At 37.8% G+C, this 72,089-nt stretch overlaps 2 protein-coding genes across 3 annotated transcripts; both read right to left on the reverse strand.

Moving 5' to 3' along the window:
• Positions 1-196: 196 nt before the first annotated feature.
• Positions 197-3,513, reverse strand: CCER1 (coiled-coil glutamate rich protein 1). Its single transcript, XM_020894870.2, has 2 exons — positions 1,437-3,513; positions 197-917 (listed from the first exon to the last, which is right to left on the reverse strand). Exon 1 carries the CDS (start codon positions 2,754-2,756, stop codon positions 1,521-1,523), a length of 1,236 nt encoding a protein of 411 aa, XP_020750529.2. The 5' UTR covers positions 2,757-3,513; the 3' UTR covers positions 197-917; positions 1,437-1,520.
• A 9,396-nt stretch (positions 3,514-12,909) lies between these two features.
• EPYC (epiphycan) lies at positions 12,910-50,298 on the reverse strand. 2 transcript variants are annotated; one of them, XM_070454859.1, is made up of 6 exons: positions 50,134-50,298; positions 25,131-25,302; positions 18,960-19,118; positions 17,447-17,649; positions 15,941-16,036; positions 12,910-13,292 (listed from the first exon to the last, which is right to left on the reverse strand). In XM_070454859.1, exons 1-6 carry the CDS (start codon positions 50,296-50,298, stop codon positions 13,122-13,124), a joined length of 966 nt encoding a protein of 321 aa, XP_070310960.1. In that variant the 3' UTR covers positions 12,910-13,121. The 2 variants fall into 2 exon arrangements, with proteins under 2 accessions (XP_070310960.1, XP_020750511.1); XM_020894852.2 differs by lacking the exon at positions 50,134-50,298 and adding an exon at positions 39,264-39,430.
• Between the last annotated feature and the right edge of the window lie 21,791 nt (positions 50,299-72,089).

Here is a 72,089-nt window from a genome sequence, read left to right on the forward strand (position 1 = left end):
TGCATCTTGCAGAAAATAATGATTTCTTAAAAGCATAATAAATGTTTGGTTAGTCACTGCTGTAGTTTGGACTGTTTAGTGTCATATTAAAAAATAATCCTACAATCTTTGTGTTAGTTTTTCTTCTTACATTTATCCTGTTGACCACTGAATAAGATGTCTGATATTCAAAAATAAGAATTGAGAAGCACAGTAGTTTCATTCAACACTATTTTATTATCTTTTTTAATAGCTTAAGCTTATCACCCCCAAAAGCTGCAATAAAATCAGCATCCAGGTAAGAGATCACCCTACAGTCTTCTCTTCATTAAATACTGAATGGTGGTTCAGACTATACTTAGCAGTATAGTTTGTCAAAAGATGTAATTTTTGAGAAGCTGGACTCAAATCCTTCATTTAAGGGAATTTTGGAAATATGCTATGACTGGAACTTTTATTAAGTTATGAGAATCAAGGATCCAAGAACTGTATTATTCCTAAAAATGTCTGAATAAAAGCTGTTATTCTGAATGTTGAATTCTCCATAGGTAATTGTTTAGACATCAGAAACTAGTTCATACAAGCTTGCACTTAAACATATTTGTCTCCTTTATAAGGAAGACAATTGGGAAAGAAAATTAAAAAACAAAATATTCCACCCCCAAAAGGCCAATCATCTTTAAAAATTTCATTCTGCAAAATCTATTAATCTATTTTTATTATTCCTGTGAACTTATGACAAGGAATATATCCAGGAACAAGGCTTCAAAATCTATGTTCCATTGTTTGCAGTTACCTTAGATTTTAACTAGGTGTGCAAGTTGACTTCTGACCATGGGGAATCCTCTCCATTCATGGATTTATGGATTGCGGAGGCCATGGCAGATAACCAGTTCCACAGAAGCAACTTCATGTTCTTCTGAGGAAGATCCATAGCACTGTGGAACAAGGAATATAAATGAGCGATGCCATAAGAGACTGCAAACGGGGTTACCAAAATACAGCCCTCAAAAATGAACTCTGAAGGTGGAAAATCTATAAGAAAAAAAAATTAAAATAGGTATTTTTAAATGGTTTCAGCTATCATGTTAAAAGTACCAACCAATATTTAATAAACATGGCACATGCTTCTTAGGCATCTAACAGTCAAAATAACTGTTCATTCCAAGCTCATTAGGTAGAGATGATGTATGAAGTTGTTATAAAAGGAAACATTTTCAGCATTGAGAGAATTATTTAAAAAAACAAAAAACCTCAAGCATCTATAGGAGAAAACACCAAATGAATATATTCAAACTGTAGTAATAAAATATTTGGCCTTTAATCATTTCCAGTTAAATTATATTTGAAAGCTCTCCCTCCCCCACCCATAGTCATACACAAACACACCAATTTTTAAACGTTTTATAATGGCCAAATATGGGGTTTACATAGATAGGTTTATTAATGGAACTCACTTTTTCATTGGTTTTTGACAAGTGGCTAATTCATTTTAGCCTCCAATCAGTTCCATCGCATTCCTCAATCCCTTTCCTGATGTCTTAACAGTTAATGTCCTGTACCATGAAGAGTGTTTCCTGTGGCACTTGGGGAATTCTCTCTTTGGGGCTTAAATATGTACAGTTCATAAAGTTCTCTCTCTCTCCTTCAGCCCCCATCAGGAATGATAAAGGCATTTCCAGAGGCAAACGATCCTCTTCCTCCGTCTGCTCATCCTCCGCCAGCCCCTCTTCTTCCTCTGCTCTCTCCTCCGCTAAATCCTCCTCCACCTCCTCCTCCCGCTCCTCCATAGAATCAGCCTCTTCGCTCTCCTCATCCCGCTCCTCCATATAATCAGCCTCTTCGCTCTCCTCATCCTTGGCCTCTGCCTCTTCATCCTCCTCCTGGCTCTCCAACTCCTTGCCATCACACTCCTCCTCGTCACACCACTCCTCCTCCCCTTCCTCTTCCTCCACCAGCTGTGAGGTGGCCGACTGCTTTTCCTCGTCTGGGTCAGGACTGAAGAGGAGAGAGGGGTTCTGCCCAAAGCTGTACCGAGGATCTTGCGGCGCCCCGTCTTCCTGGCCACCGCTAGGGGGCGCGTCGTTTCCGAAGGCGCCCTCAGGGGAGGCTGTGCCCGGCGCCTGGGCCTGCTGCGCCCGCAGCGCCGCCTGCTGGCGCTCCAGCTTCTCCTGCTGCCGCATGTCCTCGTAGATCTGGTTCATGATGAACTGTGTGGTGTTGGGCGGCGCCCGCATGCCGGGGGCGCGCCACCCGTACAGGTTGACCGGCCGCAGCAGCGTTCTCAGATCCACCGGAGGGCTCCTCTGGGCGGAGCGGCGAGGGTGACGGCGCAGGCCGCGGCTCCGGCGACCCCAGCGCTTCTTCCTGCCCGGGGGCCTCGCCCAGCCGGGGTTCCAGGGCCCGTGGCAGCAGGAGCAGCAGCAAAGGCAGAGCGGATGCAGGCCATACACCCGGATCACTTGCGCCCGGCCCGGGGGCTTCCGGAATCCTGCCGGAGGTGGGCGCCAGGGCCCTCCCCAGTGCCCCCAGTTAGAACACACGGCCCAGTAGGGACGCCGGGGTGGCTGGAACCAAGGGCCTGGACCGTACTGCTGCTTCGGCTGGTTCCTCGGGGGCTTGTACTCGGCCTTGGGACCGTAGCGAGGCCGCCGCCTGTAAACGGGAGCGTCCCTGCGCCTTCGGGGGCCGGATGACCAGGTGGGTAATGGGGCAGAGGATGCCCAGCCGCCGCCCAAGTTAAGAGGATCCTCTTTTGTGTCGAGGGTCTGGGTCATGATTCAGGGTGCTCCGAGAGGTCGACACGGTAGCGCCCTAGAAGCTGTCGTCGCGTTTGGACAGATCTGACGATCTCAAGGGCCTCGTTTCTCTCTCCGCCCAGCACCACGTGCCCACCGCTGGGATCACGGCTTTGTCTCCAGAAGGATCCCCGCCTCTCTGCTCGCTCAGTCGCTGTCCAGCGTAAGTTCTGATCCTTCGCACCCGAGTTGTCTTGCCCAGGTGGGTTAGGTGGGACTGGGATTGGGTAAGGATGGTGGGTGAAGAAGGTGTTGGTGGGCAACGCGCGGTGAGACCCGCTCCCGGGTCCCAAGCACATCCGCCTCACTGGATTCGCGGGCTGGGGCTGGGGGGAGGCAGCGGTCGCGCCGTTACCTTGCTGCTCCCTCTCAACCTAGGTGCTTCACCGTCACCGTCTGGGCTGGACTGGGGTGGCGAGGGCCGCGGCAGCCTTTAAATACCGGCCGGGGGCCCGCGTGCCCACCGCATCCTTGGTTGCCCCAGGAGACAGCCAATTGGGGTTGAGGTCATTCTCCCGGGCGTGGAGGTGGGGTTCCGGCCGGAACCAGGTGCTCAGTGAACATTCGCAGGGGGCTTGTGACGTAGATTTTGCTGGAGGGAGGGCGGAGGCTGGGTTTGTGCAGCCCATGTTAGGGCCGTTTCTTTGCACCCTCGGACCACCTTGAGGTGCTGGGTTAGAGAAGATGGACCCTCAGCCAAACCCAGAGGCGGGGGTTGGGGAGAAACTTGTCTGTTGAGAAATAATATCCTACACCTTTGGGGTGATGGAAGGGGTAAAGAGAAAGCCCCTAGAGTCGGAGACAGGGCACCATGCCTTACATTGTGGCCCCTGCGCTAACTTCTGGAGCTGTTTCATCATGCATAAAACTAGATGGCAAATGTTTATTGCGTGTGCTTACTCTGCAGGTGGGCTCATGGCTCACAAGCCTCACACCTACTCTGTGAGGTAGGTATTGTTACCACGTTTTGTAGGTTAGGAAGCTTAGACGTTAATTTACCCGAGCTTGTGAGGTCAGTGAATTTAAGGGCTAGTGTTTAAAAGTATTTGACCTCAGAGCCCAAATTCTTAGTGAGGTTACTGCAGTGCCCAAACACCTTAAACGGGGCTGTGATGAAGAGAACAGGGAATCTGTATGGTCAGGCACCGTACTAATCGTAGTATATCATGTACATGTGCTTTGATTAAACATTACCAGGATGTATCCCGTGGGTTTGTTTGTAAGAATGCTACTGTGCCAATTGTTTTTGTCTTTTTGTTAACCAGGCAGCATGGTACCTTGGGAGCCTCTGTAATATTACAGTTAAGAGTATGGGCCTTGGTTTAAATGGACAAGAGCCTACCCTGAATGATTCCCTACAGTCCTGCCTGACTCTTCGCCGCCCTGTGGGCCATAGCCTGCCAGTCTCCTCTGTCCATGGAGTTCTTCAGGCAAGAATACTGGAGTAGGTTGCTATGCCCTCCTCCAGAGTATCTTCCTAATGGAGGGATAGAACCTGTGTCTTCTGCGTCCTCTGTGCTGGCAGGTGGACTCTTTACCACTAGCGCCATCTGGGAAGTCTGCTGCTAAGTCACTTCAGTCGTGTCCGACTCTGTGTGATCCTATAGACAGCAGCCCACCAGGCTCCCCCGTCTCTGGGATTCTCCAGGCAAAAACACTGGAGAGGGTTGCCATTTCCTTCTCCAATGTGTGAAAGTGAAAAGTGAAAGCGAAGTCGCTCAGTCCTGTCTGGCTCTTAGCGACCCCATGGACCACAGCCTACCAGGCTCCTCCATCCATGGAATTTTCCAGGCAAGAGTACTGGAGAGGGGTGCCATTGCCTTCTCCGCTGGGAAGTCTAGGTTTATCCAAATCTGTAGAAGGTGTAACCGTCAAGAAGAGCCCTAATGACCCCTAATATAAACTATGGACTTTTGTTGATAATGATGTGTCACTGTAGGTTCATTATTAATAAATGAACCACTCTGGTAGAGGATGTTTATAATGGGGGAGAGAGTATATGAGGAATCTCTGTTCCTTCTTCTCATTTTGCTGTGAATATAAAATTGCTCTAAAAAAAAACGGCTAATAAAAAAAAAAATAATGGCTTCCCTGGGAGCTCAGTGGTAAAGAATCTGCTTGCCAGTGCAGAAGACTGAGGCTGGATCCCTATATTGGGAAGATCTCCTGGAGAAGAAAATGGCAACCCATTCTCCAGTACTCTTGCCTGGGAAATCACATGGACAGAGGAGCCTGGCAGGCTACAGTCCATAGGGTCCCAAAGAGTTGGGTATGACTTAGCAACCAAACAACAACAGTAAAAAGTAGAGGTGCTTCAATTTCAACTCAGCAATTATTCACTTCTGGAAGCCTCCAGTTCCTTACCCATACCATGAGTATAGTTATAGTGCCTGTTGCGTAGAGTTATGTTAAGGATTAAGTATCAGTTAAAGCACTTAGCACAGATACTCTGTGAGCACTTAGTAACTGGGAACTAGCATCATTGTCATACTTACATGTTTTAGGACTTGTCAAGAAATTGATCCAGTACGTGTAAAGATAACTAACCTTATGCCTGAAGCAAAAATAGACTAGATGTCCCCATCCTTGTGTCCTTTTTCTTGTCCCACTTTTGAGAAACAGCAGGAAAGTACCACCGGCTTTGACCCTACAGAAAACTGTCAAGTATATTCCTTTATTAGCTTCCTGTGCTCAGTGGAATTGTGCAAAATGGAACACTGCCTCCTGGGAACTGAGTCCATACAAGCTTCCATTAAATGACAGAGAAGCAAAATATGGGGAAGCCCTGATGCTTGCAAAGGTCATTGATACTTTCCTGGTTGAAAATTGAGAATAGTACAGGGGTTCATGGATCAGCACTCCACCCTTTGACGTGGGACTTATAGACTCCACAGACATCATTCAAGTTCATTTGTTCTGTGGTTTGCTGAGGAGACACGTCTGCTTGAGTCCAAGGGCAGAATGCTGACATTTTAAGCCTCCAGTGTCCATTTTTGGACAGACTCCCACACACTTGGTGGTGAGTCACCCCCTGATATGCTGAACTTGGAAATGTGCTATTCCAGATTTATTTTTCTAAGAACATATATGGTATATGATATTGAGTTTTAATTGAGATCTTTAGAAATTGAGCATGTTGATTAGTGGAATTCCCATCTGTTTCTTTCTTTAAAAAAAGATTACCTCAAGGATAATTAAGGGCATTTTTTTGATCAGTTGATGTGAACTTTATATAAGTAATACTGGCTTTATACACTTTTCCCATGGTGAGATATATATCTTTCAAATCTGTCCTCCCTACTTAATAACATTAATGCAGAATTGTCTTCCTTTTCTTAAGAGAAGCAGCAAATTACCATTTATGATTTTTGTTTTTTTTCAGTAGATTTACATTATAATACTGGTTGTTCATGTACTGGTAAATTACTCAAGAGAATTAGCACCGGAGCTTGTTAAGCATCACCATCAGAAATGCAGTTAAGAAATTTTAAAGACTTTTAAAATTGACCCGTATTCTTCACAAACTGCAAAAGGAAATACTTTGATTCAACATTAAAATCCAACACACCATATTTTTATATATTGTATCCATCTAGATTGTTACATTAAAAATTCCCACAAACTTAGTCATCCATAGTTAAAACAATGTGTACATACATTTGTTTTCTCAGCATTTCCAAGTGTTGGGATTCAGGAACGACTTAGCTGTGTTTTCTGCTCAGGATCTCCCTGGGGCGAAGATATAAGCATTTGGCTGTTTGTGCCCTCATCCTGGAGCTCAATTTGGGAAAATCTGCTCCCAAGATCATTCATGTCATTGGCAGAATTTATTTCCTTGTGGCTGTTTAACTGAAGGCCCTAAACTTTAGCTTGCATGTTGGCTGGAGGAAGTCTTCAGGTCTGGAGGCTAACGGCAGGTTGGCGAGGACAATGGTGGTCCTTAGAGGCAGCCTGCAGATCCCAATCATGGGCTTCCTCACCGTGGCCTCTCACTTCCTCATGATAGCCAAGAGCCTCTCCTTCGTGCTTCCTAGCACAGTGAACACTCAGAGACACATATATGTGTGTATCATAATCATGGGGCTTGACTTTTGTGACATCCCTGAGCTTTGTCATATCCTCTTGGCTAGAAGCAAAGCCCAGGTCCTACCAGGGCTCAAGAAGAGAGGTTGGATACCAAAGGCACGTATACCAACAGGCAGGAAATCATTGGGGATCACTTTAGTCTGCTTGCACACATTTCAAGTAAAGGCAGTCAAATATGTCCTTTATAGCAACTAGTTGCAACTTGGGAGATTTTAATGATACTGCTGCATTTTGAAATTCTGATGAGTGCCATGTAACAGCATTGATTTTTCTATGTTTCATGTTATTCAGAGCGTTATTTTGTTAAGTTGAAAACACTGCAGTCTTGGTTGTGCATTTGGGTGACTTGAAAAGAATGAATTCTAACACTTGATGGCAGTAGTAACTCAAGATTCAGTCAGTAAAAATCCTTATACCAAAGAAACTGAAGCTAGACACTTTATAAAAAATATTTTATCACATATATCAAGTTACTCCAGGTTGCCAATATTAATTATCCTTTTTTTTTTCCTGGAGTGGTAGAATTGGGTATATTTATTAGATTTTAGCATTTTTTGGACTGGATTTTGGAAAGCTGAGCTCAGCTAATTAAACTTATAAATAAAATTCTTCAAAGTGGGATATACCTGATACATTGGTCAGAGAAATGAAATGCAAAGAATATTTCATATTTATCTTTGTAATCAATGTGTTGCTATGATATACAAAAAGTAATGTAAACATAACTCCTTTTATGCACTCTCAAAAACTTGCTTTTTTCCACCCTGAAGATATTCATGTAGTTTAAAATGTCATCGCCATCTAGTGATTACAGAGACTAAATGCAAGGTATTAAGCCTTTCCAACTTCTTGAAAGCGAGAAAAGGATTCAAAACTACTCATTGCTTTCTCTCCACAATTTGGAAAGTTGTGGTGTTTGAAAGTTAATGAGGCACCTTGTACACCAGGAATGCCACTGTGATATTTTCCATTTATGATTCTCATATTATTTAAATAAATTGAAAGTTTATAATAAAATAACTACAAAGACAGTGTTGCTACAGATTTAAAGAGAAGTAAGGATGTGAATTTTACACTTATAATAGTAGTCTTTGTAGGTATTATTTGCTATTGCCTTTTGAAAATATTACTAACCCTCCAACAACTCAAGGTTTTCAGAGGATTAGCAAAATATATTGTAGTCCTGTTATCTGAGAAATATGTGTATTTGGTGAGAATTAGGAATTTCAATATGGAGATGTTTGCTTATAAATAGTTTTAAAGTACACTATAATATGGGACAATAAAATGCAATGGCCTCCCCCTTGGAAAAGAACCTGTAATATTTAGAGAAAAAGAAATGTGTATAGCATATTCATGAAGAAAAACTGTTGCTATAAGGAAAAAAGATTGTGTTTAATCAGGGATCAATTTTAGAATCAGAGCTTTCAGTTAAGAATGTGAGGTGTTTAAAGTGGTCATTTAAATGGGATACATTTAAAAGGAATGCTATTATCACATACTGTATTTTCAGGGTTATAGTACTACTTTGTCCTCATAGAGTTGATGATGAATTACATCTGTAAAGCAACCTTGTGAGTAGGCAGTCATAATGCACATGAGAATGTCAACTGACCCCATAGCTTTTGCATAATGATACTCTTTTTACCCAGTATTTTCTTTTCTTTCTTCCTTCCTTCCTGTCTTCCTTTTCCTTTCTTTTCATTCTTTCCTTATCTTTTCATTCTTTCTTTCTCTCTCTCACTCTATCCCTCCTTCCTCTTTCTTTCCTTTGACTACAACTTCCTACACCCCACTCTCATGATTTTGTAGTCATGGTGTGTTGAGAAGACTGTGAGAACAGAGGGGTTTTCTATGACATTTGTGGGGAGAAATCACAAGATTCCGAGATCTTGTAATGATTCCAAGATCATCAGTAGTTTGTGTGGGCAGGCCATTATGAATTTATGGACCCTTTCCTCCATTAAAAAATAAAAGTTATATTTTATATCGTGTTGCTATAAACACTAATATATTCCAAGCTGGATTCTTTATTGCCTGTTTACTATTATTACTATAACTGTGTGTTTTCTTTTTATTGAAAAGCATATGCAAAGTTCTGAAAATGAGTAAGTCAGCCTTGCCTGCTGGGAGTCTTTCTTTACCCTCCTGGTCCAAAGCATCTCAGTCCATCTTTCTGCTGAATTTCTGGAGGTTGGGTATCTGGAAGCCTACTCTAGACCCCAGAGTGTTTACTCAAATGTGACTCAAAGGCCTTTGGCCATTTGGAAGTCACTGTGGCATGCAAAAAGATAACACTGAGCTTGGCACCTATGTTAGTCTGTTTGGGCTCCCATAATATCATCCCATAGATTGAGGATAGGATATCCAAATCAGCTGATTTGACTTCTAGTGGGAGCTTACTTCCTGGATTGCAGATGGACGATTTCTCATTATGTCATCACCTGGCTTTTCTTTTCTTTTTTTTTAACTAATTTATTTAATTGGAGGCTAAATACTTTACAATATTGTAGTGGTTTTTGCCAAACCTCGACATGAATCAGCCACAGGTGCACATGTGTTCCCCATCCAGAACCACCCTCCCACCTCCCTCCCCGTCCCATCCCCCAGGGTCATCCCAGTACACCGGCCCTGAGCACCCTGTCTCATGCATCGAACCTGGACCGGCGATCCACTTCACATATGATAATATACACGTTTCAATGCTTTGCTTTCAAATCATCCTACCCTTGCCTTCTCCCACAGAGTCCAAAAAACTGTTGTTTACATTTGTGTCTCTTTTGCTGTCTCGCATATAGGGTCATCGTTATCATCTTTCTAAATTCCATATACATGTGTTAGTATACTGTATTGGTGTTTTTCTTTCTGACTTTCTTCACTCTCTATAATAGGCTCCTGTTTCATCCACCTCATTAGAACTGATTCAAATGAATTCTTTTTAATGGCTGAGTAATATTCCATTGTGTATATGTACCACAGCTTTCTTATCCATCCGTCTGCTGATGGGCATCTAGGTTGCTTCCATGTCCTGGCTATTATAAACAGTGCTGTGATGAACATTGGGGTACACGTGTCTCTTTCAATTCTGGTTTCCTTGGTGTGTATGCCCAGCAGTGGGATTGCTGGGTCATATGGCAGTTCTATTTCCAGTTTTTAAAGGAATCTCCACACTGTTCTCCATAGTGGCTGTACTAGTTTGCATTCCCACCAACAGTGTAAGAGGGTTCCTTTTTCTCTGCACCCTCTCCATCATTTATTGTTTGTAGACTTTTGGATAGCAACCATTCTGACCGACGTGAGATGGTACCTCATTGTGGTTTTGATTTGCATTTCTCTGATAGTGAGTGACGTTGGGCATCTTTTCATGTGTTTGTTAGCCATCTGTTAAGTCTTCTTTGGAGAAATGTCTATTTAGTTCTTTGGCCCATTTTTTTGATTGGGTCATTTATTTTTCTGGAATTGAGCTGCAGGAGTTGCTTGTATATCTTTGAGATTAATTCTTTGTCAGTTGCTTCATTTGCTATTATTTTCTCCCATTCTGAAGGATGACTTCTCACCTTGCTTATCATTTCCTTCATTGTGCAAATACTTTTAAGTTTAATTAAGTCCCATTTGTTTATTTTTGCTTTTATTTCCATTACTCTGGGAGGTGGGTCATAGAGGATCCTGCTGTGATTTATGTCAGAGAGTGTTTTGCCTATGTTTTCCTCCAGGAGTTTTATAGTTTCTGATCTTACATTTAGATCTTTAATCCATTTTGAGCTTATGTTTGTGTATGGTGTTAGAAAGTGTTCTAGTTTCATTCTTTTACAAGTGGTTGACCAGTTTTCCCAGCACCACTTGTTAAAGAGATTGTCTTTTCTCCATTGTATATTCTTGCCTCCTTTGTCAAAGATAAGGTGTCCACAGGTGTGTGCATTTATCTCTGGGCTTTCTATTTTGTTCCATTGATCTTTATTTCTGTCTTTGTGCCAGTACAATACTGTTTTGATGACTGTAGCTTTGTAGTATAGTCTGAAGTCAGGCAGGTTGATTCCTTCAGTTCCATTCTTCTTTCTCAAGATTACTTTGGCTATTTCAGGTTTTTTTGTATTTCCATACAAATTGTGCAATTATTTGGTCTGGTTTTCTGAAAAATACTGTTGGTAGCTTGATAGGGATTGCATTGAATCTGTAGATTGCTTTGGGTAGTATACTCATTTTCACTACATTGATTCTTCCTATCCAGGAACATGGTATATTTCTCCATCTATTTGTGTCATCTTTGATTTCTTTATGACTTTTCTTTAGTATAGGTACACACACACACACACGCACACACACAAAATCTCCTTTTCTTCCTGTTCGTATAAGGCCACTAATCTCATCATGAATGCCCTACCTCATGACCTCATCTAACCCTTATTAAACTCCTAAAGGCCCCATTTCCAAACACCATCACAATGGGGAGGGGGTTATTTAGGACTTCAATATACAAATTTTGGGGGTAAGCATTCAGCTCATAACAACTTCCCTGTCCAGTCTGTACATCATTTTCTTGTATTCCAATACAGGGAAAAGACACATTCATGGTATATGAGATAGGACAGTGAGGGGAAGTAGAATAGGCCTTTGGGGTCAGCCCTTAAGCAGGGGCAAGTTGTTTAAGCTTTCTCTCTGATCTGTGATTGGAATAGTCATTGCTATCTTCAACTCTTAGGATGTTGGGAATTAATATATGCAGAAAACCTTAGATGCCTAGTACATCTTTTGTGTTCAAGAATTGGTTCCTGTTGTAACAATATACATTCTTGTAGTAGGCTGATATATGTTTTTCAAAATCAGTAGAGCTGTGTGTGCCAATATGATAGACATGGCAGGAATGATCAAGGAATAGTTTTAAGTGAAACAAGAAAAATAGTGATTATCTATTGTGCTTAAAAATCCATAGTTATATGTACTGATACATACATAATAGTGATATATATATATATATATACACACACACACACACATATATATATATATATATATATATATATCCATGTGTATTTTTGTAAAAGAGGAGCAATTATTTTTGCTTCTCATGGAAAACTTGATAAAATAATGAAAGAAACCATTGACTATTTCCAAGGAGTGGAACTTAGGGTTTGCTGCAGGAAAGAAACTCACCTTTCATTGTGCACTCTTTTGTTATCTTTCAGTTTTTTGTATTATTATCATACTTTTCAGAAAGTTCCATTTTCTCTCCTTAACTTCTTCCCTACTGCCATTTTCATATTATTGTTTATATTTTCCATTTTCTATGTTTTATTTTATTCACAGGCACAGAAATATTCAGTTCAGTTCAGTTCAGTCGCTCAGTCATGTCCGACTCTTTGCGACCCCATGAATCACAGCACGCCAGGCCTCCCTGTCCATCACAAACCCCCGGAGTTTACTCAAACTCATGCCCATCGAGTCGGTGATGCCATCCAGCTATCTCATCCTCTGTTGTCCCCTTCTCTTCCTGCCCCCAATCCCTCCAAGCATCAGGGTCTTTTCCAATGAGTCAACTCTTCACATGAGGTGGCCAAAGTATTGGAGTTTCAGCTTCAGCATCAGTCCTTCCAATGAACACCCAGGACTGATCTCCTTCAGGATGGACTGGTTGGATCTCCTTGTAGCCCACCAGTTAACTAATAATAACTAATAATTAGGAAAGGTCTAAAATCAGTTGGCAGGTCTTTAGGATGATAAAATATTATTGTTAAAATACTGAAGCTATATTTATTATGATTACTTGCTTGTTGTGATTATAATGAATATTTTCCACAAGGCCCTCATAATTTTCAAATATTTTTATTCTTTTCTTCATTTTCTTTAATTAATTTGAAAAACAAATGCTTTAGTAAAAAAAAAGGAAAAGTTTAATTAAAACATTTAAATCTTGGCAATATACCTACACTGTTAATTTTTAATTTTTATTATGATTACTTTAAAATTATATAGGATATGAGTTCCTAAAACTTGAAAATTACATGTGATTTATAAGAATATCTATGAAATATTTTCTCTTAGTCTCCTATTTCTGTACATTTTTGGTTTATTTCTGATTCATCTGGTGTTTTCTTAGACTACTACATTGCTATCATATATTAAAACTTTAGCTGTATTTTATGTACTTATATCATCTTCCAGAACATATTTTGAAAGTATCATGCTGAGGTTTCTTTTTGAAGAGAGCAGGAAGAATCATTTTGTTATAGGAGGCATCATAATGCTAACCATTATCTGAAATCAGACAAGACTCCCAATAGGCAAACGAGGCAGACACATGTAAGCTTGAGGAGTTTTGCTGAGATTGATAGGGTTTCCATCCAGTCGAATATCCTCTAATGCCTTACGAATATAAGTCAAATTTTTAACATTGCAGAAGGTATCTTCATGCATCTCCAGAATGTTGTTATTCTAAAAAAGATTAAGATAAATTATTAGATGAGCTATCACCTATTCCTCGTATTGATTAATAATATAGTCCATTTTGCTCCACCTCTGCTTTTACTCTTTCGTTCCTTCTCTCATCCAGAAATGCACATTACGCAATTATTATATACGTCAACACTTTCTAAGCAGTGAGGATAAGCCAATAAACATAAGAAACATATGCTTGCCTTTATGGAGCTTATACTTCAGTGATGGGAGTATAAGATAATGAGATGAAAAAGCAAATTTAAAGAAAACAATTTATTTCCAAAAATAATCTGAACTAAGAAGAAAGGAAAGTGTCTGTGAACACTTACCTTAAGAGACAGCAGTGGAGCTGCGAATGGAATGAGGAGGAGGCAGGGGCATGGGAGACAGCTGAGGCAAGAATGTCCCAGACAGAGAGAATGTCAAGTTCAAATTCTGAGTAATATGCAGAGAAAGTTCAAGAATGAGAAAAAAAATGTCAAAATGGCTGTTGGGTTGAAAGGTTTGTACGTGACTGTTAGGGCTTGTTAGGGCTGTTAGTGTTGCTGAAGTCTTCTGTTTCTCAGTATATCTTATGGCTAGTTGTTCTATCCACTAATGAAAGTGGAATATTGAGGAATCTATTATTGTTGAATTGTCTTTTTCTCCCTTCAATTCTGATAGTGAAGTCTTTATAAGTTTTGAGGCTTTGTTGTTAGGTGCATATGTATTTATAACCCTTATGTCTTTCTGATGGATTGACTATTTTACAAAGTGTCCATGAGAAATAATATAGATTTAGTGCCTATGCACTAGTCTATTTTCTTTGATAGGTAATAGATACTCAGTTAATAATTATCATGCCTTATCTTTAAGTCATTATCATGTATCAGTGAATGCAGCACCCACTTTATAAACTAAAACTGAGATGCAGGGAGGTTTAGATATTTGTTCAATCATTAAATAGTGTCAAAGTAGAATTTCAGCCCAGGGAATCTGCTTTTGCCAGATCTGTCATTCTTATAGTATGTTGGAAAATATTTTTCAAGTGAATCACAAAAAGAGATTTTTATAAGAGCATTAAAAATAAATATAAAATGAAGACAATGTAAATTAAAAACAGCTTTATACTGGATATTGGTGAGGTGATTGTGAAAGAGAAATATTTTTAAATGTTCACTCGATACTTTTTTAAACCTTAGAATAGGGAATATAAAGCCAATCACTTAAAAAAAAATCTTGGATTGCATATGCAGGCACATTATGTTTAAATATAACATCAGAGACCTGGTTACTCTGTAGACTCAATATCATCAGACAGTAGTAATGAAATTTAATTCAGAATTTGAAAAAAATTTCCAGTTCCTTTTGTGGTTCCCTTGAAAATCCTCTTTCTAATCCTAAACCAGGCAAGAATTTCTCATTGACATAGACATTCACCCTCAGAAAAAGAGAAGACCAATAGAGAGCCATCCAGAAACCAGATAAGGGCTAGAAAGGGCATCACATTAAGGAAGTTAAATAGTCAGAAAAACTCTCAAGAGATAGATATCTAGGAGTCATAGACAGAGACACACTGAAAGACACCAGAAAGAAGTATGGGAAGATGTAAATAGGGATGGAAGAAAAGACACAGAAGTAAATAATTACAGAATCCACAGAGTAAAGAAGAAAGAATCAGACTTGCTCTCACATAGCAGAATCACTTCTTGTGATGGTTTATACTTTTCATCCTAAAAGACTGTAATATTGCACTATGACATTGTGTCTTTGAGCATATAATGGTTATGTTCTCCACAGATTTATTCCACAGAACAGATGAAATTATTACAGAATATTAATTACAACTGTATACCAAAAGTTACATCTTAAATAAGAAGTAATTTATCTTTCTTTGTTTCAACAACCAAAAGTGTTTTTTAATTGATCATATTGTAATATACTTCAATGGAATATATTTGGTTGGCCAACATTTGTTTGGGTTTTTCCATAACATCTTACAGAAAAAAACATGAACAAACTTATTGGCCAACCCAGTACTTAGAAAATATTAGATCGTAACATTTTGAAAATGTGTTTTCACTCATTACTTCAAAAATAAAATGTAGCTTAAAGAAGCTTAAAATAACGCAAGCTTTCAAATATGTTGGTTTAGAAAAAACTGCATTTTCTTAATCCAGAGAAATGAAAGTCCATCATCTCTCAGCAGATAGGAATGTCCTAGGATTGACTTTAACTCAGTTCATGGAACCTAAAATCAGGAGCTAAAACTGACATTTTTTTCCCTCTGAAAGCTAGAAATCAAATTAAATTTTTCTTTCTCTCTTATTCTCTTCCATTTCTAATCTTCACACATTTCTTCGGCAGATGAAGCTCTTATTTTCTAAAAAAGAAGATTTGTGTGCCAAAAAGATGCATTATGAGGTGGCAAAGAATGAAAATAAAGACTAAAGTTAGTTATCAGAAATAAATCAGTATAGATGAGTCATGAATGTGCAGACAGCTTGTACTCAGAGTGAGAGAGAGAATAAATGAGAGAGAGAAAAAAAAAAAAAAACTAGCACAGTGTATTAACATGTCATCATACAGCTTTTGCATCGTGGCTTCTCCCGTCTGCATCCGTTTTCCATGGATATGTTGGGCATAACTTACTAGTATTAGCCTACCTGGAGATGAAGGGCCCTCAGATTTTCTGGGAGTGGTAGCGGGATGTGGTCCAAGTTGTTATCCGTGAGGTAGAGATGATGGAGATCGTACATATCCTGTAAACGTTCCAAGTGTAGGGCCTTAATAGAAATTAGTGGTGCCACAGTCATACGATTCATCCCCTGTTTATGAAACTATTTGTAAAATAACACATGCCTGTTTAGGTCTTGTTTCCTAAGTGAGTGAAGTCGCTCAGTTGTGTCCAACTCTTTGCGACCCCATGGACTGTAGCCTACCAGGCTTCTCCGTCCATGGGATTTCCCAGGCAAGAGTACTGGAGTGGGCTGCCATGGTTTCTAAAGTCGAGGCAAATTAGTTTTCTCTGTTCCTGGACAATTCAAATGAGTTCCACAAGAATTGATAGAAAGCAAGTATCTCTCGATGTAAATGAAACATCTTTCTTAGTCTCTGGAAGAACCTACTTTGTCCACTCTAACTTTCTCAGTTTAAGCAAGGCATTGATTTCCCACATAGAGGTTCTGCAATAAAAATTTGAGGATTATGGTGGGAAATAACAAGAAGTTCCTTTATGTTACAGGAATGGGGAAATGAGAAATTCTCCCCGAGAAAATCCTACCGTCTCCAGCGCAAGTAGCAAGAGGGCACCCTAGCAAGACAGAATATACGTTTAGATACAACCAGGTCTACTCCGACCAAATGTCACAGAACAACTGTGACTCACTGTCACCCATGCCAATAGACTCTGAGTGATGGGACTAGATTTGATCTTTGCCAGGTTCTGATGAGGTGCCTTAACTCGCTTGCCTGCCACAGTGGTGTTGCAGGAGCACTAGTGGAAATACAGGCTTTCTACCATTGCCCAGGGCTAGTGAATGAATCCACACAACCCCTTGTAGCCTCCATGGAAGTTGTGAGATGTCCCTTCAAACAGTAGCTTAAATTTATTTGTTCAACAGATATTTAGAGAAGCAACTCGAAGGGAGTTAAGACTGGGTAAGAAAGCCAAACTGGTTACTGTTCTCAGACTCTCTGCGGTCATGCCAAGCAAAGCCATTCTAACCCCAAATTTGTTTCCTTCACTTGGAAAACAAAATTCATAAGATTAACTGAATCCATCCCCCTTACAGATAATTTAGAAGGCTTCTACCCTCAAGACATCACCCACACTCTGTACAAGTAACTGTCCTTCCAACCACACAAAGTACTGTCCCTGAGTGGAGCCTTGGTAAATATGAATCATTTGGCTTATAGCATTCCTAAGTGCAACTTAACAGACCGGTGCTCCACCCACTTCTTATTCCAGCTCTGCTTTCTCCTCTTAGTTCTTGAGCAGCTTCAGAATGCACCAGTATTTCCCAGAGGCATGACACATAGTGTTCTGAAGTTTACTTTAGGCATTAAAAGTCTCATCAAATTGAATCCCTTTGTGGAAATAAAAAGGCTAGACGCTGATAGCAAAGGGAACTGGAAGATTAAAGTATTTCATATTCAAACTTAAAACTCACTTTAAATGCTTCTTGCTTTATTCCTTTCCTTCCAAGTCTATTGTTGCTGATGTCAATAAATCTCAAAGTGGTTGGCAATTCTGGGAGCTGCCTAATTTTGTTGTCACGCAGGACAAGCTCTCGGAGTTGAGGCAGCTTTCTGAATGCATCTTCATCAATCTCAGATATTAAGTTTGACGTCAGATCAATCCTTCTTAGATCATCTGGAAAAAAAAAAAAAAACATGAGAGAAGTAGTTGAATATGTTTCACTCACGTAGAAATATAAATATAAAATTTCCCACATATAAATAAGTATAGGCATGAATTAGCAATAGTTAATGAAACAATTATTTCTAGTAACTTTATAAAAGCTTAATAGACTGCAGCTGCTCCTCAGTCATGTCCAACTCTTTGCAACCCCATGAACGATAGCCCTCTAGGCTCCTCTGTCCATGGGAGTCTCCAGGCAGGAATACTGGAGTGGGTTGCCATTCCCCTCTCCAGGGTATCTTCCTGACCCAGGGATTGAACTCCTGTCCCTATGTCTCCTGCATTGGCAGGCGGGTTCCTTACTACTGAACCACCTGGATTTCCTCCAAATACTATTCATATTTATGTACTCCAAAGAAAGTGTAGCCTTAGCAAAGAAATGGACACATTATATTTCATTCTATTTAAAATCATTGGTCTTTTTCCTATATTCCTCATAAATTTTGTCTGGATCTCACTATTTAAAATATTTTTTTCTCCATGCTGGTAGATTATTATATTTTCTAACAGTAATAGATGCATTAGCATGAAAATACACAGGCATTAAAAAGAAATTTTCAAATGATAAAAACACTTAATGAAGACAAATACCAACTTTCTTCAAAGTTGGCAACAATCATAAGGTCAGAATTTAGATTTGCATTCATCAATTATAAAGCAATTGTGCTTTTTTTTTTTAAATTGTGCTTCAATGGAAGTCTATTTGAACAAGCCAGATCCTACTAAATATATGGTCATGACTTTCTGCTCTTATTGTGATAATGTGATAATGAGTTTTAGCCTATAAAGTATAATTATTTGTGATTTTTGTTTACTTGAAAATAGTTTGAGAATATCAACAACTATATAGTTTCATGTGCATAAGTCACATCACTTCAATAGTGTCTGACTCTTTGTGACCTCATGGACTGGGACTGTCATGGGGATTCTCCAGGCAAGAATACTGGAGTGGGTTGCCATGGCTTCCTTGGGGGGACCTTCCCTATGCAGGGATCAAACCCATTTTTTTTAATGTCTCCTGCATTGGCAGGCAGGTTCTTTTCCACTAATGCCACTTGGAAAATCCATATAGTTTCATAACAACCTTTAATGATTCATCATTCTTTCTTATTGTAATTAAAACAAACCTTCAAGCATTCAAATAAGTAAAAATTGATTTATGAGACATATTTTGATATTTATGTGTCATTTTCAGTGCCAACATTTTATAATGCAAACATTTAAGAAACAAAAAGGAAGGATATCAGTGCCAGCATCCATACTTAGGCTTGCAAAATCATTTTTGTTGATCTTTTTAATTCTGTTAAAACGGGAATAGAAATAAGCTGTGTTCTTGGGCAGCGGAGGAATAGCATCAAGTTCGTGGTCATCACAGTATACGGTGGTACTTATACAAGTACACAGAAGGCAGGTTGGAAAGTCTAAAAGAAAGGCAAATAATATATGTAAGCAACAGGCAATTTATAACAAATAATGGGATTACAAATGTTTATTAAGCAAGATTACAGTCTCATATAGAGTATTCTGGAATATTTAATATCTTCTTATGTAGTTTTCTATAAATAGAATACTAAAGTCAAATATAACAACTCAGGCTGCCCCAATAATGAATATATTTGTAATATTTTAAAATTTTAAATTATTTACTGAATATAGCATGATTGTTGCTTTTATATTTATTGAAAATTCTACTTTCAGAAGAATATTAAGATTGTGTATAAATTTAAAACGTTACATATAATATTTTTATTCTATCTTTCATTCAGTATTTAAACATGCCACTGAAATAAAATCAAGGGAAAAGGTAGGGCAATTATCATTATTAACTCAATATGCATTTATTGAATCTATTCTATGTAAGTTGCCCTGTGCTAGCCGGTGAAGCAGTGGTAAGCACAGAGACACAGTTCTGTTTCATGATCTGCTATGTAAGATGGATGTTAATGACACAAATAAAATGATGATTGTGGTAAATGTCATGGAATATCATAGAGGCATACAATAAGAGAATTTGATCCAGTCTGAGAGTCATGGTTCTTTGAGGAGGTGATAACTGAGTTGAAATCTGCAGGAAGAGCAGGTCCTGACTGTTGAGGTGAGTGGAAAGAGTCTGCAGGCAGAGGACACAGCACATGCCAGCTCCCTTCACTCTGGGGGAACTGAAAGGCAGTCCTGTAGCTACGGCACAGAAGCATTGGAATGTGTAGGATGCAAAACACACAGGCCTTATGGGCTTGTTACAGGTTTTGTCTCTTGTCCTAAGGATGGGCAGGAGTATTACATGACCAGATTTGCTTCTTAAGATATCACCCTGCTTGAAGGTGAGCTGGAAGACTGATTGATGGGGGGTGGGGGGGGGCGGAGTGGGATGAGCATAGGGGCAATGAGTTATCAAGATAAGAGATGGTGCTTGCTTGGCTATGATAATGTGATAGAAAAGGCAACAGATCCCCCCCTAAAAAATTTAAGTTATATTACATCTCCATTTATTTATCTATTCTCTCTCTCTCTCAGTCACACACACACACACACACACACACACACACACACACACACACACACACAAATGCAGCCCCCTCCTTCACTCTCTGCTTCTTGCTTTTATTGGTCTTATAGAGGACAGAGAGCTTCTAAGGGAGATAGAGAAGCAATGGTCAGAAGAAAAGAAGGATAGTAGATGGTCAGTATTATGGAGGCCAAGTGGAAAGAGAGTCTGAAGGAACAGGGAATAGAAAATAATCTAAATCTGCTGAGATGTCAGTCTCTTGGAATAGTTACTATGGAGGTTATAGGAGACTTCGGTAAGCGCTGTGGAGTGATAAGGCTGGAAGCCATATCACAGTCCCTGAAGGAGGATGTAGGAGGTGAGGAAACAGTTACAGAACATGCAGACAATGTTTCTGAGATGTTTGACTGTAAACAAAAAGGAAAGAGAGATAGTGATAACTATAAGACATATTTGTAGTGTGTATGATGAGGAAATGGACTTTCCCTGTCCATCACCAATTCCTGGAGGTTGCCCAAACTCATATCCATCAAGTTGGTGATGCCATCCAACCATCTCATCCTCTGTTGTCCCCTTCTTCTCCTACCTTCAACCTTTCCCAGAATCAGGGTCTTTTCCATGAGTCAGTTCTTCCCATGAGGTGGCCAAAGTATTGGAACTTCAACTTCAGCATCAGTCCTTCCAATGAATATTCAGGACTGATTTCCTTTAGGATGGACTGGTTGGATCTCCTTGTTGTCCAAGGGACTCTCAAGAGTCTTCTCCAGCACCACAGTTCAAAAGAATCAATTCTTCGGCGCTCAGCTTTCTTTATGGTCCAGCTCTCACATTCTTACATGACTACTGGAAAAACTGTAGCTTTGACTATACAGACCTTTGTCAGCTAAGTAATGTCTCTCCTTTTTAATATGCTATCTAGGTTTTTCATAACTTTTCTCCCAAGGAGCTAACGTCTTTTAATTTTATGGCTGCAGTCACCAAACTCAGTGATTTTGGAGTCCAAGAAAATAAAGTTGGTCACTGCTTCCATTGTTTCCCCATCTATTTGCCATGAACTGATGGAACTGGATGCCATGATCTTAGTTATTTGAATGCTGAGTTTCAAGCCAGCTTTTTCACACACCTCTTTCACTTTCATCAAGAGGCTCTTTCTCTTTCTTCAATTTCTTCCATAAGGGTGGTGTCATCTGCGTATCTGATGTTATTGATATTTCTCCCAGCAATCTTGATTATATCTTGTGCTTCATCCAGCCCAGCATTTAGCATGATGTGTTCTGCATATAAGGGTGACAGTATACAGCCTTAACATACTCCTTTCCCAATTTGAAACCAGTCTGTTGTTCCATGTCCGGTTCTAAGTGTTTCTTCTTAACCTGCATGCATATTTCTCAGGAGGCAGGTCAGGTAGTCTGGTATTCCCATCTCTCTAGGAATTTTCCCCAGTTTGTGGTGTCCACACAGTTAAAGCCTTTGGTATAGTCAATAAAGTAGAGGTAGATGTTTTTCTGGAAATCTCTTGCTTTTTCAATGATCCAATGGATGTTGGCAATTTGTTCTCTGGTTCCTCTGCCTTTTCTAAAACCAGCTTGAACATCTGGAAGTTCATGGTTCATGTACTGTTGAAGCCTGGCTTGGAGAATTTTGAACATTACTTTGCTAATGCGTGAGATGAGGGCAATTGTGCGGTAGTTTGAGCATTCTTTGGCATTGCCTTTCTTTGGGAGTGGAATGAAAATTGACCTTTTCCAGTCTTGTGGTCACTGCTGAGTTTTCCAAATTTGCTGGATGTAGATGGAAATGTATGTAAAATATGTAGGGCGTGGATATAGATGTAGGTAAATTATGTGTCTGAAAATAGAAAGACCAAAGAGCTGTTGACCTGAAGACTGTACTTTCTTTGTGTAAGAGGAAGCTAAGCTCTCTGACTAGTTTGAGGAGTTTTGGGAGAAGGAGAGAATGGTTGTGAGATGTGAGATGGATGGAGAAAGTAAAATAGCCATGAGAGACAGGAGAAAAAAGTGATGGAAGACTTTCTTGGGATTGCTTGGTGATCCTCATTTAGCTGAGACTTTGCTGGTTTTAGCATTGGAAGCCTCGTGTCTTGGGATCCCTCACTCCCAGGCAAATCAGGACATTTGGTTGCCCTTGTTGAAGGATCCATTTGTGGTTTGAAGATCAAGAATTAGTAATGCACCTACTAGGGTCTTATTCTTGTTGTTGTTTAGTTGTTAAATGGTGTCTGACTCTTTGCAACTCAAATCTGACCCAGGGATTGAACCCAAGTCTCCTGCATTGCAGGCGCATTTTAATGATTTTAATTATAGAGTTAGGATTCCCAAGAAAACAATGTCATTAAATAGAAAAAATCACTTATAACAACTTTAGGAATGAAAGCTATTTTAGGAATGGAAGTTTGGGAAAAAATTTTAAGGGAGAGCTATAAAATATTTAATACTTGCTAATTTCTCCAATTATTATAAAATGAATATTTTCTCTTTATCACAAAGTTTCAAGAAGAAAAGCATTTCATTCTTCTATATATTCATGGCCATGCTAATTTAGCAATAATTGCTTAGAATAATTATATATAGTCACAACAGTTGTTTTTAATTCTAGCTTTTTTCACTTATAACTCAAGCCTACTCAATGTAGCTTCTGAATATTATTTCTAGAAATTGATATTTATAGTAACAAATAATGTTTTGGTTTTTAATGTTTTAAATATTTCCAAACTATTTGACATAAATCAATTTACGATTTACGTTTAAGTTTTAAAGTTTAGAATTTACGTCTGTGTAAAGTAAAATGTGAACTAAATTTTTAATTTCATTACTTAGACTGCTTTAAGAAAGAAATTTTTTAAGTCATAATTTTTCTTACATTTTTTCAAAATTTACATTATTGAGCCATAAAGTTTACTAGAGCTTTTCAAAAGATTGGGCATTCTGCTTCTCTTAGTCTTGGCACATCAGGTAATTCCAAATCAGTCAACTTTTGAAAGCTCTGAAATTACTTAAAAGTAAGTAATGTTCTAGAGATATTTAATTTCCCTGTTTTGAGGACTTTCTGCTGAGTATGCACATTTCCTTCTCATTGTGTGTGTATCTTCCTGGTTCTGTTTTTAGCATGTTTTATCACCCCCACAGAAAGTTGACTATGTGGAAAGACTGTGATGTATTCATTAAAGACAGGATTTAGTGGTTTCTGCCTTCATTCCGGCACCATTACGTACCACCTCCATGATCACTTGGACCACTTTTATGGTATTTGGAATTTTAGTTTGCCTATTTATAAAGTGAAAATAATAATAACTAGCATGTACTTAGTACTATTGTGTCTCTTCAAAGACACAATATAAAACACTTTAGGGACTGGCATATTGGCAGCATTTCACAAAAGACAGCTTTTCACAGGACTTCTTAGTGAATAGTGAGAAACTCATAGAATTAGGGAGTACATTGGTGATTACCAGGGACGGGGGGCAGCGGGAAATGGTTTCAGGTGCGTAACATGAATTATGTTCTAGACATCTGCTTATAACACAGTGCCTGCAGTTAATGTATTGAACACTTAACAATTTGTTGAGATTAAATAAAAAGAATTCTCTTCTATCAATAATAATGAGAATCACTAACACTGATGATGTTTACTGTGGGCCAGGCACTAAATTTATTCAGTTAATCCTTGCAACAACTCTATGAGGTAACATCTATTACTTATTATCCCATTTTCTAGTTGAGGAAGCAAAGACAAAAAAATATTGAATGCTTTGCTCAAGACAGTACATTCAGCAAATCTGAAAGCGGGGATCTAAATGCTCTTTCCTCTCTTTTGTTCTCTCAGCGTGTTCTGTACAAACTTTTTCTTATATTACCTGTAACACTTACTGTCTCTAAGTTGGTTTACATGTCTGTCTCTCTGTACTAGACAGAAATATCTGTGAAAATAGTAGTCATTTAAAGATGTTTTGTATATCCAGAACTTACAGTACAGAGACAGATGCTATGTAAATCTTTGCAATGGAAACTGTTCATTTTTTCTGCACCCCCCTCATCAGAGCACACACATTCTCCATGTAAGTAAAAGTATTCTAGTGTGAGTCTACTTGAATACCTCCCAAGGTTGACACTGAAAATTCTTACATGTAATATAGACAAACCGTAGACTCACATTTAGCACCAGGAATTCCTTTTATGACCCAAAAGGCCCTGGTTTACATAATTTTTCAGGTCCTACAAAGTGGAGTCCAATATTATGGAACCCTGTCTTCCCTTTTCCTTTCTCTGCTCCTAGGACTGAGTGGAAAGGCAGCCTGGTTCCCACTAACTACACACTCAAGAATCAGAACAAGCTTGCTTAAAACTCAATGTGTGAAACTGATGCTCTGTGATCTCTTTCTGAGCTAGTTTCTTAAGTAAGAATGTAAAAAAAAATGAATACTAATACCTTCACAGGGAGGTTGTAGTAATCACATGAGATAATGTGACATGCTGAGTATTATGGCCCCCAGAAAGTGTGTGCTTAATCAATGGGAAACATTATTACTACCGTCACCATCATCGACACCATCATCACTTATCTCCTTGAAATCCTGGGACCTGATCTCTAAGCCATGGATTCTGATCTTGCTAATAGTGTATCCTTTGGTCTAGAAATGCATTCCACCACAAAGCTTTTTGAGTAATGATACCAGACAAATATTTTCACCCCAGATCTTTGGTTATTTGATCATTTCCATCATGCCAAAGCTTCATTATTAAAACTGCTTTATATTTTAACACAAAATACGAGTGTATCTCCTGCTTCACACCTAGCCTCTAGCAAAGCTTTCTCCTTGGGTCATGTGGGTCCCTGCAGAGTTGGAACTTGGCAGTTTTGAGAAATGGACAAGTGAACGTCCCTGCAATCCAGCTGTGATGGACCTGACCTTCATTGGTCTGTGGACCCAGAACCCCGGTGAATTCAGGCTCTTGTGGGGAAGAACCATAGATCAGCCTGGGGGTAGATTCCTCTTCCTCTTCCTCTTCAGCCTCCTCTGGCTGTGGGGGCGGGGTGAGGAGCTCTCTGTTCCCGGAAGGCATCACTGTCGCTATTTCAATCTAAAAAAGAACCAGAATTTCATCAGGCAACCTTCTCAATCACCCTTTGTGGCAGACACAAATTAAAAAATGTATCCATCTTTGCCACAAGAGGTCGCTGGTGTCCTGAAGTTGAACACTGTGACGCCTGCTTGCCTGGGAAGGCACATGCGGTTCCTGTTTTGTTTTTAATTTTGTTCCTCAAATCTTAGTAATAGTTTCCAGTGCCTTTTAATTTTGGTCTTATTGATCTTTAAAACACCCGCGTGTGTTTATTTCATAGGTTTAAAAATAACCTTGTTTATTGTTTTCTAAATACATAGTGTTGCAAGAATGCCTTATTGTGAAAGATGCCGAGAGTAAAATCTGAAATTCCCCTTCCTCCTGCAGCCCCAGTTCGACTCCCAATAAGAAACTGATGTGTATTTTCAAGTCCTTTTAGCCTCTGATTTTCTAGATTCAAATATTCTGTTCCTTTACAGGGACTTACCCTTCCTTCAGTTGCATTTTTAGTGAAAAGTATCCTTTATGCTAAACTAAAATATGTAAAGGTGTAAAAACTACATGATTTGATCATGGAATGCCATTTCTCATATACTTTCACTATTATTTGAATAACCAATATTACCAATAATATTGGGATATTAAAATTGACCTTCTTGAGAGCTTTGACAATACAAGGCACTTTTATAAAATTTGAAAACCTAGTCAAAGATGGCTTCTATTTTAAATTATTCTTGATTTCCTCTTCTTGCATGTTTTATGTGGTGTTTTTGATTCTAAGAACACTGTTTGGCACTTAGAAGAACCCCTTGCTCTCAACTTCCTTCTCTTATCTCAGCGTCTGTTTCTTTGTTTCTGTTATTTAGTTGCTAAGTTGTGTCTGACTCTTTTGCAACCCCATGGACTGTAGCCCACCAAGCTCGTTTGTCCATTGGATTTTCCAGGCAAAACTTGGAGTGGGCTGCCATTTCCTTCTTCAAGGGATCTTCCTGACCCAGAGATTGACCAGGGCCTCCTGCATTGGCAGGCAGGATTCTTTACCACTGAGACACCAGGAAAGCCCCCGTTTCTTTGTATCCCTTAGTAAATCCCTACCTCCCTACCCTAACTTCCTGCTGACCTTGAAACTTTGGGTGAGAAATTTGCTCAAGACCATTGGTTGTCAACATGTAGGAACTGGCTCAGAGGTAAAGTATCCACCTGCCAAGCAGGAGACACAGGAGACATGAGTTCCCTCCCTGGGTGGGGAAGATCCCCTGGAGGAGGGCATGGCAACCCACTCCAGTATTCATGCCTGGAAAATCCTGCAGACAGAGGATCCTGGTGGGCTGTAGTCCATGGGGTTGCAAACAGTGAAATACAACTGAGTGACTCTACCCACTCACAGGCTTATGTAGGAAGAATCCTTAGAGGACTAGTTTTTTCATGGCACCCTAGAATTTCCCAAGTTTCCCTTTATCACCTTGATTTTTTTCATCCTTCTTTATCTGTTTTCATTCAACACATACACACACAAGTTACTTTGTAACTTATTTAATGTCAACATGATATACAAGCTATTTCTTTCATGTTTGAAATATGAAATATGTAAAATAAATATATAATTAGACTAGATACTTTGAGTATTTTAGATAGTTGTTTCAGATTATTTTAAAATTTTATGATAGACTTATGATTTAATGTCACTTTTATACACTTGAATACATTGCTTCACAAATGAAAATTACCCCTTTAAAGGAAACAAAACTATTTTTTGGTCAATTTATTTTTTTTGATTTTGTCTCCTTCTGTGCATCTGTAGTTTCTCCATTTCAGCCCTTCCTGCATTGTATGGTATTGATTCCATCGGTTTTCTGCCAACCCAAGACTACTCTATGGTACACTTTGAGTTAGGTCTTCTATCTTTGCACCCCAAGGCTGTAGCATAGTAGGTGATCAACAAGTGCTTATTGATTATAATAAAAAAAAATTTGCTTGTCCAAAATATATCTAATTCACAGCACCATTCTTAGTTTTAGACATTTTGCTAAGAAAAATCAACGAAGGTATTAAAGCTTACTTTACTGCATTTAAAGCATGAAAGCAAACCTAAAGCAAATTACAGTATATTGGGTGCATTAGGAAGCCATACATGATATTATAAAACATGTCCAGAAATCTCTGCTTGAGAAGATTGGGCACACTTCCTTAAACTGAGAAACATACGGTTTCCATCTGCAGGGTCAGAAGGAGGCAGTTTCAGAAGGAATGGATTTGCAGAGAGACCAAAAGGAGGTTCTGGGAAGAACGGAAATTGAGACAGATGTTTCATGGAATGGAGGCAGCCTAAAGGGAGAAACACATTCCAGACACGTTGCCTTGAATCTTTAGCTTTGTAGAAAAATGTTTGTGCATACTTTTTTTTACAGATAATTGTTTTTCCACTGATTTGACGTGAAGCTGTAAGATCTCAGTTGTCATTCAATATAATGAGGCAAAACAGCTTTTGTGTTTATCAAAAACTGTTTTGTTCATGTTTCCTTGCTAATAAAATGTGAATGTTGAGCAGCTTTTAAGACCGAGGAAAAGGAATGCATTTTCAGTTCAGCAAAGTTACAGAACTATAACCTCAAAGTACTGTGCCCGGAGAGCCTTTTGCACTGCAGATGCATTTATTCTCACCATTGGATAGAAGTGATTTAGGGTTCTGTCTTCTTTTCCTCTTTAACAATTTTCATACCGTGATATGAAGTGGTTGAGGCAATGCATGCAGAAACATGAGACCAGGGAAACGTAACCACCTGGCTCTCAGAGTAACAGACTTTTATGCTTAATGCTGCAGAATCCTAAACTTGGGAAGAAACATAAATGGCCAGAAAATACCCCTGCCCCTTTCTCAAATGCACACATAACTGAACCTCTGATATATATATTTATTCTTTTGGAGTTTTCTTTTTCATTTCACCTCCTTATGTTACTCAGACTTTCTCCCTACTGAGTTGACTTTTGATCTGATCATTATATTTCCCTAAACTTAAAGACACAATACAAGATCATTCCCACGTGTCATTACTTCTTGTGCCTATATTCTTGACCCTGTAGCAGTAGGGTATATCTTTGAGTTAATTGGTTGTCTCATTCTATTTTCTTGTTTACTGGCCTTGGAACTGTAGATAGTTGATGCCATGGCAGATGGTGTTTAGAAGTACCTTCCATATCCATGAAAGAGGGATGTTTCTATCAGAGAGCACAGATGCATAGCCCACAGGCTGGGTTGAGTGCTGAACTTAGTCGCTCAGCCATGTCTGACTCTTTTTTTTATTATTATTTTTTTAAATTTATTTATTTTTTTCCATTTATTTTTATTAGTTGGATGCTAATTACTTTACAACATTGCAGTGGTTTTTGTCATACATTGAAATGAATTAGCCATGGATTTACATGTATTCCCCAGACCCAGAGGGAGCGGGTGGAGAGGGAGGTGGGAGGGGGGACCGGGATGGGGAATACATGTAAATCCATGTCTGACTCTTTGAGACCCAGTGAGCTGTTGCCTGCCAGGCTCCTCTATCCATGAAATTTTCCAGGCAAGAATACTGGAGTGGGTTGCCGTTTCCTTCTCCAGGGATCTTCCTGACCCAGGGATCGAACCAATGTCTCTTGCATCTTCTGCATTGTCAGGCAGATTCTTAACCACTGAGCCACTTAGGAAGTCACAGTGAGGTCTCTGCAAATGTCACACTGAAGAGATAATAGTACCAAGAAGTGTCCTCCACCATCCCTTGGCCTCCACACGCAGCACAGCCCTGATTCCATGGAGGTTACCCTGCACCTCAATGCAATCTCTGAGAAAATAGAGCTGAAATGACCCTGAGGTGGCTTAGATAAAGTTTCTGCTCCTGGAGAAATAAGGACTCTAAGCAGAAAGAAAGTCAGTTATATATATATATATATATTTTTTTTTTACCAGATTATGTGTACTCAGACTTTTACTGGCTGTGTTTATATTGTTATTAATAAAACTGGGAAAGATTTGAAACCTTCACTCTCAAATAGTCAGCAGGCAGGGAACTTAGCTCAGTGCTCTGTGAGGACCTAGATGGGTGGGATGAGCGTGGGTAGGAGGAAGGTTCAAAAAGGAAGGGATATGTATTTACATATAGCTGATTCATTTAGTTGGATGGCAGAGACTAACAGTATTGTAAAGAAATTATACTCCAATAAAATTTATTAAAAAAAATAGTCTGCAGAGCTGCCCATGGAAGAAACTTTCTCTAAAAGCACCCAGTACCATTTTAAGTGACAGTAACATAAAGAAGGGGAGATAAATTGGGAGATTGGGATTGACATATATACACTACTATATATAAAAATATATAACTAATAAGGATCTATTGTATAGCACAGGGAACTCTGCTCAATACTCTGTAATGAGCTATATGAGGAAATAATCTAAAAAGAGTGGCTGTAATATAACTGACTCCCTCTGCTATACCCCTGAAACTAAGACAACTCAGTAATCAACTATACTCCAATAATAAGAAACTTAATATTAAACAAAAAAATACCCAAAATTAAAGAAAATCATTTTAATCAAATCAATTTGCCCCCTAGCAAAAAGCATATCTAAATGACCTATGCAACTGAATTACTACCATTAAGCCTAAATTTATTTGTCTTAATTTCAGAGTAAAAATTTGAATAATTAGTATGTTCGGAAGCAGCAGCCACACCTCTTCTAATTGTCTTACTTGTCACTGATTCTTTCAGTAGAGACCTGTTGTTGAGCATGCTACTCACACCTGTTCAGAGTAGTCAGAAACCATTTTGCTGCTCTGAAGCATTGTTTGAATTAATAAAAACTAGTATATTTTGTTTTTTGATAATTTAATATTTTTCATCTCTGTGCTTAATCTGCACTAAGTTTCCATTGAAAAACTCAATGAAAATGTTATACCTGTGAGATGGAAAAAAATGGAAAGAAAATGTAATACATATGAGATGGAAATCGTTACTTGGGTTTGATTCCTATCTTTATTAATGAGTGAAAGGATCACTAAAAGAGTGAATGCATTTATAAATGATGGAAGGTTTGGCAGTGTTTATCATTATCTAATCAACTAGACTGAATGCTTGTGCCAAGCATTACACTTAAGCTTTGGTCAACTGTCCATTTTCCCTGTCATTAATATTTTCTAAACATTGATCCAAGAATGAAATTATAATTGACCCTATTGGGAAAAAAAATGCAGATTTTAGTATATAAAATAGAGCCCAGGATAGAGTCACAATGGGATTCCCAGCCCAAGAAACTGAAGTTACTTTAGATTGTTCTTATGATGCAGATCTGATCAATGAGAAGAGACTGTTTGTCTCAAACCCTTGGGAGCAGTTTCTTGACTCATGATTCTTGACTCATTAGTGATGATGATATAGTCAAAGAAAGAAAAGTGAAGCCACTTAGTCATGTCTGACTCTTTGCAACCCCATGGACTATAGCCTACCAGGCTCCTCCATCCATGGAATTTTCCAGGCAAGAATACTGGAGTGGGTAGCCATTTCCCTCTCCGGGGGATCTTCCTGACCCAGGGGTCGAACCCGGGTATCCTGCAAGTAAACTGAAGAAGAGGGCAGTCTAGAAAAATCGAGCTCGGGGAAATATATGATAGCTTGTTATTGTAGACATCATTGTTTGGAAGAGGGAAACATTAACTTCATTGAACCTAAAGATATCATCTCTAAAATAGAGAAGAGAGGATTCATTGGATCTCACTATGGGCTAGATGAAAATATTGGGCATGGATTGAATACTCATTGTATATGAACAACTGTTATACTTTTTCCATTGATTTGCGTGTAATTCTCAAAATAGCCCTCTGTGGAAGGTGCAATGATTGTGCACATTTAACAGATTTGTAAACTGAAAATGGAAGGAGGGAGGGCTGAGTAAGCTGTCTGAGGTCACACAGCTCCTATGTAGTAAGCCCAGGATTTAAATCTGATTATGATTTTCATAAAACTACACAACTTCCTTAATACTTACTGATTTTGTACTCAGCCAGAAAAATTTATGCTGAATAATCTAACATCTTACAAATCTTCATTCTGAGAAAGAGGTGCTCTGGATAGGAGAAGTGAGCATTGTCATCGGTGGAAATGACCTCACATTATAAATTCATAAATAGACTTTCTTGTACATATTTTAAGCCTCTTGTGATTTTTTTCTTAGTGTCATTTATCAACCTACCATCATATCTGACCATGACTGATTACATTAGTCTGTTGCTACACATGAAGGCTGAAGGCTGAACACCCTCCCAAGGCCATGCTGCCCTATGAGAGAACTTGGCAGCCAATCAGTCTTTCTCCTGAAATTGACAAGTATAAAAAATATCACATAACACTGATGTAGGTAGAATGTAAAATTTAAGCAGCATTGATTATAATTTTCTCTCAATTTTGTAAGAAATAAGCTTTTATGTAGAATGAAGCTCTAGTCTGGTTAAGCTAAGATGGTTTCATATATTCATTTTCCTCTTGGGCATTCAGCTGAAATCAATTTTCCACTTTCTTAGACTCTAGATTGGGTCATGTGGCTAGTTCTGGCCAACTGATAGGGGGAGAAGGTCATGTGCAATGTCTGGTTCAAATCAGGGAAGAGCAAGCATTCTTTCTCCGGATTCTGTCTCTTCCCTTAATCTGTCAACACAAGATCCACTGTGACTTTGAAGTCCAAAGGTGAAGATGGTAACGTTCTAACATGAAAGATGTTTGAATCCCAGAATAACTACTTGGAAGGCAGTAAACCCTTGACCTGCATTAGGTAGCCATGTCAGCAAGATATAAATTCCTTATTGCATTAAGCCATTGAGATTTTGAATTATTTTTTACAGCTGCTAACGTAACTTGCCCTAAAATAGACCTTTTCAATTTTTGTTTTCTTATCCATTTCCTAATTAAATTAATGAAACAATTTTTAATATTTGTGGAATTTGTTTACCTAGCACATTTCATTGACATTAGAAAAATATAAATATGCACAGTTTTTTTTGTCTCTTTATTCTCTCTAATTTCTCTTTGACAGACTACTGTTCTTTGATCTAGGTCACTTATGTAGTACTTACTGAAATATATCATCAAATTTTACTCAGTTCACCATTATTTCAATTTATCTATTTTAAAATCTCAGTTTTTTATTAGCTTAATTCAAAATTAATAAATCTATATAATGAATAAATGCCTGAAAGTCAAAATCAAGACTAGTTAATGGCTTTTTTTTAACCAATATAGCATACAGTCATATTTGATGTTAACTTGCTAAGATATTATGTATTGATGAAAACCTGTAAATGCTTTTTTAAAAAAAAATCTATCCTAATGTACAGCTATTCTTCATAGATTTGTGTTCAATGCCATGTTTAAGTGAAAGCTGTAATGCAAAAGAAACAAAAGCTGATGATTTGAAGGTTGCATTTAATCATATCCTCTCTAGCTGGTGTCTCTTCTGGGACCTCAGTGTTTTTTTCTTTGTTCACATGTTTATTTTCTCATTTCCTTTTCTTGTTGTCATAAAATGGCAATATTTCATTTTTACTTGCCAGAAAGGCTTTTTTTTTTTACTTCAGTTTTATCCCAGTTTATTCAGGACTCTGTTCACCATCACCCCCTTAGGCTCCAGAAACTTAATAGGTTTCTAATATCTTAGTTCTCACAAAATGTATCATCTAGTTCTAATTGAATGTCTCCAAATAATATTGGTAGGGGACTTTGGCAAAGGCTGTAGAAACATTATCTAATAGCAAAGTCAGTTCATGTTCCCTTTCCCCTTACTGCCCTTGTTCCCCAAGTAAGGTTGCCAGAAGGACACTTTAGTGCAGGCTGAAATCAGTAATCTCATGAGGATGGGAGTAGGGGGAGAGAGTCAATCACAGTAATTGAAAACAAGAAGCTGGACTGAAAACCAAGATACTTGGAACCTTTCAAACACTGGCTCTTTATTTTATGATGGAGTAATTTAGTATTTTTTTTAAGTTTCAATCTTTCCCATCCTAACACAAAGCAAATTGTTCCTTCTAACACAGACTTTCTTGAGGCACAGAGGATAACAAGCTGTGCCTTTTAATATGCAGAGTGCCTCTGAATACAACTGCTATTCATCCATGATGATGATTTATGTATTATCAGGGGTAATTATAGACATTTTAAACAGGAAAACTTGCATTTCAGAGGATGTTCTAGGGAGAAGCAGCTAAGATTCAATTGTCTTCAAAATAGTTATTACATTATACTTTTTTCTATTGTACAGGATTGGTAAAGCCTTGCAAAATTTTGCAAATTTAGAAATCTGACTTAATCTCTCAGGGGCAAAATGACTTTAAACAAATTCAAAAGACCATTCTAACCTAGTATGCTAACCTGAACCCTGTTATTTGCCACCAGTATGTTCTCTATAGTCTCTGTAGCTTCACTTGGGGGCTTAATTATAGTTACAACTTTGTAGAAACAGAAGCAGAACAGAGGACCCTGTGTATATCAGCTCTATAATAACGTAAAGTAACAGAAGGCTGTTTTTCAAGGGTTTGAAATCCTTGAATTTGTTGACTATCATAAGTTTTTGCAGCCATTAGCCTGATAGAAGTCATCCTGTCAACAGAAGGCTGCTGAGTAGCAGTTAATTGTCTCTGATAATATTTGGCTCTATGATCTTCCTTATTAATCTCAGTATCAAAATGTATGGATCTGTTTTAATCTCCATTCTATATCTATGTTATAGATTCAATATAGTTATGGTGAAGGACTCTTAAATGTTCTGAATTTGATTTCTTTCATATTTATGTCTTTGATCAGAGTTTCAATATCATAATTCCAGAGAGAACACATTGAAAAAAGATTTGATCCATCCTCAATACCTTCTAGATACATTTCATTTGTTCTTCTCCTTATATGCTTTAAGAAATGGAGTGTTTTATATATTTACACACATACTTTTCCTTTTTAAATCCCACATTGAAAGTTAGCAAAGATATTGACATGATGCCACTGATTATCCTTTGGGGCCCACCTATCTGCATCTTATTTCGAGTACATTGACATCATAAGCCAATAATTGTACAGCCTGATGGATGACAACATTGCTTGACCTCTTATTGTCCTGCCTAGCCTTTTTTTTTTTTTTAATGTCCATTTTCACTGGATCTTCCCTAATTCCACAAATTTCTCATTCTAACATTCCTAGGGAAAGTTATGGTAAACTTGGTCTTGAGTTTGCTAGGAACAGAGAGGCTTACACTGTTATGGTATGCAAACACACGGGCATTTTTTTAAAAGGCTGTGCAAGACAATAAGAGGTCAAGTCCAATCCTGGGTTAGAATGTAGTGGAAGAACATGTCTAGTATGGGATTATCCAACTCAGAAATATGAAGATTTCCAAAATTCTTTTGAACAACGTTACTTTTTTCAGATTTATCATTTACTGATTTTTTTAATGTCTCTGTAGAAGATGCCACAAAACAATATCTGGAGAACTTTGTCAGAAAACAGATGGTAAGGAATTCACCTACAATGCAGGAGACCTGGGTTCGAACACTGGGTCAGGAAGATCCCCTGCAGAAAGGGAATGGCAACCCACTCCAGTATTCTTGCTTGAAAAATTCCACAGACAGAGGAACCTGGTGGGTTACAGTCCATAAGGTTGCAAAGAATCAGATATGACTGAGCAACTAACACTTTCACTTTTGTCAGAAAAACACGTCTGGACCAGAAAGAAGAAAGAAGGCTCTCGTTACTAGAAGGCACACAGTACTAAAGAAGTAAAATGACCAAACTAAAAAGCATATTAAACTGGTTTAAAAACAATAGTAACTGATGAATACTAAAAGAATAGCTGAGGGACGTCTCACCCGATCTGAGTCCTGCCCCTGGATATTCTGATTTTAATAATCTAGAGTGTGGTCCAGGCATTAAAATGTTCTTTGATGGCTCAGACAGTAAAGAATCTGCCTCCCTAGGTTGGGAAGATCCCATGGAGAAGGGAATGGCAACCCACTTCAGTATTCTTGCCTGGGGAATTCCATGAACAGAACAGCCTGGTGGACTACAGTCCATGGGGTCGCAAAGAGTTGGACACGACTGAGCGACTTTCACTTTGAAACTCTAGAGGTGACTCAAATATATGGCCAAGGTCAGCGTTAATTCCACAGACTAGAACGTAGGAGACACAAGTGCCAATTAAGTCCTGGAGCTCTGAAATGTTGAGTGAGTGTGTGAAGTTGCTCAGTCGTATCTGACTCTTTGTGATCCCATGGACTGTAGCCTACCAGGCTCCTCCATCCATGGAATTTTCCAGGCAAGAGTACTGGAGTGGGCTGCCATTTCCTTCTCCAGGGGATCTTCCCAACCCAGGGATCGAACCGAGGTCTCCTGCATTGCAAGCAGATGCTTTACCATCTGAACCACTATGGAAGCCCACATTAGAGGGATTGTTTTTTACAGGCCTTCCAAGGGCCAGTCATCAGAAACATCAACTGGCAGTTTCAGTTCAGGAATCTGCTTCGGCTGATTCTCCAGCTTGAAACAAAACACCAACAAAAAAACTGTGGGGAAGAAGTGGAAACTCTCTGGGAGGTGGATTTCTTGAATTTCACAGCCTGAAGCAAGGGTAAAAGCCCCTGGGACACAGAACTTTCAGACTGGAGAACCCCCTGGCTGAAAATCCTTGGTTACAACCATCTATCACTTGAAAGAACACATATTCAATGCAACACCAGGAACCAGAAAACCAGGATTTAGCAGGAAAATGGAGTTCAGAAGCTTTGAATGTGCAGAAAGATAAGCTTCAGATGGATCTGATGATTGGTGGGGTGGTGGTTTAGTTGCTCAGTCATGTCCAACTCTTTGCAATGTTATAGACTGTAACCTACCAGACTCCTGTGTCTGCGGGATTTCCCAGGCAAGAATACTAGAGTGGGTTGTCATTTCCTTCTCCAGGGGAACTTCCTGGCTCAGGGATCGAACCCAGGTCTCCTATATTGCAGGCAGTCTTCTGCAATGCAGGCAGATTCTTTACCAACTGAGCCACAAGGGAAGCCATCAATCACCTGTGCTAAAAAACTGGATGTTTAAAATGGCCAGGAAACAGTAATATCTCCAGGGATACTCTGAGAGAAGAGGCATGATGTTTGGGGATGTTTTCTAGTTCAGTGCAGCTCATAGGTACATCAGAATGACCTGGAGGATAGGTTTCTGATTTGTTAGATCTGGAGTGGAAACTGAAAGTTTGCATACCTGACCAGCTTTCAGGTAATGTTGGTGCTGCCAGCTCAAGAAGTACACTTGGAGAACAGCTGCTCTAAGAAAAGTAAAACAGTGCCATAATTTAACTTCTAGTGGAAGTTGGAGATTTCTCCAAATTGTACTTGACCCCAAATTCTGCAGACTAGGGACAATGAACATAAGTTGACCAATATCTGGATGGGGTTAAACCAAAAGTTCTTCCATCTTCTGAATTCTCAGATACCATCAACTCTCTTCTTGGTCTCTGGCAATAGTATGTACAGGCATGAGGAATACACTTTTGCCTGGAATAGCTGTTTAGGGACTCGGGATTAACATGTTTCTTAAAATTTGATGGAGGTTGGGGTCAATATTGTGATAATATTATATGTGCAGTCAGTACTTCATTCTCTTTAAATATCAGGGTCATGGGGGACCTGGTAATGAACAAATAGCAATTTATGTGCCTTTGAAGAACTACATCTATACCTGGTAGAGTCCACTCAGGTTGTGAAAAAGGGGAGTTTTGGAGTCCATATTCTTTGATCTTTTAAATCATGGAGCAAGTAATTCTGACTTTGTACTATAATCTCTTTGGATTTAAACAAGTTTCTATTTTAATATGGGCTTCCCTTGTAGCTCACCTGGTAAAGAGTCTGCCTGCAATGCGAACGATCCCTGGGTTGGAAAGATCCCCTGGAGAAGGAAAAGGCTACACACTCCAGTATTCTGGCCTGGAGAATTCCATGGACTGTATAGTCCATGGGTTGCAAAGAGTCAGACACGACTGAGTGATTTTCATTCATACTTGAATGTGGACTTCCCAGGTGGCTCAGTAGTAAAGAATCTGCCTCCAGTGCAGGAGATGCGAGTTCCATCTCTGGGTCAGGAAGATCCTCTGGAGAAAGAAATGGCAACCCACTTCAGTATTCTTGCCTGGAAAATTCCATGGATAGAGGATCCTGGCAGGCCACAGTCCATGGGGTTGAAAACAGTCAGATATATCTTAGTGACTAAACAACATGCTTTAATATGCAAGGCACATTAACGTGTACTTTTTAACTTTTCCTCAAAAACTTTATCGAGGTAGGGGAGCTATATGCAAATCTGTATCCTCTGTTTCTGTCTTATTGGTGTAATTATTCAGCATTTCACTTCACTGCAGAAGCTCTGATATTAAATATTGGGCCTTGATATAATTTGAAGTTAGAACATAGAACTGAGAGTGAAATTTCAATCTTTGAGATAGATTCACTGATGTTCTTGGACCTACTTGAGGGTTTTGTGTGATCAAAACCTACAGAGGATATCTAAGAGTGCTGGTTGGCCTCATGCAGAACTCAGGAATGCAGGAGTCACTGTCTTCAAAAGTGGGCCCACCTCCTCTCTTGATGTGGAGAGCGATATTGAACTCAGGGCCCAGGCCTAATGGCTTGTGAGGCCACTGTGCTGGGGAGTCGGTCCATCCACTCCTCCTAAGGCGAGAAGAATGACCGGGGTGATTAGTGAGTAGGAAAAGGAGCTCAGCCTGAGTGGCTGTCTTCTTTTTTAGAAGAAGTTGCCTGTTTGCCAGGAGCATGCGTTCAGTTTTGCCCCTTCATGCAGGCAATAAGGTTTACTGTATTCTGAAGTCTGTGGTTGACTAGCCTTGCCTGTGACTGATGACCTGGCCTATATCTGAAGTTTTATACTAAAAGCCCCACAGTTGCTTCACACCTAAGTCATATATTACAACTTAGCCTTTATCAGTAACAAGGGGGATATTTTGAATTCTATTGGTTTTAGTCTCATCTCTGTCTCTCAGTTGATCCTAAATTTAGGTAGGCCATAGCAGGAACATATATAAGGTTCCTTAAAACCTAACACTATTGCCCAGAAATTTTCTATGTTATATGTATCTCTATGTGTCATATATAAAATAGTATGCATTTTCAAATATGTACACAACCCCTGGCTTCATATAATTTTAACTCTTTTCTTTGCCTCACTGTCTTAATTTATATTTTATGTCATAATATAACACATAATTAATAATATATAATACAAGATGTGATGTGGGGAATGTAATACAATATACTTTATATATATATATTTTTGTAAACTATTTAATGAGATAATATTATCGTATATAGCTTGTGCTGCTTAGTCACTCAGTTGTGTCTGACTCTTTATGACCCCATGAACTGTAGCCCGCCAGGCTCCTCTCTCCATCGGGATTCTCCAGGCAAGAATACTGGATTGGGTTGCCATGCCTTCTTCCAGAGGATATTCCCAACCCAGGGATCAAACCCAGGTCTTCCACATTGCAGGTGTATTCTTTACCATCTGAGCCACCAGGGAAACCCATTGTATATAGCTTATGTTAATCTGATTTTATCTATAATTATATTTATACATATTTATATATCTATTTCTGTATTCATTATAGCATTTATGCATGTAACTAGACTTACATACTATTCAAAAACAACAGTAGATAAACACATGAGTAAAACAATTTACATCTAAGATTTTCTATCAGGTCTGTGATTCATGACAGATTTGGAGACATAATTTCTCAGCATATCTGTATATTTTGTGGCTGAACTCATAGACACCTTATGTCCCCAAACTACAGATCTTGTTTATACTGATTTTTTCACTTCCTTTATTGTGTTGAAGCTGTGCTTTTATAAGATAACTAGCCTGAGAGCTACTGAGGGGCAGGGAGGGATTTGGTCTGATTTACCTGCTTCTATTCCTGACTTTCAGCAAAAGATTGGTAAGTGGATCCAAAGTGAACCCATGTCAGTAGAGTTAGTCTTCATTATAGCACAAATCCTCTCCCTTCCATGAAGGTTTCTCTGATCACCAGTGCATAACCCTCTGTGGCTGTTGACTAATAACTGATTCCATGGTAAAGATAACATTCATTGAATGTTACCTATGTTTCAGGCTCTAAGTTAAATCATTGTTATTCAGTCTCTTAAGTCATGTCCAAGTCTTTGTGACCTCATGGACTGCAGTATGCCAGGCTTCGCTGTCCTTCACGATCCCCCAGAGTTTGCTCAAGCCCATGTTCATTGAGTCGATAATGCTCTCCAATCATCTCATCCTCTGTCACCCGCTTCTTCTCATGCCCTCAATCTTTTCCAGCATCAGGGTCTTTTCCAGTGAGTTGGCTCTTTGCATTTTTAAAGCTGCTACCTTCTAAAGTTAACTCTTTCAAAAATTCCCTTAAAAATAATTTTGAACTAAATCACGTGTTCTGAAGATAATCTTTCCCATCAGGGTTTTTTCCAGTGAGTCAGCTCTTCACATCAGGTGGCCAAAGTATTGAAGCTTCAGCTTCAGCATCAGTCCTTCCAGTGAATATTAAGGACTGATCTCCTTTAGGACTGACTGGTTTGATCTCCTTGTTGTCCAAGGGACTCTCAATAGTCTTCTCCCAAGGTATCTTAGGACTAGGAAGCTGAAACTCAGAGGGTTTTTATGACAGTTCAAGGCCACACAGTTGGTGTGACAGACTTGAGACTCACACATGAGGAGTCTGACTCCATAGCCCATGTCACTCAAATCTGTGAAAAACTGCCTCTCAAGGATGAATCAGGTGTATACATGAGCAACACCCAAAGCTGGTGGTTTCTATCCCCATTCTTTGTAGTGTGCGTGAAATGATTTAAGTGCCCAGGCAAAGCCAGATTGAGAAGCAAATATCCTACTTGTTTATTTGCTTAGAGTCTCCACTCTGCCAGTCTATGCCTAACCAGTGAACTCCATTCCTCTAGCACATAATATTTAAATTATAGGCCCATCTCCCTCTTTTGTTAAAGTCTTCAAAATCCTGAATACTATTTGGATTTTTATTCAGCACCAAGTAAGATTTTTGTAAAACAAAACAGACTTTTAAATTTATCTTTCTCCCAAATTACCCCACCAGTCAATACTCAGTCTTGAAAGTGTTCTTTGTTGTCATCATTATATCAAAATTTTGTTTCCAAATAGGCCCTGGGCCATTCATTCAGTCTGAGTTACTAAGAGTATTCTGTGGGTTCCACATGCTGGCATGTAGGTAGGCTGAGTGCGATGAAATTCTGCGCTAAGCATAAGTCTGGTGCTCAAATTGATTTAAGTGATTTATACTAATTATCTAAAAGAATGTGACCACGAACACTGGCAATGAAAGCTGTATCTTATTTTCTACTTTCTCTTGAAAAAGTACGAGGAAGAAATGTGTTTGGCAAAGTTTACTCAATCGCCATGTTTTTGACAAAGCTGCTTCCAGTTCAGAAGGATCATCTTTCCTGTCTCTTCCTTAAATACTTTGACAGCTAAGAGAGATTCTTAGATAGTATATTAATTGCAATCACTAGAAAACTTTATCTGGTTCCTAATACTCAAATAACTTAATTTCAGAGAAAGTAAGCCTCAATATGGGACACAGCTAAAAGAAGCAAAGATAAAAGAGAAGGAATTGAAAAATAATGGAGGATTTAGTGCCTGGGTCTCTCTACTTTGGTATCAGAAGAATCTGGTTTAAATTTTACTCTGAAACTTACTAGTTGAATAAGAACTCTGATCCTCAGTTGCTCTGAAAAATAAGTCTTATTTCAAGGGCCAGTTTTGATAATTAACTTATATTTGTGGTCTCATAAATAATGTATAATAGAGATACAAACACAAACAAATCACTGGCAAATAATATCAGTGATCTTTTTCTCCTGATGAGCCTGCATGATTGTACATTTTTGTTGCTTCACTTTTTTAAGGTTTTCAAATAGCTTAAAAAAAAAATCAAACCGTTTAACGCTGCTTTGGAAAGAAGCATATGGAAACTCAATCAGAAACCATATTAAAGGATCATCAGCAAAATTCTTTCCTCTCATCCTCAGAGCATCTTTGATGAAAAGGGAGGGTAAAGAGAAAGATTAGCTTTTAATTTTTGCCATAGCCTGAAAAGAATGTTTACTTCAGGCCGAGTGACACTTTAACAAGTTACTTCTTCCAATAAGAGGTATTTTATATGCCAACCATATGTTTGAAATTTTAAAACATATTGTGTAAATTGGCCAAAGTGAGACATGATTCCAGATATAAGATAAAGTACTGCATACCTCTTTCACCAGAAGAAATAAATAGTAGAAATATTTCTAATTTAATTGTTTTTTTGTTCAGAATATATAGAGATGAGTTTTGAGACAAACTACCCTCTAGTATTAATGAAGTTTTACACCAATTCATTATACTTGTATAACCTAATTTTAAGATCCTTTTTATATGTCATTATCTAAAGTGGACATTGATTTCTGTAAGTAGTCCCATATTAGTTTGATTCTACTTCAGCAGTTTCAGGTGTCACAGGCCATCAACATATGTTCTAAAATTTTTTTTTGCATAACATCCTGTTATGACAGGAGAAAAATCACTGCTCCATTCTTAATTGATACAGCTGCCTTCACTGAGTTCTGTCCCATTCCTATAACTTCACTAAATTTAATTTTCATTTCCTTGGCAGAGTTTATTGATAAATGCTATTTTTGAAGCTGAATATATTTATTTCAATGGAAGTTTTTGTTTTAAGGATAATTTTAAACAATCTGGCCACCTGTTCTTCCTGTGAAATTAAAAAAAAAAAAGGCCTTAATTTTAAGATCAGTGGAGAGTAACAGCAAGAAAAGCATTCCTCATTCAAGAAATTTACTCTTAGCCAATTATTAATGATGTTTTTGGCTAGTTATTAATGCTATTTCCTTATGAATGCATACTCTCACTCATTCCAGTATGTATATAAGGCAATTTTTAAAGCACACATGGTAACATTTCAGAAAATAACCTCCATGAGGAGATTAGGATGACGGGAAGATAGAGGTGTGGGAAATAATACAAAGCCAGGGAAGAATGAGGCAAAAATTAAGATCTAGTTTTCTGAAAAAAAATGACAAACACAGTTACAAGATGGATGGCCTAGAACATAAACAAAAATTGCAGCCTGTTCTGACACTGAGGCCTGAGAGAAATTTTTCCTTCATGTCCTCATGAAAGAGCATCGTGTGATGATGTCCTAAATGTCCCCGACACCATCCTATGACAAATATAGTCAAGTGCTTCATGGGACCACATGGTATAACATCTCTGGTATTTATTGAAGATATGGGAACAGTGCAGGCTCAATTAAATAGAAGTAATTATGCAAGACTAAATAATGTGATAGAGGTGTGGAGAAGTCAAATTACCTGGATGGAGCCAAGAAAATTTCCTGGAGGAATGGAAGTTCATACCTTTCAGCAGAACCTCAATAAATATTAATACAGTAACTGAGTATGTTTCTAAGCAAAATCATTTACTCATGGGCAAGACCAATGATTTTTTAGACTTAAGAGAAACAGACAATTAATAATGCAAAAACTGCATCATGAAAATGGGAACACAAAATACCTGCTCAGTCAAAAGCACAATATCAACTTAAGCCATTCAAAGAATACAGAATTTTGAACTATTTAGATTTTTCATGAACCATTTAAAAAAATTAGTGAAATGTTTCCTTGGACCCTACACACTCAGGTTATTCCTTATAACTTAGATACATATACCTATTCGCAATTATTCTTAAGTAGTCTTAAACCATTTTTTATTAAAAAATTAGGTAACTTTCAGTTGTCTATAAAGTTCACTTCTAGTTCACCATATTCACTCATAGAAGAATGTTTTTCTTTGTAAGAATGCAGTATAGAATGTTCCCGGCATTAAGTTCAACCAAAACTGGTGCAAGTTATAAAGGACGATTAGAAAATGGTAGAAAATGAAGGCAGGACAATATAATCTTTATTAGTTTGTTAGAAATTATATTCTGGTAAGAGAACATCACTATGATGTTATATTATGTTATATATGTTATATTATATATGATGATATATTATGAATAACTGTAATCTTAGTCAAGTTACTTAACTGCTCTTTGTCTCAACATTCTTATCTATTCAATGGGAATAATAATGGACTTCATTCTTTGGTTGGGAGAAATAAATAAGATAATACATGTGATATTCCTAGAACAGTACTGACATGTATTAAGTGCTCAGAATTAAGCTATTATCCATCAAGAAGGAAAACATCTGCATTTCAGTCTAATGGCTTATAACCAGTTCCTACTCATATCATTACAGTAAAATGAAAGCTAAAGGTAAAAACTGCAGCAACTTTATATCAGCAGATTTATCCACAGGATAATTTAAAACATTGTGATGGAATTTGTTGTTGTTGTTTATTTGCTAAGTTGTATCTGACTCATTTGTGATCCCACGAACTGTAACCTACCAGGCTTCTCTGTCCATGGGGCATCACAGGCAAAAATACTGGAGTGGGTTGCCCTTTCCTTCTCCAGAGGATCTTCCCAACCCAGGGATAGAACTTGCATCTCCTGCATTGGCAGGCAGATTCTTACTGCTGAGCCACCAGGAAAGCCCAGATGATGGAATAGCTGGGTCTAAAATCTTTTTCTAACATATGTCCAGTGGATCCCAGATATTCTAGATCTTCAGAAATCACATAAGTCATCAGTCTGAAATATTAACTGCATATAATTTTCAAACCATTGGAAGAAATACTTTCCAACCACTGAGGAGGTAATGAATATACTACTACCAGTAGAAATTAATAAAGCTCTATTGAGATTCTAACCCTGGGAATCAAGGGTGGTTTGGCTCACTGACTAAATAAATCACTGGACTCATAAATACAAGCCTTGCAGTAATTCAAATGTGGCTTTCAGAAAAGCAGTTTAAATCACTACATATTATATTAGTTTTCTGTTGCTGCATTGAAAATTGCTATCTGGGTCAGGAAGATCCCCTGGAGGAGGAGATGGCAACCCACTCCAGTGTTCTTGCCTGGAGAATCCCCGTGGACAGAGGAGCCTGGCAGGCTATAGTCCATGGGGTTGCAAAGAGTCGGACACGGCTGAAGCGACTTAGCACACATACACACATAGCAGTTTGAAACTATACTCATTACGTTCATAGTTTCTGTGGATCAGAAGTTCAAGAATGGCCTGAGTGGGTTCTCTGCTTATGGTCTCACAAGGCCAAAATAGAGGTGATGACCAGGGCTGTAACCTCATGTGGATCTTGAAGTTTCTTGTATATTTAGAAATGGGTCTTTTCTACCTCCATATAATAGCTGGCTATCAACTTCTCCTCAGCATTTAGAGACTTCCTGCATTCCTGCTCCATATACCCATCTAACTTTAAAGCCAGAAACAGATCATTTCCCTTGCATTGAATTTCTCTCATGACTCCAATTTTGTCCCTAACCTCAAGACACTGACTTTAAAGGGCTCATGAGTTTAGGTCAGGCTGACTGAGATAATATCCCTTTTTAAATTTCAAGTATGCCATAGAACATAACCTATTACAGGAGTGATATCCCAATATAGTCATGATGTTAAGAATTGTAAAGAGCATGGATGCCTCCAGGAATGGGCCACTTAGGGCACATCTTACAATTCTGCCTACCACATGTATCAAAGGCCTTAAGTATTCATCATACCAAGTTTAGACCAAAGGGTAAACTATATTGGCATAAGTTGACAAGTCTTAGATTTTATAAGAAAGAAAATTGGCATTTAAAAGCAGTTATCCTGTCATTTTACAATTTTAGAATATCAAGTTGTCTTTTGTACAGATGAAACAAATTCTAGGCTAAATTATGCAGAACCACACTCTTGGCATCAAGTACAAAAAAAAAAAAAAAAAAACAACTGAAGAATCTGATCCCCTGATTCTCAATGTGCATCATTTACTCTGAACTTTTTCATCAACGAGACCCTGTATGGGCGTGTTGTCAGTGTTCACTCAAAAAGTATCCCATAGTGGGAGAAGGCGAGGGTGGGATGTTTCAAGAGAACAGCATCAAAACATGTATATTATCTAGGGTGAAACAGATCTCCAGCCCAGGTTGGATGCATGAGACAAGTGCTCGGTCTTGGTGCACTGGGAAGAGCCAAAGGGATCAGGTGGAGAGGGAGGTGGGAGGGGGGATCGGGATGGGGAACACATGTAAATCCATGGCTGATTCATGTCAATGTATGACAAAAACCACTACAATATTGTAAAGTAATTAGCCTCCAACTAATAAAAATAAATGAAAAAAAAAAAAAAAGAAAGTACAGGGAAACACACTAAAAAAAAAAAAAGTATCCCATAAGATCAAGACTGCCTTTAATTTATAAAGATGAGATATATAAGTTTATTTGACCTTCCAGAATCTAAACTTCCAAGACTGCTTCCAGGAAATTCATGCCATGTTAATCAGATTCTAGAATCCATTCACATGACTGAAACTGTTGGCTGTATTTCATATTTTCCCATAGGGAATTATATGGTAATTGTTTATAAGGAAATTTATAGTAATAATTTGTGAATATCTGAACTAAAGTTCCTCTGAATTTTGTTCCTCTTGTCACCTTTATCATATTGATTTGGTTGTTTTTTTATTTTTTCCATAGGTGGTAGGTGAGTGGATTGGTTGATTGATTTTTGTTACTGGACCCATTTCATAAATATCTTTTTAAAATTACATATCATTTATGTTTTCAAGTGTGTTATACTTTCATAACAGAAGCAGAAGATATAAAGAAGAGGTGGCAAGAATACACAGAAGAACCGTACAAAAAAGATCTTCATGACCCAGATAGTCATGATGGTATGATCACTCACCTAGAGCCAAACATCCTGGAATGTGAAGTCAAGTGGGCCTTAGAAAGTATCACTATGAACAAAGCTAGTGGAGGTGATGGAATTCCAGTTGAGCTATTTCAAATCCTAAAAGACGATGCTGTGAAAGTGCTGCACTCAATATGCCAGCAAATTTGGAAAACTCAGCAGTGACCACAGGACTGGAAAAGATCAGTTTTCATTCCAATCCCAAAGAAAGGCAATGCCAAAGAATGCTCAAACTACTGCACAACTGCACTCATCTCCCACGCTTGCAAAGTAATGCTCAAAATTCTCCAAGCCAGGCTTCAACAGTACATGAACCATGAACTTCCATGTGTTCAAGCTGGATTTAGAAAAGGCAGAGGAACCAGAGATCAAATTGTCAACATCTTCTGGATCATTGAAAAAGCAAGAGAGTTCCAGAAAAACATCTACTTCTCCTTTATTGACTATGCCAAAGCCTTTGACTGTGTGGATCACAACACACTGTGGAAAATTCTGCAAGAGATGGGAATACCAGACCACCTGACCTACCTCTTGAGAAATCTGTATGCAGGTCAAAGAGCAACAGTTAGAACTGAACATGGAAGAACAGACTGGTTCCAAATAGGGAAAGGAGTACATCAAGGCTACATATTGTCACCCTGCTTATTTAACTAATATGCACAGTACATCATGGAAAATGCCGGGCTGGAGGAAGCACAAGCTTGAATCAAGATTGCCAACCTTATGGCAGAAAGCAAAGAAGAACTAAAGAGCCTCTTGATGAAAGTGTAAGAGGAGAGTGAATACGTTGGCTGAAAACTCAACATTCAGAAAACTAAGATCATGACATCCAGTCCCATCACTTCATGGCAAATAGATGGGGAAACAATAGAAACCATGACAAACTTTATTTTGGGGGGCTCTAAAATCACTGCAGATGGTGACTGCAGCCATGAAATTAAAAGATGCTTGCTCCTTAGAAGAAAAGTTGTGACCAACCTAGACAGCATATTAAAAAGCAGAGACATTGCATTGCCAACAAAGATCTGTCTAATGAAAGCTATGGTTTTTCCAGTAGTTATGTATGGATGGGAGAGTTGGACTATAAAAAAGCTCAGCGCCAAAGAACTGATGCTTTTGAACTATGGTGTTGGAGAAGACTCTTGAGAGTCTCTTGGACTACAAGGAGATGGACTGCAACCAGTCCATCCTAAAAGAAATCGGTCCTGAATCCTCATTGGAAGGACTGATGCTGAAGCTGAAACTCCAATACTTTGGCCACCCAATTCGAAGAACTGACTCATTGGAAAAGACCCTGATGCTAGGAAAGATTGAAGGTGGGAGGAGAAGGGGACAACAAAGGATGAGATGATTGGATGGCATCACCAACTCGGTGGACATGAGTTTGAGTAAGCTCTGGGGAGTTAATGATGGACAGGGAAGCCTGGCATGCTACAGTCCATGGGGTTGCAAAGAGTCAGATACGACTGAGCAACTGAACTGAACTGATAGCACATTTATATCTATATTTCTATCTATACCTATGTCTACCACCTACCTAAAGTCAGTTTTCTGATGATGACTTCGCTGCAAAGGATTATTTTATCAGTGATGATTTGTGTATTTTAAGCAACTACGAGGTGTTGTCTGTGACTCTCTGGAACCCTCTACTGTTTAGGTTTCTGAGCTTGGGTAGGCCATTATGAAAATTAGAAATGTTTGCCTGAAATAAGGGCTAGAGTATGTAAGGATATAATGTCACCCATTCATTACCTTATGGAAAGGTTCTTATTCTAGAATAAGCAAACATGAGGAAAGGTTGTCTACTAAATCATCTCTATATGGATATATTGATTAGCTTAATTTTCTTGATGGCAGGAAGAACTTTAGACTTTCATGAGAATGTATAGGGCCTCTTGGGCAACAACAACCAAAAAAATCCTGACAGTGAGGAATAACTTAAAAGCAGTCTTCAGATGAAGTTCACTTCCTTCACAGTTTGCCCAGGGTATTAAAAAATGTGAAAATGTTACTTTTGCCACTTCATGGACTGTAGCCCACCAGGTTTCTCTGTCCATGGACTTCTCCAAGCAAGAATACTGAAGTGGGTGACCATTTCCTTCTCCAGGGGATCTTCTCAACCCAGAGATCGAACCCAGGTCTCCTGCATTGCAGGTAGATTTTTTAATCATTTGAGCCACAAGGGATGCTTAGTCTCAAAAGGTGTTTTCTCTATTGTGCATCTGTTCTGAAGTGAATAAATAGTCCCTTGAAGCCAAATTCCTCAGCTCCACTTAAAATAGAGAATTCACTTATGGTACTCACCAATCCTATGAAATATTTTTTGGAAGAATGACAAATAAGTTTAAAATCTTTATTTTAGTAGATAACTGCAAATATACGCTGTGGTTTTTCAAAAAATTTATGCAAGATGGAAAAAGGAGCAGGGCAGATGAGTTAAGTGCTGAAAACTTTCTTCTAATGCTCTCCATTAATGCAATAGAGATATAGATATCACATTTATTGCAAGATAGATATTAAGAACTGTAAATTCTCTACAGAAAGCCCCCTTCATATAATAGAAGGCACACAGTGAAATGAATCAACAGTGAATATTAATAAAGATTTAAAAACAGTTGTAACCAAATGTTCAGAAGAAAAGTCTCCTGCTGTCAAGCCTGAAATTTCACTAAAAAAAAAAGATAGACAAACGAGAGGGCAAACAAAACAAAACAAAACAAAAAAGAGGGCAAACGAGAGAAAGACAGTAAAATATAGGGTGGGGGAGAAGATATAAAAATATTGTACAGTGAAAATCTAACTGTATTTAATAAGGCAATAAAAAGAAAGATGAGAACATTTACTATCTTAAAAAGGATGTATCTAAGTCTCATACAATTTAAATACATGCTTTTGTTTAAATATTTCATGTCCCTAGTTATCAAAAGTTATTCTAAGGAGATTTGCACTTGAATGACTGCCCCAAATATGTTCTGATTCTGTAGAGGTGATGTAATTTCCCTTTTGGCTTATTTGCACTTAATTAGTTTTTGTCAATGTTGTATGTTCGTTATACGCCAACATTTCAAGGTCTGCTTGTTTTCTGATTCAGAAAAAATTAGTCTGTATCCTTTAGTTATATAAAAAGCCTACCATTTAATTAGGAACATGTCATATTAGATTTAGGTAATGGTCTGTAACCTTGCCAATGCCTACATTACTGCTGAGAGTAATCAGTCATTTAGGGAAGCGTATTTCCACTTGGAAAACAGTAAAGTTTCAAACCATTGTCCCTTTTTTGCATTCTTTTAGTTTTATTCTATTACATTTTAATCTCTCACATCTTTTTTCTTCACTTCAAACTTCCCACACTTCTTTATCATTATAGGTGTACTATTTGAATTCACCTTTCTCTCACTGATTGCCTCTTTCTCTGTTCTAACTTGATAGGAACTCTTATTTTTCAACTTTATGAGGAGATATAAAGAAAATGAAGTATAAAAAAGAAAAGAGTCTTCCAGCATTAACCTCCATCACATCAAACATGTTCTGGAGAAAATGTTAATACGAAATTATTAATTTGGAACATTTCAGTGTATGTTCTCAGTTGCTCAGTCCTGTCCAACTCTTTGCGACCCCATGAACTGCAGCCCACCAGGCTCCTCTGTCTGTGGGATTTTCCAGGCAAGAATACTGGAGTGGGTTGCCATTTCCTCCTCCAGGGGATCTTCCAGAACCAGGGACCAAACCCGTGTCTCCTGCATCTCCTGCACTGGCAGGCAGTTCTTTACCACTGAGTCACCTGGGAAGCCAGAACCATCTCTACTTCTAAGTAAACAAAAATCTATTTGAAGAGAAGAAACCCCAATAATCCCTCATATAATGCTTTAAAAAGTCTCAGGAGTTGGAGGAATCGGTTACCTCAGCTCGCCCCACTGGAATGTTCTCGTAGCTGTACAGATGATCCAGGTCTTCTAAGGTGGCATCGTAGGCTTCTGAGTCGTAGTTGATGGATTCTAGAGTCGGGGCGGTCACAGCAGCACCCAAGATGACAAGCCCCACAGTGAGCCTTGCTAATGCTTTCATTTCTCAAACTTTCCTAATCATAAAACATTGAAACACATGAATATTTAATTGCTAATAACTTATGAATAGCTTGCACTAAATAGAATGATAGATCACCATCAATACTGAGAAACTCAAGCTGGTAGCTTTCTTTCAGTGGATAATTTATCACATAACATGTGTAACTGTGTGGATTCTGAGGACTACTGATGCCAGGTCTTCTAATTAATTCACAAACCTACCCACATTTTTGCAGTAGATATTGTAATTACAATAAATTGATTTTATTTTATAAAGAAACGTGGAGAGAAAGAGATACAGAAAGACTGTGATAAACTTAGGTGGCTCAGACGGTAAAGAATCCACCTGCAATGTGGGAGACCTAGGTTCAATCCCTGGGTTGGGAAGATCTCCTGGAGGAGGGAACAGCTACCCACTCCAGTATTCTGGCCTGGAGAATTCCATGGACTGTATAGTCCATGGCTTGCAAAGAGTCAGACATGACTGAGTGACTTTTACTTTCTTCACAAAAGCCTTCACATTATCTAAGTTTCCCCACTTACTAAGCATGAAGTTATTTCATCAGCTCCGGGATGCAGAGCTGATGATGATGATGATAATTACTATAACTCTCATACCATTTTAAAAATGAGGAAACCAAGACAGAGTTGGCTAGTAATACAACTAAGATTGTTTCTTGTATATTTAAGCCCAAGTCTTTTTCCATACAAAATAATGAAGGCTTTTTTTTCCCCTTTTATTTCTTGGTTGCCTCTGGGTGTGATTAATATATACATAATTTAATATGTTCATACATAAAATTAATATTTCATGCAATATTTTCCAAATTTGTCTTTAACTAAATGGAGGAGATAAGAAAAACCATTTTTCCTTTAGTCCTTGGTGTTTTATTTCAATTTTTAATGGCTATTTAAAATTTAGATTCAGAATCAACGGGAATACATGTTTAAAAGTCACCATTTAGCAAGATTTCCTTAGAGAAGCATTTGCACACACACAAGATTAGAGCAATCTTTTGCAATTCTTTAATTAATATAATTCTTATTTTCCATGATAACATCACGCTTTTGGGGGAATCAGTCAATATCTTATAATTTTAATTATTTTAATTCTATGTATACTCCTTTGAATACATTGTAGTTTAGAAAAAAATCTCTTAGTATAATTTTAAATGTTTAAATTAAGCCTATCAAACGTGTTACCTTGTGATCATTTATTGAGGAACAAAGTATTTGGAAAACTTTTTATCAAGCATGTCTAATTTTAAAGGTTTTGTATTTCAGATACACTTCTTTGATTTACTTATGAACAGTACGTGTGGTGTTTGTACCTACGCAGACATATAAAAAGGAATTCATGGTAAATATTACCTTTAAACTTGAATGCACTGGCAGACCAACTGACCTTCAGTTACTTGAAAGAAAGTCTTTATGAAGCAGGTTTAGGCAGAAGCATATGAAATTCCTCTGAGAATAAGAAGTAGTACAAGGAGCTCCATTCTATCCCCTCCTATGCTGTTTTCAAATAAATTTTATTCACACAGGATAAACTAAGCCCCTATTCTACTTGACTTTGCAGAAGGTTTTGCACGGTCTCAGATTTGAAACTGTACTATGCAATCACCAACAAAGTCCTGCTTAATAAAACAGTGTGATTTGCAAATCTCTCAAGAACCAATCTCCATATTCAGGTGGGAATCAGTAACAATGGCCACCACTAATCTAAGAAGTATATATTTTCCTTGTACATTTCTGGTGAGTTTCATTGTTCAAAAAAATTATGCACTTGCTTATTTTTTCTCACTTCATACTCTATATTCGGTTATAAAGATCTGCATATTAGAAGTTACTTGCATTTGATGTATGCCCTAAAGCTATCACCAATAAGGCAGTCTGTGAGCCTTAGAAATATGAAGAACACATATCCATGTGTAGATAAAAAGCATATCTCTTATTTCAAATACTTACCTTGGTATTTAATGTAGTGGCTTGTTGAAACTTTGAACTTATTATCTACTTTATGCCATCTAATGATATTTTAATAGCATATACCTATATAAAGCTTTAAAATATATAGCTTAAAAAGGCATTCTAATTGCACAATTCTAATATGATCATCAGTACATTTTAAACACCTAATTTTTGTAGTTTTCTTCTTTTGCATGATATTTCAATCAATAACAACCAATAGTGCCTGTCAATACTAGCAAAGAATGTGTTCTGTATCAGGGCACCTGCTTTAAGGAATATATTGGAAACAACTATAATTTTATTGGCATCTGTCATGGCTATTAAGATAAACTGTTTCACTGTATGTTATGAATTCCTAAGCTAATTCAGAATTTTGGATTTTCCAAGAATAATATAAATATAAAAGGAGCAAACTAAACCCAATCCATTGAAGTTCACTGAAATATTAAAGCAAGGTGAATTATTTTTTTCAAAGGTTGTTATAGTAGGAAAAAAAGTCTATAACCCAAGAAGAAGGCAAGTGTAAAAACTTACCTTTGGCTCCGACTTGTTGAAATGGCATGCAGGGACTGAGGATGCCGTCCCAGTGGTATTTGCCCCTGACCAATGGTTGTGAATTCTGGTCTGTGGGAGGTGGAATTTATAACACTCAGTTTTCTGTTTGGAAAAGCTCACCTTGGGAAATGCTTCTTAGTCTTTAAAAAAACCAAATTATTTTATAATCACTCAAATTAAGCAGCAGAAGCCAAATCACATAGTACATAAAGCTCCTGAAATTATGTTAAAGGAATTCTGATTGCAAATGTGTCACCTTAAAATTTTTAAATGGAAAAAGTTTGTTTTAACATATCTCGTCTACAACACATTCACCAGTTAAGGGAAGACATTAATGTACACAGTGATACTATAAATGGATATTTCAGAAATGTTCTAAGAAGAAAGAATTTTACCAAACCTTGCATATCTTGAATTGTGTTTTGCAATTTTCATTGACATTAACTGAAATTTAGTAAATGTTTCAAAAACCTTACCTATATAATGTTGGGTAAGGAAAAAAAACAAAAGAAAACAAATTATTTTGATTGCTTGGAATGCTTTGAGAGCAAGCAATAACCTCTTGCATGATTATCTTTTAAAAAAATTATGCCCAGAAATAAAGCATAAATATGATCTGAGTGTTTTGAAAAGAAGGCTCCTTTTCTTCTCTTTTATCTATCTGAGCTCAAAAAATCAAATTACATTAAAAACTTTTTTGCCCCAGAATACAAGATTTATTTTAGGCTTTTGGTAGCTGATGTGTTTTGTGAAGCTGGGTTTTACTACAGGTATATAGAGAAAATATATTTGTATTAAATTTCTCTTCTTCACTTTCACTCACACTGCAAAAGTTCTAGAGAAAACTAAAACGTGCCTCTAGTATTCTGGTATGTCTTCTGTAAATCTAGGCATCTGGCTCTCACCAGGAATCTTTCCTTCATGACCAGAGGTGAACAGCTTCCCTGGATTTTGAGAGCAGGTCCGATCCTGGACAAACCGACGAGGAGATAGTCTGTCTTCAGGACACTCATTCCCCTTTCTGGTTCACGCCGATATTTCGTCCTTCAAACTGCTTTGCCCATCTCTTCAGGGCACTCTCAGTCATTATCCCCATCATCTGTACCTGGTTACAAATAATTTGTTCTCAGTATGAATTATTTTTCTCAGGATCAGCTTTATTGATAATGAAAGCAGTGGTAAAATGTAAAGTATGAAATATACAAAGACGTCTGGAACAGTAGTGAGGCCATCTTGGAGGCAGTGATTTCCTCCTGGCAGCCGTGCACGCCAGGTCACCTAGACGTGCTCACCACGTCATCTAGAGGCTACTTTCAGAGCATTTCTGGAAAGAGGCATTTCTGTCCTTTAAACCAGGCATCCCCAACCCCAGGGCCACACCTGTTAGAAACTCACCTGTTAGAAACTTACACATCACGAGGTGAGCAGCAGGCAAGCAAGCAAAGCTTCACCTGCTCCCCATGACGAGCATTACTGCCTGAACTGTCCCCTACTCTTCCCACAGAAAAATTGTCTTCCACAAAAACCAATCCTTGATGCCAGTAAGGTTGGGAACCGCTGTTTTAAGTTATTGATGTTTCAGTGATGTCTTTCATAGGCCCCAGAATACTCTCCACAAATGCAGTTTTTTCATGATGATTTCATAGCCAAATTATTTGTGTTAGATATAGAATTAATACTATATTGAAAATTACTAGTCTTAATATAGAATTGAAAGCAAAAATGATCATTTGTGAGTCTTCTTCCAAGTTCTCTTTCCTTATAAAAATGGAAATTGTCGTACTGAGTGAAGTCAGACACAAAAAGACAAATATCATATGATATCGCTTATATATGGAATCTTAAAAAAGGGTACATGTGAACTTATTTATAAAACAGAAGTAGAGTCATGGATGTAGAAAACAAGTTTATGGTTATTGGGGGTAATGGGAGGAGGGATAACTTGGGAGATTGGGATTGCCATATACACACTACTATAAATAAAATAGATAACTAATAGAATCTACTGTTAAATCACGGGGAACTCTACACTCTGCGATAGCCTATATGGAAAAATAATCTAAAAAAGGGTGAATATATGTGTATGTATAATTGAGCCATTTTGCTGTGCCCCTGAAACTAACGCAACTTTGTAAATCAACTATACTCCAACATTTTTTTTTTAAAGGGACAATTCTTAAAGCACTTTCTCTTCTTCTTATCTGGACCTTCTCCAATATTTCAAAACTGTTTTGAACTGTGGGAGCTCAAATTTGTAACAGCCTTCTGAGGATCTAATCTCCACTGAACAATGAGGGAGGATTAATTACCAGTTCCAGCCTTTCATATCCCTGGTGAATATCTTCTAGTTTCATGATAATTTTCTTAATAGGGCCTGAACTTGGTTATCAGATATGCTCAGGAGATCAGTTATTATGACTACTTGTATTATCTAGTAACTGAGGCCTTATGGCTTTATCCCTTTTAAGTCCCAAAACATTTTATCAATACAAATCCTTTTGGCTATAACTCTCTACACAGTTAATTAAATAACGTTCTTCTTGCTGAGACAGAATTAATTTTTCAAACAGAATGGTCTTGTGCTAATGATTCCCTTCTCTGTTCTGTAGTAGTGGTGAGCAGTCACTCTGAGGGCTGCCCAAAACTCTCTGCCCTTGTTATCAGCTCCCAAAGACCACATCAGTAAGACTCAGCAGGAGGGTATAGATGTCCCACTCCACTGATTATAAGGAATAAAACCATTGCTTGCATGATTAGCTCTGAAGAATTCCCTTCTTGCCTCAAATACCTAGTCATCATCAGACGACTCACAGCTCTTGTAAGTCTTCTAGCATCACCATACACTCGTGTATTAATACAATGTGCTGCCTGTGTTCCCTAGTCCTAGCCAGTCTCCTCTTCCAGTATTCTTTCAAGCCTGATCTCTGATTCAAAAATTCTCCTTTGTCCTCAGTTTCTTTTGAGAAATTCCCCTCTGTTTTTCTTAATCTTAAAAATCTGGCTGTCTCCCGAGAAACGATTTCCACTGTATTCCTTAAAGTAAACGCTGTGCTTCTTCTTTACTCACGGGACTCAAAAGATGGAGGGATGTGCCCTGCTCTATATTTTCTCTTCCAAATGATTTCTTCTCTTTACTCTTAAAAAAATAACTTCATCCATTCTGAAACTCATGACATTTGGTTTAATTATCTGCAACCTCTTCCTGTCATCAACTGCTGGACCTGGTGGTCAAGCCTCTCCTTGTCTGTGACTGACTCCTGGCTCCCTCATGCTCTCTACTGAAACCCTGTCATCATGTCCAACGACGTGCTTCTCTGTGCATAACCCACGCACCACGGAGGCCTTGGGGTTGCCTTATCTTCTCTCGAGAAGTTACCCACTGCTATTGTCATAACTCCAGTTTGTCATCACCAGGCATTACATAATCCTATTACTGGGGTATTGTTATTTTTCCCTTTGCCTCAGGAGAACTTCATTCCACAGACTCAGTCTCTTTTTCACTATTTATTAAATTACCTATCTTCAAATTCCTCCTTAGCTTTTAGATATGATGGGCCATTATCATAAGCACTCCCTTTCAAGCACTTTCTGCTCTCTCTCTTCTTTTTCTTTCATCATACTCATTTATGAAAACTTAAATTTTGGTTAAACACAACTCCCAACCCTCTTCTCTCTTGCATCTGAGCAGCTGTGTGTTACTAATGAAAATCACCTACAGCAATTGGTGTCACTTTAAATTCTGAAAAATAAGCTTCAACACTAGCCAGCAGATCTACCTTTTTTCTGATGTTGATTCCCTTCCCAGTACACTAAGATGAGGACATTATATTTCCTTTGTCCTGAAACACATCCTATATTCTGGTTCTCCTCACGAACATCAGCAGAGTGATGGTGAAAGTCATCAGAGAAATGTTCAATTAACTAATTAGAAAACCCACCTGCACTTATGTGTATCTTTGTTTTGCCTCCTGTGACAGTGGAAGAAGTAAAGTAAATTCCCCAAACAAGATCTAATTCCCTGTTTCTCTTCTCAAGGTCTGTGCTTCTTTAATTATCTCCTCTTGCTCCACTAGCCCCTCTCTCTATTATTGTTTGTAGAAACACACACAGCCTGTGCATAGTCAAGCAGATATTCTATACTGAGTGAAAGTACAAAATACCATGGGTACAGTAGTAACTATCAGAGCATATGCCACTTCTAAAATAAAATTCAAAATCAAATTATTTTAAAACAGTCCATGGTCCAAAAATATATATCTACAGACTTGAGTCATCCTATAAACTCTACAATTATGACTTCAGATGGTATGTCTCATCGTTAAAAGTGATGGCTCTTAGATTCCACATTTTCATTCTACTGTTCCATTTCTTTGTCCCCTTTACAGAAAAAAAATTCTCAAACTAATGGTATGCATTTACTGTTTATTCTTGCTCTTTTCTCATCCACTCTTCATTCTACAGTTTGGGGTTCTGTATGGATAATTCTCTGGCTTTGTCCTAATTGCTGTTCTAGGAGCCCACCTTAGTTTCCATATCTCATTGGCTCTGCCTTCTCAATTCCTTTCTCAGCTTTCTCTGTCTCTAACTGGCTTGTAAATGTTGGAGTACCTGAGCTTTTAGTCTTTGGGTGACCTCATCTCTTTCCACTTTAAAATTAACAACAAAAACAAAATTGTAAGAATAACTACCATTTTGAATGCTCACTATGGGCCTGGCATTGTTTATTATCCTCACTTACTGGAGAAGTAACTAAGGTCCAGGAAGATTAAATGACTTCAGCTAGTAAGAGGCAGAGCCAGAATCAAAGCTGAAGCCATCTGGCAGCAAAGCCCAAGTTTTGAACCACAACTTTGAACCACCGCCTTATGTTTAAATCTCCCACTGCTGCCTCTCCAATCTGCATAGCTGTCTGGGCTGCCAATTCTTTTCTTTTATGCCACTGACTACTTAGAACTTGACATCTTCACTTGGAGGTTTAATTATAATAGACCCAAAATAATGGCCTTAGGACCCACCCTAAACTCTGTTCTTTATTCTACACTTTATTAAATGCTAATCACATCTCTCTAGTTGGCTTCAGCTCAAAGCTTTACAATTATTGTAGATTCCTTCCAATTCTTTACTGTGTCCCATCCAATCCATCAAAGAGATCAGTTCTACTTAAAATATATTTCATTCCACTATTTTCTCTCACCTGAACTACCAAAAAAAGCATCCTACTGGGTCTCCTTGCTTCCTGTTTTGTGCTTCTATCATTTATTCTCCAAACACCAGCAAGAGTCATTTAAAATATAAATACATAAAACTCCACATCCTTTTCACTGGAAGCGTTCAGTAGCTTTATATTTCCCCTTGAACAAAATCTAAACTCCTGACCCATGTCCCAGAAAGGTCCCCATCAGCTGGAGCCTACCTCCTTCTCCATGTCGAGATCAAGCACCTCTCTCTCAGTCTCTCTCCTGCAGTCATATACATGACCTTTCTGTTCTCAAGTCACCCCCAATCATAGTTTCCTCCAAGGGTTGATCTTCATGGCACCGTTACAACCTGCTATTATATTTTTTCTTTTCTTATATACATCGCTCTTAGGTGAATACTAGCTTCACGATGCATGAACTTTACTAGTCATATTCACAGTTGTAGCCTTAATGTCGAAAATAGTTCTTGGCCCAGAATTTGTGCCCAGTGTTTCTTATGTGAATCAGTCAATTAATGATTGTATGAATCAAATGCATAGTAATTCAAAGTAATCTATAATCACTTAATAAAATTATAATTATTTGCTTGGGCTAGTTAGATTACTTCCACTTATAGTAACTGGTTCTTGGTTAACATACCAAATTCATCCTTTTCTGGTTTTTTGGGTTTTTTTCAACTACATTTTCTGTTCTAGCAACTGCTAATCTGTCCAGTGACACTTTCCAAGCTGTTGCCCATTGGCCTCAGGGAGCAAGATTTTACATTTGTTTATTATGACTTTCTTGTGTCACATACAAAGATATATAGTACAGGCTTTTGATGAGAATCTAAGACAGCTTCCATACCACTTAGGATTCCTGGATAGAAGTATAAAAATCAAACTGACTTAGGAAACAGGTAGTTCATTGATCCAATTAACTGAAAAGTTACTTGTAACTTGACCCAACTTACAAGTTTCTCTTTTTCCAGAGAGCTTTCTTTTTGTTGATATCATAATTAGTGATCTTCCACATAGAGGTGGTAGCTACATCTGCTCCATATCTTAAATCATTTTAGGTTAAAATCAGAGAAGAAGATGAGAATTCTTTGTTCTCATAACCCAAAAAAATATTTTCTTTTGTACTGTTGATTCTGACAAATCATAGGCTCACCACTGAAAAAACAAACAAGCAAAAAGATAACAATGGGCTTGGGACAATACAGTGTCTATTTGGTTGAATCCTTACCTCATTAGAGGCTCTGCTTAATGTTACCTCCTCGGTTACTCCTTCCCTGAGAACTCCATCTAAAAGTGAATGAACTTCTTCATAACACTCATAACTATATGACATAAATGCATAAATTATTAGTTTATTTTCTCCACCAGAATGTTATCTCCACAAAACATGGTCTATCAATTTTGTTTATTGCTGTACTTCTGTCCATTACACATATTAGGCATTCAGTAAATATTTGTTGACTTAGGCCTTTGGCCACATGCTTTCTCCTTGAGCTTGTAACAGACTGAAAAGGGAGTGAATGGTAGTTCTCATCAAAAACTAGTGATAGAAGAGTGAATTTGTCGTGCATCACAAAGTCTTTGAACTTTTGTTCATGGGCTTTCTAAAAACTATTTTGGCTGTTTCTTTTGCTCAATTTCTGATTCTTATCTGTCTTCTAATGAATTGGATATAAGATATATATAAATAATTGAAAACCAAAATGTTATGGCAGTATCATTAAATCTCTGCTTCATGTATAGCATATGTATATATTCTATTTTCCATGTCATTTTGGCATTACTTAGTAATGCCAGATCACTAAAATTTAAAATAGCAATTTTATATACTGTTAATGATTATTTTATCATAATTTAGACTCTGAATTATTACATTTTACTTGCCTTTTTTATGTTGCATTTTTTAAAAAGCTTATTATTTTGGTAGAAATTATACATACTCATCATTATGAAAATTCAAGGACTATAAGTTTTGGGAAAAAGACCCAATAATCATCCACATGCTTACCACACAAAATGTTATCGCTGCATATTTAGAGATAAAAAAGGATGAAAACTATAAGTATAGATAATATTATAACAATATGATATATTATTTATATAAGGAATTGGTAAAAGTTTAATAGACATTTTATCCAAAAAATTCAAAATTATTCATTTAAATATTAAAAATTATGAAATTATTGAGTTAAATTTTTAAAAATATTTCTAATTTTTATGTACTCATTTATATTTGCACTTCTTTTTACTTTCCAATTTTGTTATATTTTACTTATCAGAGATTGGCAATTTTTCTTATTGTCTGAATACATGTTTGCTTACTTTAGCCAACATAGTCTAATGTCTCTTGCACTTTTATTTGCAGATTATAGCACATTTAATCTTCAAATCTTCAAAATGACCTCATGAACTAGTTTGTATTATTAATTTGCCCAAGGTTATAGACCTAAAATTTGTCAGAGTTGAAACTATAATATAAGAATGTGGATCCAGACCATTTATTTGTCATATTATACAATTATATGTCTTGTGTTTGACTTTAGATATATGCACAATAGTATTTAATATGAATGACTCATTCTTTTTTATTCACATCTGCTTCAGTTTTGAATGTATGATTTTGATAGAACTCTTTTTTAAAGTTTATTCACTTCTTTCTCATGAGCTATGTTCCCTGAGTACTTGCTTTTTTTTTTTTTTTTTTGGTATCTGTGGACATTTTACTTTAAGGACAAATTAGTAGAATATTCTTAGGTCACATTTTTCTTAGAATATTGAGACATTGCTTCATTGTCTTCTGGCACTAAAAGTTGCAGTGGAAAAGTCTGAAGCCAGTCTAGTTATTTTCCACTGTTTAGGTTACTTACTTTTCTTCTCTGGACACTCAATATGTTTTCTAGACTTTGAATCTTGGTAACACCACAAAAGATGGCTTGACCTTTACAGTTTTGTCAATCTTTACAAAAGAAGAAGTTTCATTTTTCACTTGCAGGTTAATTAGTATTGTTAATTTCAGGACAAATCTCTTCTAATGTACCTTTGAATTTTTGTTTCTGTTTAATTCCTTGTAATCATTTTCTGGAATAATAATTATGTTATATTGAAACTAATTTGGCTTTGTTCCATCACCATCAGTTTTTGCTCTAATCAGTTTTTTATTATCTCAATATTTTCTGTGTATTTTCTTAACTCTGCCACTCTTCCACAGATTTTAGTAAGTATTTAAAAGTATGCCCAAAGGAAATTTAACAATGTCCTCCATGGGGAGCTTCTCTACCCTATCTTACTTGAGCAAAGAACAATAGGACAACTCCAGACCCTGCTAGACTTGTCTGTCATAAACAATGAGAAAATAGGGGCTAAGGGATGTTTTGAAAACCACATTTCAAGGACTAAGGTCTATTAAAAATCTGAGATTTATTAATATAGAATTCTTACCCTTCCCAACTTCTTACAGCTACCTCAACAGGGTTTCATATTAAAACAGATCATAAGTGAGTCACAGATTATAAATGAGAATCACAGATTCTATTTAAGATGGAATCCCTAGGGAAACCCAAAAGCAACAGGAAGAAAAAAGTCTGACAAGGAAACTAGAGAAAATCTAAGCTTCTGGCAATTACAGTTATGGCAAACACTGAACACAACCCAACTCCTAGCCAGATTAACATAAAATGTCACACTAAAAGCTTAATTACCTCAATGACTGTTACTCAATACATCAAGTCCAGCTTTCAACAAAAAATTACAAGGTATTCTAAAAGATAAAAAGGAACAATCTGAAGAGACAAAACAAGTTTTAAGACAGAGACAAAACAACCAACTCAGATATGACATGAATTTTTATATTATCAGAGAACTTAAAACTGTTATGTTCAGTATTTTAAAGACTCCATTGGAAAATATATGCAACTTTCAGGAACAGATGGGTAATATAAATGAAGGTTCAGAAACTCCCAGGAAAGAGTCTAAAACAATTTTTTTTTTCCCACCACACTGCATGGCTTAGGGGATCTTAGATCCTAAGCAGGGATCAAACTCAGGGCCCCAGGACTTAAAGCACTGAACTACCAGGGAATTCCCAAAAGGAAAGTATAGAGGTCACAGATACTATAATAGACACTAAGAATTCTTTTGATGGTCTCATAAATAGACTAAACATGGCAAAGGAAAGAATCAGCAACTCTCAAGATATGCCAATAGAAACTGCCAAAAGTGAAATGCAAAGAGTAAAAAAAAAAAAAAAAAAGAAACAGAATAACCAAGGCCTGTGGGAGAATTTAAAAAGGTGTAAAATATGTATGCTAAAAAACATGAGAAGGGCAAAAATGACAGGAAGGAGCAGCAGAAATATTTGAAATACTAATAATAAAATTTTCTAAAATTATTTACAGATACCAAACTACAGATTCAGAAAACTTTATAGAACAACAAGCAGAATATAAATACCAAAAAAAATCTACACCTAAGCATATTATAGTTAAATACCAGAAAACCAAAGACAAAGAGGAAATCTAGAAAAAATTATTAAACAGTAGAGGAAACCATCTTTAGAAGAGTAAGAATAAGAATTACATTGGATGCAAGTAAGAAGAGAATGGAGTAAAATATTCAACGTGTTGAGGAAAAAAAAAACCTAATTTCTTGAGTTATGTATTTGTTTAACCTTCTTTCAGGTTTCCCAGGTGATGCTAGTGTTAAAGAACCTGCCTGCCAATGCAGGAGACATAAGAGAAGCGGGTTTGATCCCTGAGTTGGGAAGACTCCCTGGAGGAGGGCATAGCAACCCACTCCAGTATTCTTGCTTGGAGAATCCCACGGACAGAGGAGCCTGGTGGGCTACGGTCCATAGAGTCACAACAAATCAGACATGACTGAAGCAACTTAGCACACACACATGCAACCTATCTTTCACAAGTGAAAGAGAAATACTCTTAGACAAACATATACTGAGGAAATCTGTTGCCAGTAGATCTGCCTTGCAAGAAATGTTAAAAAAAAGTCTAAAGAGAAGAATGATATAGGTCAGCAACTTGGACCTAAATAAAGAAAGGAAGAGCATAAGGGAAGGGATAAATAAAGAGGAAATAAAATACTTTATCTTATTCTTAAGTTAATAGATAATAGTTTGTTTAAATAATCATAGCAATAATGTTTTAGATGATTATAGCATATGGACAAATAAAATAAATGGCAACAATATTGTAAAGGATGGAAGGAAGGAGTTACAGCAGTTTTATTTATAATCACCCAAAACTGGAAGGAATCGAGATATTCTTCAAAGGTGAATGAATATACAGTACTATATCCATACAGTGGAGCATTATTAAAATAATTTTTTAAATGAGCTATCAAATGATAAAGTAACTTGTAAAAATTTGAATACATGTTGTTAAATGAAAGAAGACGATCTTAAAAGTCTACATCAGTGGTCCCCAACTATTTTTGGCATCAGGGACTGGTTTCATGGAAGATGATTTTTTTCATGGACCAGCTGAGGGGGTGGTTTTGAGATGATTCAAGTGCATTACTTTTATTGTGCATGTTATTTCTGTTATTGCATCAGCTCCACCTCAGATTGTCAGGCATTTGATCCCAGAGAGTGGGGACTCTTGGTCTACATATTGTATGATTCCAACCATATGACAGTCTGCAAAAGGGAAAACTGTGGAGACAGTTAAAAGATCTGTGGTGCCAGGGGTATAGAGGGAGTGAATAGGGGTTAAGAGGTGAGGCCGGGGGGATTATTAGGGCGAGTAAACTCATCTGTATGATATTGTGATGGTAAATATATGACATTATGTGTTTGTGTTAAGTCACTCAGTCATGTCCGACTCTTTGCGACCCCGTGGACTGTAGCCCACTAGGCTTCTCTGTCCACAGAATTTTCCAGGCAGGAATACTGGAGTTGCCATTCCCTTCTCCAGGGGACCTTCCTGACCCAGGGATTAAACCTGGGTCTCCTGCATTGCAGGCAGATTCTTTACTATCTGAGCTAACAGGGAAGCCCTACATGACATTATGCATTAGCCAAAATCTATAGCACCATACATCACTAGTGGTGGACTTTAATATAAATGATGGGCTATAGTTAATAGTAATGTATTAATATTGCTTCATTTATCATAACAAATGCACCATGCTAATACAAGATATTAATAAAATAGGAAATGTGCATAGGGGATGGGAGAGTGTTACATGAAAATCTCTGCACCATCTGTTCAATGTTTTTGTAAATCCAAAACTGTTCTAAAAAATTAGATATCCAATCTCTTCATTTCACACCAATAAAAAGATTAATATATTATTTTACTCCCTAATTTGCCTTATTTTCTATGTGCCTGTTACATATCAGGAACTGTTTTGGGGGTATATGACTTTATAGAAATCACCTGATCTAGAAAGAACTTAGACTAAATATTCAGTATTATACTGGATTAAAGATCAGCTTGGAGAAGGGAATGGCAACCCACTCCAGCATTCTTGCCTGGAGAATTCCATGGACGGACAGAGGAGCCTGGTGGGTCCATAGGGTCGCAGAGTCAGACACAACTGACTATCACTCACTCAAAGATCAACTACATTTTAAAATGAGGTTAATATGATTATGGGTACTACCTATTCCACAGTTACTACTTTAATTACAGATAGGTTCCTACATTAATCTTCAGGGAAAACCCACACACTGTGTACATTATATACCAATTCCAGAAATTTTGTCTCCTTTAGCAAATATTTGCTAAAGGAAAACATTTGAAATCAAAAGAGGCTTTTATCAGAACAGGAAACTGTATCACACAGTCCATTTATGATGTTCTTCCTAGAGATTATTTTCTGACGTCTAACTTTTAAGGTCTACACAGGCATATGAATGCCAACAGTCTTAACACTTTACTCCTAAGTTTTCTAACTCTGATGCTTTTGGCTCTGTTACAATTAATATCTAGTCTTTCTTGGCTGAAGTTACTTTATGTTGTCTAACTTGGTTAAATCACTTGTTCTGGATTGAATAAGTTAATTCATGTACTTGTTTACAAGATGATATGTTTTTCTTCTTGGCCTTCACAGTTGGTGTAAGTGAATAGGCTTTTGCTCCAAGGTTGATTCTAATTCCAAAATATCATCCAACTTTCACTCTTTCTGTGTTTCAGACATTAATTTGACTCTGGTGTTTGCCACTTCAGATAGCACTCAGTGAGCTTTTATAAATTGAGAGGGTAACAGGCAGGAAGGCCAGGGGTCTCCAAATGGAGGAAATAGGCTGCAAGTGCCAGACATTTTTATCTCTCTTAAGCGGCAGGAGGAAACAAACCAGCAATATGTTTTTCATTCTCTATACAAATTTAAAAGGAGGTTTCTCTTAAAATGCTGTGTTGCCATGACACCTGGTTTCACCTGAAGCTAACTACTCTCAAACCTTGAGTTAACCAATACATTTCTTTTTCTTATGGAAATGTTGTCTTAAGCTATGTTAATGTACCCCAGACTCTCTAAATTCTGCCAAATGGCCCAACCTACTTACTCAGCTATTGTTCCCCTAATCTATGTAAACAAAACTATTCATTGGTAATCTGCCCTTCTACAAGATTCAAGTCAATCGGTTTATGGCCAGGGATGAATTATCTGGTGCCATTCTAAATTTTAAGACATTCCTTTCTTTCCATTAACAGACTGAGTGACTATATAACTTACAGCTAAAGACTAGGAAGGGGGTACTCTTTTGCCCCCTTCTGATGCCTATGTCAGAAGCTTTCTCTATCTCCTTTATACTTTAATAAAACTTGATTACACAAAAGCTCTGAGCGATCCAGCCTCGTCTCTGGCCCCGGATTGAATTCGTCTCCTCCGGAGGCCAAGAATCCCGGAGTCTTATCGTTCAGCAATAACCTTTCAAAGTCGCTACTAAGATTTCCACCCCCTCCCCCCGCCTTGTTCCGTAGGTTCCCCAGTTATAATCATTTTTAGGCTTTATATTTTATTATTTAGTTGCCAAAATCATTAACAAAAATAAAGTTAGACAATAAAAAAGAAAAATATACCAAATAAAGAGCTAGAATGGGTTTTCAGAAGGTTTATCAATAATTGATAAAAAATTTTAAAAGGAACTGTATAGTATATTAGGGCTTCCCTGATAGCTCAGTTGGTAAAGAATCCACCTGCAATGCAGGAGACCCCGGTTTGATTCCTGGGTTAGGAACATCCACTGGAAAATGGATAGGCTGCCCACTCCAGTACTCTTGGGCTTCTCTTGTGGCTCAGCTGGTAAAGAATCAGCCCCATGCGGGAGACCTGGGTTTGATCCCTGGATTGGGAAGATCGCCTGGAGAAGGGAAAGGCTACCCACTTTAGTATTCTGGCCTGGAGAATTCTGTGGACTCTGTAGTCCATGGGGTCGCAGAAAGTCGGAAGACTGAGTGACTTTCACTTTCACTTTTATATAGTATATTACATAGAATGGCACCAAACTTAAATTTTATTTCATCTTCTTTTTTTTTATGATGTAAAACACCAAGTAAACGTCTCAAAGAATCAGAAATGCTTCTCTTTACAAGAGGAAATATAAACAGTCTGTTTATGACAACTAAGGAAATTTTCCATTTGAAGGACTATAAAATTTATATTTCTACTTAATGCATTGGTTTGAGTTTCTTTAAATTGTCTATAGTGCATCGTTTTACACTGTAATTACTAAAATAACCCTCTGATAATTTGGTTGATATTTACAATGAAACAATGCCTATTGTGCTTAGAATTAAATAGAAAAACACTAATATAGCTGAAATATGTTTTCTGATATGACTTAGTACCTTTCCAACTTGATATTATCCAGCCATGTTCCTAACTCATCAAAAATTCAGCCACAGCAGTCTTTGTGCCTCCAACACCAAGTTCATTCTCATTTCAGGCACTTCACCTCTTTGTTCCCTTTGTCTTATTTGCATTTTCCTCCTACCACCAATTTATGTCTGAGAGAGGCCTTTCTGACCCATCCAAACTAAAATACTTCTTCTTATTTTCCATAGCATCCTGCTTTATTTTACCGTGTTTCATATCAGATATTTTGCACGTGTGTTATCAAATTTAACCTCCACAGAACTGAAATTCCATGGGAGCAAACATTATGCTCTATTTTCCCTCCTTTGGATACCCACTGTCCAGCTCTTGTCTCTGGAACAGAGGAGGGCTCGAATCAATGTTTGCTGAATAAATATAACTTCAAAATTTATATTGTGTTACCCTTCAGGCCATTCTGTTTTACTGAGTCAGGTTAGTATAGAGCTTCCCTTGTGGCTTAGTGAGTAAAGAACCTGCCTGCAATGAAGGAGATCCTGGTTTGATCCCTGGGTTGGGAAGATCCCCTGGAGAAGGAAATGGCACCCCACTCCCATATTTTTGCCTGGAGAATCCCGTGGGCAGAGGAGCCTGGAAGGTTACAGTCCATGGGGTCGCAAGGGTCAGATACAACTTAGCAACTAAACCACTACCACAATGCTAATACAAATTAGACAGAAATGCCTTGGTCCAAATTAAGACCACCTGAATCACTGTATCCTTGTATCATCAAAGTGTCTATTTTGTAAACAGTACTTGGTACTGGTGATTGTTCAGTATGTCTTGTGTCAGTCTTTGAGCTGATACCATTTACTGACACTTGATTAAGTGACACACCATCCTAACTATTCAATGAGTAAATGTTGTTGGGTTTTCCTACTTTCCTTCTCTTCAGCATTTCATAAGAACCCTGCCTTTTTTTTCAGTTCGGATATGCCAGTCACTTATATGTTTTATAAAAATTTCTTATAAAAATTAAAGTGAAAGCAATTATTAATTATTTTGCCAATATTTCCAGTTATAATATCAATAGAAAATATTATGTTTTACTCTCCTGTTTAGGTATTTTGTAATTCTGTATCTCAACTACTCATAAGTGTTGCCAGATCTAAGAAATAAAAATGCATCAAACATAGTGAAATTTGAATTTCAAGGGAGTGAAATATTTTATAGGTGTAATTATGTCTCATACAATATTTGAGACATATTTATACTGAAGAAGTTATTTATTATTTACCTGAAATTTAAATTAACTGAGTGTCCTGTATTTTATGGTCAACTCTAATTAGTTCAGTACTTGAAAAAGAAAAAGTAAGAGTGGATCTTTTTAAACCCAAAAAGTCATTGAAAAGATCCCTCATAGAACCTCAAAAATCTCTCAAATGACAAGGAATTAAAGATGTTCTAGGATCTAAAATGTACATTATGTACATAACTTTCATTGGGTATTCAATGAGGTTTCATTGAAGGCAACTAAATCCACCACAATCAAAAAGAATTTGGGAGCAAGTGTTTTGGAGGCTGGGGGCAGTGGAACTGGGCCAGGACAGGTTTATTCATCCTTTGAAATCTAAGGTGATATCCTTGAAGTTCCCTGAAATCTTAAAGGCATGTATAGTTTCAAAGCAGCACATAAGATTTCTGAAAGTATGCATGAAAAAATTCCTTTGATTTTTAATGGCCAGCATGAGTCAGCATGTACCATAAGATGGTGCCATTTATGAGTTCTGTTACAGCAGTCTAATTTAAGCAAGCAGGTTTTTAACCAACATCTTTCCTTAAGTGTCAGTGATGCACATGATATGTGTTAGAGTAAGTGTGAATGAATGCCCCTTACGTCAGTCAGGATTGTCCAGAGAAACAGAACCAAAAGAATTTACATATATATATAAATTCATTTTTATATAACATAATATATATGTTTATATTATATATATAATTCATATATATATATATATTTGTGTTGTGTATTCTATAGAGATTCATTTTATGGGATTAGCTGAAACAATTGTGGGGTTTGGCAAGCCCAAAATTCTAAGGGCAGGCCAGCAAGCTGGGAATTCAGGCAATAGTTGAGGTAGCCTTGAATCTGAATGCATAGGGTAAAACGCAAGTTGAGTACTGAGGCAGGTTTTGTATATTACTGTCTTGAGGATGAATTTCTTCTTCCCTTCAAAACCTTAGTTTTTTTCTCTATAGGCCTTAAACTGATTGAGTAAGCCCCATCCATATCATCAAGGGCAGTCTCTTTGACTTAAAGTCAACTGACTGTAGATCTTCATCACATCTATTAATATAAAATACTTTCACAGCAACATCTAGACTAGGGTTTGACCAAATGATGGGTACATTAGCCTAGTCAAGTTGACATGTAAAATTAGCTATCACACCATGTTATTTCTGCTATTTATTTAAAGATTTTAGAGCATTTTATTCCTAACACAAGGTGAAGAACTTTGGCTCTGGAGTCAGATGGCCCCTGAGGTCAATGTTTGCTATGTAACCTGGACAAACTCATTTAATCTATATTTACCTCAGATTATCATTCTGTAAAACAGGAAAAACAATACCCTCATAGGATTAACATGAAGGTTGTATATTAAAATAATACATCACATGTAAAAGTATTTAGAACAATTTCCAATGCACAGGAAGCATTTGATAATAGTAATTTTTGTATACATTGATAGTTATTGCTATTATTCTCTAACTTGCAATGAGTTTGATTATAATTAATGCTGCTCCCTGAATTATTTAATTAGGTAGCCGAGGAATGCTGGCACTCTCCTTTACCACTATTTTCCTTCCTTGTAGATTTTCTAAGGGCACGCGACATACAAGGAACATCAAGAAGTAAGAAATTAAGTGCAAGTTTAACATTAATCAGGCTTCCCAGGTGGCACAGTGGTAAACAATCTGCCTGCCAGTGCAGGAGAAATCAGAGACCCACCTTCAATCCCTGGGTTGGAAGATCCCCTGGGGAAGGAAATGGCAACCCTCTCCAGTATTCTTGCCTGGAAAATTCCATGGACAGAGAAGCCTGGCGGGCTACAGTCCAGGGGTTCACAAAGAGTTGGACACGACTGAGCGCACATAGAAACTTACGCAATGTCCTCTTAACCGATCTTGTTACTGACAACTTCAAGCAGGTCTTTGGTAAACCTTTCGGGTAATCTCACTCCGTTATCTTGAGATGATGATAAACACATGCGTGCATGCTAAATCGCTTCAGTCTTTTTCTCACTCTTTGCAATCTTATGGACTGTAGCCGGCCAGGCTCTTCTGTCCATGAGATTCTTCAGGCAAGAATAACGGAATTGGTTGCCATGCCTTCCTCCAGGGGATCTTTCCTAACCCGGGGATCAAACCCATATCTCTCTTGCATTGGCAGGTGGGTTCTTTACCTCCAGTGCCACTTGGGAAGCCCAATGACAAATTTTATTGCTGTTCAGTGGGCCCAGTTGTGTCTGACTCTTTGCCACCCCATGGACTGCAGCATGCCAATCCTCCATATCCCATGCCATCTCCCAGAGTTTACCCAAGTTCGTGTCCATTGCATCGGTGATGCCATCCAGCCATCTCAATCTCTGATGCCCTCTTCTGCCCTCAATCTTTCTCAGTGTCAGGCACTTTTCTGATGAGTCAGGCTGTTCACATTAGGTGACCAAAATACTGAAGCTTCAGCTTCAGCATCATCTCTCCAGTGAATATTCAGCATTGATTTCCCTTCAGATTGACTGATTTGATCTCCTTGCAGTCCAAGGGACTCTTAAGAGTCTTCTCCAACACCACAGTTCAAAAGCATCAATTCTTCAGTGCTCAGCTTTCTTTATAGTCCAACTCTCACATCCACACATGACTACTGGAAAAACCATAGCCTTGACTAGATGGACCTTTGTTGACAAAGTAATGTCTCTGCTTTTTAATATGCTGTCTAGGTTGGTCATAACTTTCCTTCTAAGGAGCAAGCATCTTTTAATTTCATGGCTGCAATCACCATCTGCAGTGATTTTGGAGCCCAAAAATATCAAGTCGGCCACTGTTTCCAGTTTCCCCATGTATTGGCCATGAAGTGATGGGACCGAATGCCATGATCTTAGTTTTCTGAATGTTGAGCTTTAAGCCAACTTTTTCACTCTCCTCTTTCACTTTCATCAAGAGGCTCTTTATTTTCTGCCATAAAGGTGGTATCATCTGCATATCTGAGGTTGTTGATATTTCTCCCGGCAATCTTACTAGAGGATAAAAGGTATTCAGAAAAATAATTATCCTTTTCAGGGAAGTATAGAAGAAAGTATGAGAGAAGCCTCACATGCATTTTCTCAGCAGACATATCTGAGAACAGGTTTAATTAGAAGAAAGAATCTGTGCTGGAAGGGAAAAGCATGAAACAAATTAGAAGCAAACTAAAAATCCAAGTCATGTCTGCCCAGCTTTCTCAAGCCAGCCACTTCCTAAAAAAATAAAATAAAATAAACTCAATTAAAAAATTGATACTAGTGGAAAGCAGCCGTATAGCACAGAGAGCTCAGCTCAGTGCTCTGTGATGACCTAGAGGGGTGGGATGGGGGGGGGTGGGATGGAGGCTCAGGAGGAAGGGGGATGTACGTATGCTTACAGCTGATTTACATTGTTGTACACCAGAAAACACAACATTGTAAAGCAATTATCCTCCAATTAAAAAAATATTTTACTAAAAGGGAAAATGCAAAACCTGCTGTTCTTTTAAAATCAAGAAGATGGAGCTCTGTTAAGAGCCCATGTGAGTTCCCATTCTCCTGGCTTGGCCAGTAGACAAAACATAGCAGGACAGGGACTCATCAGGGATCTTTAGAGACAGAAGCCATGGAAAAACACCGTCTGGGCAGGTAGGAGATTGAAGTTATTGCAGCTGGAATGATTAAGAAAACATCACCTGATTCCTAATCCAGGACTAGTGTGGCCCAGCAATGTCATGCTTAAATGTATGAATCAATACAGTATTTTCCAAGCTTCCATATTCCCAGACCCTTAAATGAGTTTTGTCATATCCCTATAGACCCATTGTTTTAATTATAAAAACTTAATATTTTTTCAAATCAAACGCAACTTGATTTCTTTAAAAGTTTAGCCTCATACTATCTCATGATTTCTGTGAAGTTGTGTTTTTATTAATGTGTGTGTGTGTATCACATTAAAATAAATTTTAAAGCTGCCTATGTAAACTTCCAATATATGTGTCTATAAACCACTTGGAA

This window comes from Odocoileus virginianus, chromosome 24 (assembly GCF_023699985.2).
Source record: "Odocoileus virginianus isolate 20LAN1187 ecotype Illinois chromosome 24, Ovbor_1.2, whole genome shotgun sequence".
NCBI classification, from domain to species: Eukaryota; Metazoa; Chordata; class Mammalia; order Artiodactyla; family Cervidae; genus Odocoileus; species Odocoileus virginianus.

What these genes read in the sequence shown, in the direction of transcription:
- CCER1 (XM_020894870.2), bottom strand. Translation starts at nt 2,756, where the DNA reads ATGACCCAGACCCTCGACACAAAAGAGGATCCTCTTAACTTGGGCGGC.
- EPYC (XM_070454859.1), bottom strand. Translation starts at nt 50,298, where the DNA reads ATGAAAGCATTAGCAAGGCTCACTGTGGGGCTTGTCATCTTGGGTGCT. An exon ending in GGGTCCACAGACCAATGAAG is followed by an intron (nt 19,119 to 25,130) that starts GTCAGGTCCATC and finishes CCTTTCTTTTAG; the next exon opens with ACTTTCCAACCTGCCTTCTG. An exon ending in TAAAGCAAGAAGCATTTAAA is followed by an intron (nt 16,037 to 17,446) that starts GTGAGTTTTAAG and finishes GAACGTTTACAG; the next exon opens with GATATGTACGATCTCCATCA.